The sequence below is a fragment of the Gopherus flavomarginatus genome, chromosome 16, assembly GCF_025201925.1.
Source record: "Gopherus flavomarginatus isolate rGopFla2 chromosome 16, rGopFla2.mat.asm, whole genome shotgun sequence".
Lineage (NCBI taxonomy): Eukaryota > Metazoa > Chordata > Testudines > Testudinidae > Gopherus > Gopherus flavomarginatus.
The window spans coordinates 18,569,364-18,640,284 of NC_066632.1; the positions used below are offsets into that span (position 1 = coordinate 18,569,364).

The 70,921-nt window shown below is 51.9% G+C and overlaps 1 protein-coding gene across 2 annotated transcripts; it reads left to right on the plus strand.

Moving 5' to 3' along the window:
• The first annotated feature begins 2,530 nt into the window (after positions 1-2,530).
• TESPA1 (thymocyte expressed, positive selection associated 1) lies at positions 2,531-32,979 on the plus strand. Of its 2 annotated transcripts, none has more exons than XM_050925837.1 (11): positions 2,531-2,657; positions 17,387-17,593; positions 18,285-18,327; positions 22,066-22,115; positions 22,487-22,540; positions 23,111-23,147; positions 23,579-23,680; positions 24,905-25,113; positions 26,001-27,244; positions 29,442-29,526; positions 31,934-32,979. In XM_050925837.1, the coding sequence occupies exons 1-11, from the start codon at positions 2,534-2,536 to the stop codon at positions 32,089-32,091; spliced, it is 2,313 nt and encodes a 770-aa protein (XP_050781794.1). In that variant the 5' UTR covers positions 2,531-2,533; the 3' UTR covers positions 32,092-32,979. The 2 variants fall into 2 exon arrangements, with proteins under 2 accessions (XP_050781794.1, XP_050781795.1); XM_050925838.1 differs by having other exon boundaries at positions 23,582-23,680.
• Positions 32,980-70,921: the final 37,942 nt, after the last annotated feature.

A 70,921-nucleotide genomic window follows, 5' to 3' on the forward strand; every position in this document is an offset into this window, starting at 1 on the left:
GAGGTCATCTAGTCCAACCCCCTGCTCGAAGCAGGACCAATCTCCAACAATTTTTTTTTTGCCCCACTTCCCTAAATGGCCCCCTCAAGGATTGAGCTCATAATCCTGGGTTTAACAGGCCCATGCTCAAATCCCTCCCCACTCCTGTCCCTTTGCCCCAGCCTTATCCTAGGTCAGGGGTGGGGGGCATTCAACCAGCACTTCTTGCTGACCTTCTTCAGGAGAGGTAAGAGTGTTGATACTGCTGGCAAAGACCCCGCCCTGACACTCCCTCCCCAGGGAGCATCTATTTCTGTGGCAGGGTCTCTCTGGTGCCAGTGTGCTGCTTGCACCAGGATCTTTCCAGGAGAGGTGCCAAGCTGGAAGCACGGTCAGTGCTTGGACTGATGCTTTATGGAAAATCCAGTCTGATTTCTACAGGGGCTTCGAACCAGGGACCAAGTGACTGTGGTGGCTGGATCCCAGCCTGGGCTTTCATGCACACATGTGGTGCGGGAATCTATGCATGCTGCATCAGCACGGTGCCATTGGTGCCACTGGAGCTGGATCCATTGCCACCAGCTCAGGTTCTGCCCCTGTTTCATTTCAGCCTCTCTCAAGGCTGCAGTGATTTATTGCACTCATTCCAAGCACCCAGCACCGCCTACACACCAGGCTGTATCTGCTGGGTGTTTGCACCATCAGTACAAGCACTGGAAATGTTTTCCTCCATCGCACCTGCACATTTATCCATGACCAAGACACATGGGGACAGTGTATTTATGGGCCAATTTCCTCTTACAATTACACAGGTGGACACGGGGGCCTGATCCTCCTTCACACCGTGCAGCCATTTACACTAGTGCAAACTGACTCTGAGACTGAGTCATCCAGAAAACCCAAATTCTGTTCCATGGTCATTTTGAAATCAGGACAAAGAGCCATAAAGTCAGAACTTTTCACAGAACTGAAACCCCACAGTACTGGGAACTCCTGAAAGGTTTCTGCAACAAAATGTGTCCCCCAGTATCCCGGTCAGCTGTGCACTGAAGTTGACATAACTTTTGTCAGTTTCCTTGCTGTGCCCCACTGACTAGCAGCAGTCAAACTGACCCAGGGCTTGTCTAGGTGATGAGTTACTGCAAGGCAAGCCAGGCTGTGAGTCCACAGCGCACCAGCTTGCAGTACCCTAACTGGCAGTGGAAAAAGACCCCAGTTTCAGAACAGCAGTGAAACTGATAAGAATCATGTTAATTTCATTCTGTCCCTGCAAGGTCTTGCAGGGTCCCTTGCTCCATGTCTGCCCTTCCAAGCTGACTGCCTTGGAAGGATTCCTGAGGGATTTCAAGGTCTGTGGTTCAGCTGCTGAGCTGCTCAAGCCCTGCTGTGTGGCCTGCCCCTAAGGTGGGGTTCCCAGGGCTCCCTGAGCTGCCCAGTGCTTGGGGCAGCTAGTTCTTCAGGCTGAGGGAGTCAGACAGCACAGGGAGCCAGCTGGCCCAGAAGTCAAGATGGTTTGGGGTCCCCAGCCCTGGCCAGTCCTCCTGACGGGATGATGAGGTGTTGGCAAGAGACCAGGCAGATTTTGAAAAATTGTGTTCTAAGGAAAGATCTATCTAAATTGACAGGTTTTCATAGGTGCTGGAACTAGGGATGCTGGGGGTGCTGCTGTACACCCTGGCTTGAAGTGGTTTCCAGGATTTGCAGTTTGGATCAATGACTCTCAGCACCCCCACTGTACACATTGTTCCAACACCTCAGCAGGTTTCTGTAAAACACTTTGCTGTCTGTAAACAGGCATGTGCAAGTGTTTCAAATCCCCTTGTGAAACATTGTGACAGGAGTCGAGTGCCAGGCCCAGATCAGCTGGAGGCGCTGTCACTGCCAGCTGGGCTTGTTTGCATTGCTTGACACTAAGTTCCCAGCCCTGCTTGCCCATGTGACTTGCAAGGTCTTTATTCCCACTTCTTCGACTGTTTCCACCACAGACAGCAGAATATTGGGAGAAACTCGTTTCCCCCCACCCCTAACTGGGCAGATCATCTTGAAAACATTGAACTAGGAGTTTGGAGAGCTGGATTTGACTGCCAGCCCTGCCACCAATCTGCTATGTGACTCTCCTGTCTCCATGCCTCAGTTTCCGCCAGTAATAATTGTGCCCCTCCTTTCCAGAGTCAGGGATAAAGAAGCCTTTGGCCAGTGTGTTCAGAGTCACTGAATGGACAGCACCTTTCAGAGCATGAGTAACCAAAGGAGCAATTTTGGTTGAGTCTTATGGCACTAGAGCCCAGAGCCATGACAGTGGGTTCTATCTGCATCTCTGGAACCTCCTTTCCCCTCCCCATGCCTCAATTTCCCCCTCTGGATGGGGTAATGACAAAGGGTTATATCAGGGCTGTGTGCTATTATTAGCCGCCCCCTCCTGCGTTGGCGGATCATTAAGTTTTCCCGTCTAGGCAGCGGATGTGGGTCAACGTTTGAGGTTTCGTTGTTGATTTTTTTTAAATTTCCTCTTCAAAACAGATCAGCTTCCTCCCTCCCTGCTGACGACACATGCATGCGTGGGCCGTTGTGCCTCAGGGCCGTGACGGGATGCCACGACAGATGGCCCCTCTCTGGAGCTAGACGGCGATCCGCTGGTCAGCCAGTGACCAGGATCACGCTGGCGCCCCCCAGCCCCGGTGAGTGACAGACCTTGCTGGGCGGCTGAAACCCCTTACTCTGGGCACCTGTTCTGAGAATGTGCTCAGCAAGGGCTCCGCAGGGCAGGGTTTGCAGGTGGCGCCAGCAAAGAGGGAGAGGTGCCGGGGGGGGGGCATGGCAGGAGAGGAAGAGGGTGGAGGTGGGAGGTGAGAGAGGGACCCAGAGGGATGGTGTTGGAGGGGATGTATGGTGGGCAGGACAGCGTACGTGAAACAACAGGAAATTACCCTCTTGCTGCTTTGTTTTGGAGGGTGAGATGGGGAGTGGAGACAGGTGGGGAAGTAGAAGGTACGGCAGGAGGTGGGGTGCAGAGAGGACAGGAGGAAGAGTTAAGAGTGGGGATGGCAGGGGATGGGGACAGGATGAGCAGGGAAGGGGGCAGGGTGAGGAAGGCAGGGTCAGGGGTGTGAGAGAAGATGGTGGGGGGCAAGGCAGGGGGTGGGGAGGATAGTGGCAGGCTGTAGGGGCCTGGGTGGGGGACAGGGTTGGGAATGGAGAGGGCAGAGGGTGAGGGTGAGGGTCAGGGCAGAGGGTGGGGCAGGCAGTAGGGGCAGGGTGGGGAGGGCAGGGGCAGGCGGCAGGGGCAGGCAGTAGGGGCAGGGTGGGGAGTGGGGAGGGCAGGGGGCAATGCAGGGAGTGGGGGCAGGGGCAGGCAGTAGGGGCAGGGTGGGGGGCAGGTTTGGGAGTGGGGAGGGAAGGGGATGGGGACAGGGTGGGGAGGGCAGGGGCAGGCAGTAGGGGCAGGATGGGGGGGCAGGGTTGGCAGTGGGGAGGGAAGGTGGTGGCGGCAGGGTGAGGAGGGCAGGGGCAGGCAGTAGGGGCAGGGTCGGGGGCAGTGTTGGGGGTGCAGGGTGGGGAGGGCAGGGGAAGTCAGTAGGGGCAGGGTTGGGAGTGGGGAGGGAAGGTGGTGGCCGCAGGGTGGGGAGGGCAGGGGCAGGCAGTAGGGGCAGGATGGAGGGGCAGGGTTGGGAGTGGGGAGGGAAGGTGGTGGCGGCAGGGTGGGGAGGGCAGGGGCAGGCAGTAGGGGCAGGGTTGGGGGCAGTGTTGGGGGTGCAGGGTGGGGAGGGCAGGGTAAGGCAGTAGGGGCAGGGTTGGGAGTGGGAAGGGAAGGTGGTGGCAGCAGGGTGGGGAGGGCAGGGGCAGGCAGTAGGGGCAGGGTCGGGGGCAGTGTTGGGGGTGCAGGGTGGAGAGGGCAGGGGAAGTCAGTAGGGGCAGGGTTGGGAGTGGGGAGGGAAGGTGGTGGCAGCAGAGTGGGGAGGGCAGGGGCAGGCAGTAGGGGCAGGGTCGGGGACAGGGTTGTGGGTGCAGGGTGGGGAGGGCAGGGGCAGGCAGTAGAGGCAGGGTGGGGGGCAGGGAGGCGGGGGAGTCAGTGGTTTCACCCGAGTAGAGCTGGCATATCCATGCTGAAGCATTTGTGGCCCTTTGTTTCTCTATCCGGAGGGTCTGTGGCTGCCATCACCCAGCCTGCTGTGGGGGTCTGGGGGGCAGGTCGGCTCCGGTCTGTTTCATTATGGTGGGGCTGCAGCTGCCATTTTGGTGCTGGGGGTGGGGGGCTGGCTCATGTACTGCGTGTGCCCTTCCCCACAGCACCATGGGCCATCAGACTCGCAGTTCCCAGCATTTCCCTCATTGCTCAGGAGCCAGGGCTGGGGCGGCCTCGTCCCATGGACTCTGCAGCATATGGCAGCATGGAGGCTGGCCCAGCCATGGCAGTGCCTGGGAGGGGGCAGGATACTCCCAATGACCCCTGTGGCCTGGGAGCCTGGCGCTTCTGGAGGTGCCAAGCCCAGCACGCTGCCCAGCTGCAACAGGGCAAAGCTGGCACAAGGGCAGCCTGGCAGGAGCCAGCGTCACTGCAGTGGGCCGTGCAGCCTCGGCCAGTTCTGCTTGCATCTACGTTCGGCCAGTTTGACTCTGTGTCAGGGAGGGGCCAGGCTCTGCTTCGGGTCCTTTTCTTTTCTTTAAGATTTCCATTTTGGAGGGAGGAGGGAGATCAATGACAGGGTTTAAGGGATAGAAGGGCTGTGTTAGTGTTTAGGAGATAGAAGGTGGGGGTCAGTGCCAGGGTCTGAGGAGAGAAGGAGGCTCAGTGCTGGGGTCTAGGGATTGAAGGGGGGTCAGGGTCTGCGGGGAGCAGGCAGGCCAGTGTCTGGGTTTGGGGGATTGAAGGGGGGTCAGGCTGTGGGGGGAGCAGGCGGGCCAGTGCTGGGGTTTGCAGGTAGAAGTGAGGTCAGTGTATGGCTGTCATTCTCATGGTAGAGAGCCTTTCTCAAAGAGGAAGGTCTTGCGATGTTTCCTTGTGCTGGTCAGACACTGGATTCTCCAGATCTCTGGGAGTGCGTCCCACAGCCAGACCCCCTCGGCTGGGAATGGGGGTCCCCAGCTCTCCTGCACTCCCCCTGGATCTGTGATCTGCACCATCCCAGGGGAGCGCAGCTGTTGCGGTGGGTCACAGATGGAAATTTGATCTCTGGTGTCACTGGGGCTCGACCCCTTAGCTGCCTGCTGTGCTGATTTGGACCAAAGCTTTAAACCAGCACAGGGAGCTGACGGAGCCAGTGGAGGGACCTGGGCACAGGCCTGTTATGCTCCCAGGGGCCTGAGCTATGGAAAAGGCGGGTGGCCAAATGCTTAGGGTGGCCATATTTTCCCTAAAGGGAAAACGAGACCCCACATGGGGCCAGCCTGAGCCTTCCCTGCCTCCCGCCCACAGTGGGCTTGTCTGAGGTCCTCTCCCCCCACGCCCTGGGTACAGCCTGAGGCCCCCTCTCTCCCCTGTGTGCGAGGCACCCTGAGCCCCAAGCTGCCTGCCCGTGCAAGGACAGCCCAAGGCCTGTCTCTCTTCTCTCCACATGCAGGGAGGCCTGAGCCCCCCTGCCATCCGAGGGGCCAGCCCAGCTCGAGCTGCTTTCCTGAGGGGGGGCTGGTATTACCACTGGCCCCCCAAGTTCCTCTGCACTCTGCTAGAGGTCGCATGCCCCCTTTGACAAAACTGGGCATTTGTCCTATTTGCTCTTCTCGACGGACGATCACACAAATGCCCAGTTTTGCCAAAGAAGTCGGGACAACCAGGACAGGGCTTAAAAAAGGGACTGTCCTGGCCAAAACGGGACACACGGTCACAGCCGACTTTAGGCCGAGTCCCCTGATTCCCCCGAATCGGGCCCCATGCCTAAGTGGGCCCCGTGCTCCAGGTCTTCAGCAGCACTTCGGCAGCAGGTCCTTCACTCGCTCCGGGTCTTTGGTGGCATTTCAGCGGTGGGCCCCGTCGAAACTATTCAAATTAGGCCCTGCACTTCCTAAAGCTGGCCCTGCCCAGAACCAGAGGAGGGCAGAGTTTCCCAGCAAGCTGGAGGTGAAAGGCAGCATTATACTTAGCAAAGGGTCACACAGCACCCCCAGGCTCTGGGGGCTGGAGCCTTGGATGGAAGGTGGTGAGAGCTTGGCCAGTTATTCAAAGCGTTTCCCCTTCCTGAGTGACACCATTAGGACAGACTCCCAAGGAAAGGGCTGGGGTCTCCCTCTCTTTGTCTCTTCCAATTTGGACTGGAGCCTTTCTCTGGAAGAGGTGTTAAGCAAACCCAAGTTAGTGGGCTCAGCAGCAGAGGGCCTGGGTGACATTCTCTGCCCTGAGCTATCCAGGAGTCAGACTGGAGGGTCTAATGGCCTCTTGTGTGGATCTATGAATAATTTCCCAGTGGCTCCTGCAGAATCTCCATGGCTGCTGCTCTGAGCAGGGGCTGTTTGTGATGTGCTGGCTGAGCTGGGCGACTGGCACCTCCTCAGTCATGTGACAAGGCTTCTCCGCAAGATGGCCACGCAGGCACTTTAGCCCCAGACACTCATGCGGAGATCAATTTGCAGGAGGATTCACAGCACTTCCCCCTGTGGCCAATATTTGCACAGACACAATCCCACTTGCACCAGTGCTCAGAAAACGCAGGCGGGTTTGTGCACCATTCGGGAGTGCACAGGGAGGCTGGGGAAGATGGCAGTGGAAACGGAGAGGGAGTAGGGATAGGGAGAACTCTAGAAGAACTCCTCGTTCAGAGACAGAAGAAATCACACATTTTTGAAGATCTTTCCTGCGGTCACAGGACACAGCCTGTTGCTGCCTGTGGTGACCTCAGTCTCTTCGGCATTACCGCAATCATGGTAATGGAGGGGTCCCCAAACATAGTCACCTTGCTCGTCCCTCAGGCAGGTCCCCCCTCCAGATCTCACTGGGCCAGGAGCTATGAGAGCTAAACCAAATCCCGGCATTGGAAGTGATGGTGCAGGGTATGTTGGGGCCCAAGTGCTGCCCCGAGCGGCACCTTGGCTGTGATTGGGGCATGGCCACACATTCAGTGGGGTGGGACGGGGGCATTGGCCCTGATGGTGCAGTGAACACTGTCTCTCTGACTGACTGGCCCTGGCAATTCTCCCATGTCAGGCATGGATGCATGGGGGGGTTCTGCTTCTAGTTTCTCAGTGAATGTCTCGCTGCGCACCACTTGCTCTGCCGCAGGGCCGAGACCTGTTTGCCCTCAGCAGGGAGATGGTACAGAGAGCTCCCCCTCTGGCTCCTGGCAGGGTGCCTCACACCAGCCTAGCAGAGAAGGCGACTTAGGGAACTGGGCTGAGACCCTCCCAGCTTGTCTTGCATAGGTCCTGAGCCACTCTCAGATGCTCATGACTCCTGGTCTGGGCCAGCACAAGACCCATGGCCATGAGCCCCAGGGCTGTTGCTCATGTGATTTAGCAATGCAGCGTCTATGATATCCGCACGGCTGCAGGGGGTGGGCGGTGGTTTCGGTAGCTGCTGCTGATGCAGGAATCCCTGAGCTATGCTGATGGAGGGTGAGTCGCTTGCCTCCCTCGCCTGGACACCTGGTGCCTGCCTAGCTGTCATGCTGCAGGAATTTCCATCTGCAGGAGGGAGTCGCAATTTTCCACTCTGTGATTGGGTGGGGTTATCACAGGCCACACCCCCACTGCCCTAGAGTATATGTGTGGGGAGGACATGAGTGGACATAAGAACGTAAGAATGGCCATACTGGGTCAGACCAATGGTCCATCTAGCCCGGTATCCTGTCTTCTGAGAGTGGCTCGTGCTAGATGCTTCAGAAGGAATGAACAGAACAGGGCAATTATCTCAGAGGTTTAAGGTTACCCAGAGCATGAGGTTGCATCCATGACCATCTTGGCTAACAGCCATTGATGGACCTATCCTCCATGATAACCTTATCTCTTTCTTTTTTTAACCCAATTATATTGTTGGCCTTCAGAACATCCCCTGGCAATGAGTTCCACAGGTTGACTGTGCTTTGTGTGGAGAAATACTTCCTTATGTTTGTTTTGAATCTGCTGCCTAGTAATTTAATTGCTTTGTGCTGCCAGGTCACGATGCCTGAGAGTTACCCCAGCTATCACTGCACAGCGGAACCTCATGCCAGGGCCCCAATTTCCTAGAATTTCTGATATGTCCAAATCAGGGCTCATGCCGCCCACTCGCTCACAGATGGCATGAGCTGGGGGTGAGGGGGAAGGAGCCCACAGAGCCCATGAAGCAATGAACAAAAGCTTTTAAAAAGATCCCCTGGCAAACGTGCCTCACCTGAGTTAAAGCCAAGTTGCCCTGTGTTCTCTGCTAGGTGTCCTGTGCTGGCTAATTTGAGTTCAGAGCGCACCCCTCTTCCCATATAGGCACACCCTGGAAATCACTCTGGGCGCTGGGAAGGGCAGCAATTCATACAGTCAAAGATTCCAAGGCCAGAAGGTCCCACTGTGATCATCAAGTCTGACCTCCTTTGTCACATAGGCCAGAGACCTGCCCCAAATAGTTCCTGTTTGAAGTAGAGCATAGGATAAATCCAGTCTAAAATTGCTAGTGAGGGAGAATCCACCATGGCCCTTGGTAAACTATTCCCAGTCTGAATTTCTTTAGCTTCAACTTTCAGCACTGGATCACAGTAGAATCATAGAATATTAGGGTTGGAAGGGACCTCAGGAGGCCATCTAGTCCAATCTCCTGCTCAAAGCAGGACCAACCCCAATTCAATCATCCCAGCCAGGGATTTGTCAAGCCAGGCCTTAAAAACTTCTAAGGATAGAGATTCCACCACCTCCCTAGAGAAATAGTGTTTCCTAATATCCACCCTAGACTTCCCTCACTGCAACTTGAGACCATTGCTTCTTGTTCTGTCATCTGCCACCACTGAGAATAGCCGAGCTCCATTCTCTTTGGAACCCCCCTTCAGGTAGTTGAAGGCTGCTGTCATATCCCTCTCACTCTTCTCTTCTGCAGACTAAACAATCCCAGTTCCCTCAGCCTCTTCTCATAAGTCATGTGCTTCAGCCCTCTAATCATTTTTGTTGTCCTCCGCTGGGCTCTCTCCAATTTGTTCACATCCCTTCTGTAGTGGGGGGATCAAAACTGGACGCAGTACTCCAAGTGTGGCCTCACCAGTGTCGAACAGAGGGGAATAATCACTTCCCTCCATCTGCTGGCAATGCTCCTACTTATACAGCCCAATATGCCATTGGCGTTCTTGGCAACAAGGGCCCACTGCTAAGTCATATCCAGCTTCTCATCCACTGTAATCCCCAGGTCCTTTTCTGCAGAACTGCTGCTTAGCCAGTCGGTCCCCAGCCTGTAGCAGTGCATGGGATTCTTCCTTCCTATGTGCAGGACTCTGCACTTGTCCTTGTTGAACCTCATCAGATTTCTTTTGGCCCAATCCTCCAATTTTTCTAGGTCACTCTGGACCCTATCCCTACCTCTCCCCTGAGCTTAGTGTCATCTGAGAGCTTTCTAAGGGTGCAATTCATCCCATCATCCAGATCATTTATAAAGAAGTTGAACAAAACCGGCCCCAGGACCGACCCCTGGGGCACTCTGCTTGATACCGGCTGCCAAATAGACATCGAGCCATTGATCACTACCCATTGAGCCCGACAATGTAGCCAGGTTTCTATCCACCTTATAGACCTTTCCACCTGATAGACTTTTATCCACCTTAAAGGTCTATCCACCTTATAGACTTTTCATTGCTAGAGAGAAGAGTCCATTCGGAAATATTTGTTCCCCATTTAGATACTTACAGACTCTGATCAACTCAATCTTAACTTTCTAAATTCTGGGCACTGGGAACGGGAGCGGTTCCGGGTGCTGGTAACGAGAAAGGTTCTGGGTGTTGGGAACAGGAGAGGTTCCGGATGCTGGCAGTGGGAGTGATTCTGGGTGCTGAGTGTGAAAGATTCTCCCCGGGATGCCACCTGGAACTGAGGTACCACTGAGCATGCCTGACTCATCAGCCTAGGCTTCCTTTATACTGTACTGCTGTGACAAGTCCTCAAGCCCCCTCCAGCACACATACAGGTTGGGACACTCCTAGCTGCAGGTACACACAGATGCTGAGATCAGCTTGGCATGGGAAGGCTCAGCTAAGAAACTGCTCGGTTACTCAAGTGAACACCCTACTTTGAAGAGTAAACTCAAAATTATACCATCTTGCGCTGCACAGGGAACTGTAGTGTAAGCTCATAAAATTCTCCCCCTCCCTCAATGTGGAGAAGAATATACAACAGCTTTCTGCCCCAAGTTATGACTCCCACACACTGGTTTTAGACAAAGCAGAAACAAGTTTATTAACTACAAAAGAGGGATTTTAAGTGATAGCAAACAAATCAAAGCAGATCACCTAGCAAATAAAGCAAAAATGCAATCTAAGCTCAATATACTAAAGAAATTGGATATGAGTAGCAAATTCTCACCCTAATTGTTGGTTTAGGCAGTTTGTAGAAGTTCTTGAGGGAAATCTGCACTTGCTTGCAGCTTAAACCCCCAGGTATTTCTTTCACAGGTTAGAAATCTCTCTAGCCTGGGTTCACTCCTTCTCCCCCAGTTCAGTCCGTGTTTCTCAGGTGTTTCTAAGAGTCTCCTTTGGGAGGGAAGTCAGTGAAGAAACATGATGATGTCACTCCCTTGCCTTAAATAGCTTTTGCATGTGGCAGGAACCCTTTGTCTCCAACTTTAGTTCCCGCGTCTTTCAGTGGAAAAACACTAGTATTCTATGATGGAGCCAGTACCAGGCAACTTGGTCACATGTCTCTGTAGGGCCATAGCAGCAGGGGTTTCCCTACACCTCGCCATATCCCTCTTGAATTTCTCCAACACCCCAACCCCAGTTTTGTGAATTAGTTACATGCAGTGTTGCCAATTTAGTGATTGTTTGGAAATTTTAATTGAAATTGAAACATTAATACATACTTTAAAAGCATATAAAGTGTATGATAAAATATGTGTATCTGAAATAGTATATTAGATTTGAAAAGTATGAACATAGACTAGCTTCCTTATACAGCTTTTGTTTTTATGATGATGTCAGTGCATTGATTTTGGTGACGCTGGCCAAATTACGATCTGTAAGCAAAGTCTAAATGAGCTCTCCCTGACAGCTAGTGATGAGCTGGGGGCTGGGAGGAAAGGCTTCAGGACCAGATTGTATTTACAGTCACACCTAATCTACCTAGGTATCCAGCACACAGAGCTGCATTGCCTAAGTGATAGATTTTGGCTGGGGTTGGGTTACAAATCACTTTAATGTGGTGGAGGGTGATGAAATGTTGTTATTCTTATTGTATGAGTAAAGGGCAGTGGAACTGTACTTAGCCTTGCTGATTGAAGGCATCAAGAGAGAGGGTGGGGATAGGTGTTTTGCTTGATGGTCTGCCTGAGTCACAAGTACTATTTGATCTGCCCCCTCCACGGTTTAAAGACAGTGCTGACTAGGCTCCATAGAGAGTCTTTTGTTTTGTTAAGTGACCTCTAGAGCTGAAATCACTGATAATCAGGTTTAAGTGAAGAGAGGGCCCACTCTGCACTAGCAAAAAGGTTCCCTCACTGAGAGCTCAGCTGAAATCACTGTGAGCTGGGTCAAACCTCAGGAGACATGCGAACAAACATGGCTGTGGCATCCTACTTTCTATTTAAGCAAGAGACACCACACACTACAAACTGGAGGCCAATGTTAAGTGTATTGTCACTTGTTCATCCTGCAGTTGAACACTGGTTCCAATAGTGAGCAAATGCTCACTATCTTTCTGCAAGAAACTCAACTGACTGGCTGGAAGCATATGGTGCAACACTGAAAGACTCAACAGCTGAAAAAGTGAAGTCTCTCACCACATTCAAAAAATTTGCATACGTGGCTGATGAATGCACCAATGCAAATGGACAAGTATTAAGTCATTGTGTACGTTATCTTGATGTCAGTGGTAGGGCAGTAGATGCGTTTCTAGATGTTCCAGTTATAGAAGACACATTGGCTGCATCTGTGAAAACCCACATCTTAGAAGAGTTAAATGCTTGTCAATTGGACCCCAAACAGATGGCTGCTTGTGCATTTGATGGAGCTGCAAAGTTCTCTGGAAGACATGGTGGAGTACAAACTTTGCTCAGAGAAAAGTGTAACCCTAATCCCTCGTATACATATTGCCGAGGCCATCTACTCCAACTAGCACTAATATGAGCTGCAGACTCTTCAAAAGACATTTAAAAAGCTATAAATGTAATGTCTTCATTATATTCTTTTTTCAGCAAGACTGAAATATCTTGGAAAAAAGACTGACTATCTTGGAAAATAGAGAAAATACATACACTGGGACTGAAGTTCAAATTAGTCCAACCTGGGAAAACCCTCTGGCTTTCTCATGAACGATCCTTGGCTGTTGTCTTAATATTACTCCAGCTGTTGTTACTGACTTTGGAAAGTATCTACCAAGATGGGATGGATCTAAGTAATGAGGCTGGTGAATTACTTTTGCTCCTACATTCAGAGAAGACTATTCCCATCCTCTCTCTTGTAAGTCTACTGTTGAAACCACTTGGGTCATTAAACAATGCCATCCAGGCATCGCTACAACAGTAGTAGAACTTTGTCCAGCAATAGAAGCTACATTTGGATCAATCAGAGATCTATCCATTGAAAAAGTACTGGAAGAAGCAAAGACTTCAGTCCAGAAGTTGACTAATGAAGGCATTTATATTAAATCCTTAAGTGAAGAGGACAAAAAGTGGTTAAGACAACTGAAAAAGTGCACAGACTTTATTCTTAAAAATCTACAACAGTGACATCTAGATTCTGCTCAACCTCTACGTAGCTTTTACAGATCCCAGTCCTATAAAACACCAACAGTTGAGTGGAATGAGGCACTACCAGCAATGGGGCTGCCATGTGCTCAGGACAGAAGAGAGAATTTGAACACAGAGTGGAATATCATACGAAGAATGAATGAAGATTTGACTTCAACTTCTTTTTTATTGTCACTAGTGTCTCGACCCAATCTCTGTGTTATGTTTCCTGGGATGAGAGACGTAGGAATTCATCTCTTGCTGCTCCCAGTCACAACAGCTACAGCTGGGTGTTCTTTTTCATCACTGAATAGAATTTTGTGTTCTGAAAGAAGTCGTCTTCTGCCTGATCATGTGAATGAACTAATGAGCATATCAATTGAAGGAATGGAAGTACTGGACACATGAGAAGCCACCAAAGGTGAATGCGTTGCATTCGAGAAGTTCATTAACAGAGTTGTGCAAAATTATAACAAGAAACCAAGAAGGATGTAGATGTCGTGCTTCATAGAAGGCTTGAGTAGCCAACTTTAATTTGTGTGAGGATTTCAAAACATGAGTTAAATCTAATAAAATGGTCACGAAACAGTTTTCAGTTTTTACTATGGTGCCATACAGCCCACCTTCACGGTCTCACCACTCATCAGCCCTGACCCCCTTCCCCTGTAAATTTGAACCCCCAGACCCCCAATTTCAATTCCTGGGGAAAACACTGCATAGCAGCCATGTATCGGAGGCTGTTTGTAGCATCCTCAGGAAGGCTCCCCGGTGGGACATTAGCATCTTCTAAGACCTATTGTTCTTCCTAATGGCCTTTCCCAGCCAGCCATCTAGACTGATTGCATTCTGCTTAGTAGGCATTCCCCAGGTGTACACACATTTGTAATAGATACATAGACAGTATTCCTAACTTCAGATAGCAAAATGATACATGCATACAAAAAGTGTAATAAAATTCAGTAAATCCTAACCTTTCCAGTGATCTCTTACATAATCGATAATGCATAAAATACATCATACTTATGCCATAATCATATCATCATAATATTACTATGAAGAATATGGGGCATAATGTCACTCTGGGAAGGGAGCTGGGACTGGGAGCGGTTGTGGGTGCTGGGAATGGGTTAAGGTCCGGGTGCTGGGGAGTGAGAGAGGTTCCGGGAACTGGGACTGGGAGAGGTTCCGGGTGCTGGGAATGGGAGCAGTTCTGGGTGCTGGGAATGAGAGACAGTGGTTTCCCCAGGAACTGAAATTAGAGGGGATGTTCGAATTTACAGTGGGAGTGTCAGGACCAATGAGATATATAAAAGAGATATAAATAAAGTAAATGTTTTGTTAGGATGATGCAAATTTAACATAAGAATAATGCAAGTTACACCAAAACGCATAACAGGTCTAGATTTCTAAAAAAATATATAAATAAAAAAAATTAATTTAATTTGACTTTTGAAAAGTAAGCCATCATGGGATAAGAGGGCAGTCTTCTCATGGATCAGTAACTGGTTAAAAGATCGGAAACAAAGGGTAGGAATAAATTATCAGTTTTCAGAATGGAGAGATATAAATAGTGGTATCCTTGAGGGGTCAGTACTGGGACCAGTACTGTTCAACATATTCATCTGGAAAATGGGTAAACCATGAGGTGGGAAAATTTGCAGATGATACAAAACTATTCAAGATAGTTAAGTCCCAGGCAGACTGTGAAGAGTTACAAAGGGATCTCACAAAACTGGGTGACTGGGCAACAAAATGGCAAATGAAATTCAATGTTGATAAATGCAAAGTAATGCACATTGGAAAACAATCTCGACTACATACAAAATGATGGCATCTGAATTAGCTGTCACCACTCAAGAAAGAGATCTTGGAGTCATTGTGGATAGTTCTCTGAAAACATCCACTCAATGTGCAGCAGCAGTCACAAAAGCAAACAGAATGTTGGGAATCATTAAGAAAAGGATAAATAATAAGACAGAAAATATCATATTGCTTCTATATAAATCCATGGTATGTGTACCCCTTGAATAGTGTGTGCAGATCTGGTCACCCCATCCCAAAAGAGAGATATTGGAATTGGAAAAGGTTCAGAGATGGGCAACTAAAATGATCAGGGGTATGAAACAGGAGGAGAGATTAAAATGACTGGGAATTTTCATCTTAGAGAAGAGATGACTAATGGGGATATGATAGAGGTCTCTCAAATCTTGACTGGGGCGAAGAAAGTGAATAAGGAAATGTTATTTAATCCTTCACATAACACAAGAACTAGCAGTCACCCAATTAAATTAATAGGCAGCAGGTTTTAGAAAAACAAAAGGAAGTACTTCTTCACACAATACAAAGTCAACCCAGGGAACTCTTTGCCAGGGGATGGTGTGAAGACCAAAAGTATAACAGGATTAAAAAAAGAGCTAGATAAATTCCTGGAGAATAGGTCCATCAGTGGCTATTAGCCAGGATGGGAGGGATGCAATACCATGGTCTGAGTGTCCCTAGCCTGTTTGCCAGAAGCTGGGAATGGGCAACAGGGGATGGTCACTTGATGATTACCTGTTCTGTTCATTCCCTCTGAAGCACCTGGCCTTGACCACTATCAGAAGATAGGATGCTGGGCTATATGGGCCATTTGTCTGACCCAGTATGACCATTCTTATGTAAAAATTAATTATAATAATAAAAATGTTTAGTACAGAAACTCCCCAGCATAATGACCTCTCAAGATAGCAACAATGTGAGATAACAACCTTGGCAAACAATGCATTTTAAAAATCTTAGCCTACTAGGAAACATATTTATATAAGTTTCCATTCCCAGTCACAAATCTAGCATTCTGAAGCAAAGTGACTAAAATATAGTCCAACAAACAAATGTTTATTTAACGTGCCCCTCACTTTTCCCTCCACCGCACTCCACTCACCAGTGTTGTCCTTGGTCAGTGGAGACTGAGAGTTCAGAGGTGCTTTCACGTGAGTACACCTTCCAGGTGGGGGACGAGAAGGCACCTTGCTTGTTGCTCCAGCTGCTCACTGTTTGCTCTGGCCATGGCTGTTCGTTGTGTCACTGTTCACTCCACCGCTCTGTTGCCAATGACCCTGCGCAGTCACCTTCTGCTGCCACCTGCCACTGTGACCTCTGCGAGTTGGTCTCTTGAGGTTCCACCAGCTCTCAGTGATTTCAGCTGAGCTCTCAGTGGAGGAACCTCGCTCACTGCTCGTGCAGTCTGGGCCGTCTCTTACACAAAAACATTGTACCCACAGGAACGCTGTCCCCACAACAGGACTAAGCACTTAGACCTGATTGTCAGTGATTTCAGCTGCAGTGGTCACTTAACAGAACAAAAGACTCTCTATGGAGCCTAATCAGCTCTGTCTTTAAACAGTGGAGGGGGACAGGTCCCCACCCTCTCTCTTGATGCCTTCAAATCATCACAGACTAAGTACAGTTCTACTGCCCTTTACTCATACAATAAGAACAACAGTTCATCCCCCATTTCCCCCACATTCAAGTGATTTGTAACCCAACCCCAGCCAAAATCTATCACTTGGACAGCACAACTCTGTTTGCTGGATACCTAGGTAGATTAGGTGTGAATGTAAAGATAATCTGGCCCTGAAGCCTTTCCCTGCAGCCCCAGCTCATCACTAGCTGTCAGGGAGAGCTCATTTAAGACTTTGCTTACAAATCATCATTTGAAATTATTAGGTTGGTCAACATCACCGAAATGAATGCACTGACATCATAAAAAACAACAGCTGTATAAGGAAACAAGGAAGCTAGTCTATGTTCATACTTTTCAAATCTATTATACTTTTTCAGATACACATATTTTATCATACACTGTATAAGCTTTTAAAGAGTGTATTAATGTTTCAGTTTAAATTGAGATTTTTAAACAGTCACTAAATTGGTATGTAACTAGCTCACAAAACTGGGGGGGGGTGTTGGGGAAATTCGGGGGGGGGGAGTTGGGGAAATCACTGATGAGTGAGATTCCGGGAACTGGGACTGGGAGCAGTTGTGGGTGCTGGGAATGGGAGAGGTTCTGGGAGCTGGAACTGGGGGCATTTGCGGGTACTGGGAATGGGAGAGGTTCTGAGTGCTGGGGAATGAGAGAGGTTCCAGGAACTGGGACTGGGAGCAGTTGTGGGTGCTGGGAATGGGAGAGGTTCTGGGTGCTGGGAATGGGAGAGGTTCTGGGTGCTGCGAATGGGAGCAGTTCTCAGTGCTGGGATGGGAGAGGTTCCGGGAACTGGGAATGGGAGAGGTTTCAGGTGCTGCGAATGGGAGCAGTTCTCAGTGCTGGGAATGGGAGAGGTTCCGGGAGCTGGAACTGGGAGCAGTTGCGGGTACCGGGAATGGGAGAGGTTCCAGGCACTGGGAATGGGAGAGGTTTCAGGTGCTGGGAATGGGAGCAGTTCTGGGCGCTGGGGAACAGGAGAGGTTCCGGGTGCTGGGAGCCCATGGCAGGCATGGCTCTCCTGGCAGGCTGCAGAAGGCGATCCCCAGCTGTGCCCTATCAGCAGGGACCACAGGAGGTGTAGCTCAGCTCAGACGTGGATGCACTGACTGACTGTTGGTTTCTCTCAGGGTCTTGGCTTTGCCCAGAAGGTCCTGTGGCCCTGCGAGCCATGGAGGCTGCATCAGTGCTGAGCCCCTCATCCTGGGAGAAGCGCAGAGCGTGGGTCCGGCAGAGCCGCTGCTGGCGTACCACTGTGCTGGAGGAGGAGGCAGCTGTGGCCGTGCAGGATGTGTCTGGGCTGCAGCCACCACATCTAGACGATGTCTTCCTCGAAGGTGGGAGAGCAGCTGGGGCAGGGGTAGGATGTGTGTTTGGGGGGACCGGGTTCTTCCTTTAGCTTCTGTGCTGTACTTCCCAAGAGGTAAGTGCATGGTGGGACTTGGACAGAGTCCGCTCTCGTTCACCCTGAGCACTCAGCAGAACAACACTTGCCCTGCCACCTTTTCAGATCTGCAAAAACATCTCTGAAAAAGTTCAAGTAACTGGAAAAAATTTTCATCAAATGACCCTGGCTTCTGACACCAATGACTCCATTCCAGATCTTGTGCCCAGCCCTGTAGCTGCTTCCCTGACCCTAACAGCTCATTCCTGAGGCCATAGTCCCCAATCCCAACCCCTGCCCCAGTTCCTGGGGCTGAGACCTCTCCCTGTAGAGTGGCCAGGGCCGGGACTGGACCTTTCCCCTTGGCCTGGCACCTTCTGTCTACAGGAGGAAGATGCTAAGTGTCAGCCCGAGAGGTGAAGGTCCCAGCCAGTGCAGAACCCACTTCCCAGGGAAATCCACTGAGATCCCCAGGCTGGTGCACCCACCCTGTTCATCCCAACGAGCACGCTGTTCTGGGATTGGCCTTGGGGAAGTCATGGGGCTGTTGGCACAGAGAGATGCAGGGTGGGAGTGCGGGGCTGGGAAGGGGGCGGGGAAGGTATCTCCCTGGTTTATCTGATGGACTTTTGTATTTCCAACAGGAAGCTCCTCCAGCAAGATTGAGACTTGGCTGCAGGACTGTGGGTGAGTCCAACTGCCCTCTGTGTGTAAGCGTGTGTGTGTGACTGCTGCCACCTATTTTCTGTGTGTGTGTATGTGATAGAATCATAGAATCTTAGGGTTAGACGGGACCGCAAGGGTCATCTAATCTAACCCCCTACCAAGAGGCAGGATTTGTTGTGTCTAAACCATCCCAGACACATGGGTGTCCAGCCTTCTTTTGAAAACCTTTGGTGAAGAAACCTCCACAACCTCGCAGGGCGTCTGTTCCATGGTCCTACTGTTCTTACAGTTAGGAAGTTTTTCATGAGATTAAATCTATATCTGCTGTGCTGTAGTTTAAACCCATCGCCTCTTGTCCTGCTCTCTGTGGCAAGAGAGAAGAATTTTCTTCATCTTTTTTACGGCAGCCTTTCAAGTATCTGAAGATTGCTATCACTCCCTGAAGGGGTTTCCAAAGAGGATGGAGCTCAGCTGTTCTCAGTGGTGGCAGATGACAGAACAAGAAGCAATGGTCTCAAGTTGCAGTGGGGGAGGTTTAAGTTGGAGATTAGGAAACACTATTTCACTAGGAGGATGTTGAAGCACTGGAATGGGTTACCTAGGGAGGTGGTGGAATCTCCATCCTTAGAGGTTTTTAAGGTCAGGCTTGACAGATCCCTGGCTGGGATGATTTAATTGGGGTTGGTCCTGCTTTGAGCAGGGGTTTGGACTAGATGACCTCCTGAGGTCCCTTCCAACCCTAAACTTCCATCCCAGCCCTCCCCTCACACCTATTCCCACCCCATACCACCCTCTTAATCTCCTCTTTTCAAATTAAACATATCCAGTAGCTTCAGCCTTTGCTTATGTGGCTGGCATTCCAACCCTTTGATCATCTTCGTTGCTCCCCTCTGGATCTTTTTCAGTTTCTCTCCATCCTTTTTATACAATGGTGACCAAAATTGGACATGATACGCCACGAGTCCTAGCCAATGCCTAGTAAAATAGTACTATCACCTCCCATGACTTGCATGCTATGTCTCTGTTAATGCACCTAAAATTGCATTTGCTTTTTTGGCAACAGCTGCGTGTTGCTGACTCATGTTGTGGCTGTGATCTACCCAGGACTGGCGCTAGAGTTTTTCGCGCCCTAGGTGCACTGCCATCTCGCCACCCCTCATGCCGCTCCCGCGGCTCCAGCTGCCGCAGCCATTTCTGTGGAGGATCCGTGGCTCCAGTGGAGCTGCTGCAGTCATGCCTGCGGGAGGTCCACCGGAGTCGCACGGGACCAGCGGACCGTCTGCAGGCATGACTGCGGCAGGTCCACCGGAGCCACCTGCCGCCCCCCCCACCCGGCAAAATGCCACCCCCCGAAAATCCTGGCACCCTAGGCGATTGCCTAGTTCGCCTCAATGGAAGCGCCGGCCCTGGACCTACCACAACTCCCTAATCCTTCTCAGCAGTGCTGCTGCCAAGCCAGTTATCCCCCATTCTGTATTTGTGCATTTGGTTTTCCTTCCGTAAATGTAGCACCTTACATCTGTCTTTGTTGAATTTCATTTTGTTGTCTATAACCTAGTTCTGCAATTTATCAAGATCCCTTTGAATTTTAGCTCTATCCTCCGAAGTGTTGGTACACACACACACCGTCCCCTGCAGCTTTGTGTCATCTTCAAATTGGATCAGTATGCTCTCTATACCAACACCCAGGCAGGGCCACCCAGAGGATTCACGGGTCCTGGGGTCTTCGGCGGCAGGGGGCCCGCGCCACTGAATTGCCGCGGAAGACCTTGCACTTCGGCGGCTGGTCCTGAGGCGGAAGGAGCCCCCGCCACCAAATTGTCACCAACGACCAGGAGCAAGTGAAGGACCCCGCTCCAGGGGCCCCAAAAAACTCTCATGGGGGCCCCTGCAGGGCCCGGGGCCTGGGGCAAATTGCCCCACTTGCCCCCCCCCCCCGGGTGGCCCTGCACTCAGGTCATGGGCAGCGCATAGCATAGGCTGAGGAAGGCTGTGCCTCCCAAAACAGCCCCATGTGATTCCGCCCATGTTCCATCCCAAGGCCCCCTCCTGCTTGCCGCTAGTTGTCTGAGCCCAGGCAGGCTGCCTCCTCTTCTGGGAAGCCTGCTGGGTGGGGTTTGGGATGGCTGGGGCCACGCTACCTGGTGCTTCAGGGTTTGGGGGGGGGTGCCCACCCACCCGGCACTCGGGCAGCCCAGGGCTGGTGTAGGGGGGTGGCTGGCGGTTGCAGAGGAGAGGGTCTCTGCACTTCAGCAGGGGAAGGGGGTTGGGAGGGGCAGGACGGGATGGGGGCTAGCCTCACCACACTTGTAGTTTACCCACCACCCATAATCCAGGCCATTAATAAAGATTTTAAATAACACCAGATCCAGAACAGATCCCTGTGTAACCCCACTCAGGACCTCCTTCCAATCTCATAGCATTTCATTAATAGCTACTCTTTGTTTGCGGTTGTTTAATCAATAATGTATCCACCTAATGGTAGTTCCACCGAGCCCGCATTTCTCCAGCTTACTTATCAGAATGTCATGTGGGACTGTGTCAAAAGCCTTGCTAAAGTCCAGGTATATTATGTTCACTGCATTCCCTCTATCCACCAAATCAGTTACCCTGGCAAAGAAGGAAATCAGCTGGTTTGGCTTGATTTGTTCTTGGTAAATCCATGCTGGCTGTTAGTGATCGCCTCTTCATCCCTGCCCCCCATCCCCACCCCCATCCAGCCCTCCCCTCGCACCCATCCCCACCCCATACCATCACCCCTACCCCATCCCAGGCCTTCCCTCACACCAGTCCCCACCCCATACCACCATCCCAGCCCCATCCCAGCCCACCCCTCACACCAGTCCCCACCCCATACCATCATCCCTGTCCCATCCCGGCCTTCCCCTCACACTCATCCCCACCCCATATCACCATCCCATGAGTTAGTTGGCGTTGGTGCTGCTTTGAGCAGGGGATTGGACTAGATGACCTCCTGAGGTCTCTTCCAACCCTCATATTCTTTGATTCTATGATCCCTACCCCCATCTCAGTCCTCCCCTCACCGTCTTCCCAACCACACTCACCCCATTATTATCCTCAACCTTGCCCCTTCCCACCCATCCCACCCCATCCTAGTCTGCCCCTAACACTCATCCCCAAACCCTCACACCTGTCCCCACTCCCTCACATTCATTACCAACCCCATGCCAGCTCACCCCCTACACACATCCCAGCTCTCCCTTCACACCAACCCCAGCACTCCTCTCATCCCCATCCCTGCCTCCAACCCAGTCCTCCCTCACCCCATCCCCATCCCCTTCACACTCATCCCCACCCCATCCCAGTCCTCCCCACACCCCATCCCCACATCCAACCCCATCCCAGCTCTCCCCTTACACCTTTCCCCATCTCCTCACACCCATCCCCTTCCAGCCCCTTCTCTCAAACCCATCCTGCCCCTTCCCCACACCCATCCCAGCCCTCCCCTTGCATGCTTCCCTACCTTCATCCTTGCTTCCATCACACCCTTCCCCACCCCATCCTGTCCCTCCCCTCACACCCATTTCACAACACTTCCTTTTTCCTTGGGGCTGGACGCCTTGTACTCTCTCTGGGGGCAGAGGGGCTCAGCGAAGTTATAGGAGTAAGAAGTTGCATTGTGAGTAGTAGGGAGAGACCCCCTCAGTCTGCAAGGGGCTCGGGGGTGCTGGGGAGACTGTGACACTTGAAATAACAATGACATTGATAGCTGCTAATGGGCTCTTCTCTCTGACTCAGGGCGTCCATGGAGGTCCTGCCTGAGGAGCCTGGCCTGCCTGCCCCCTATGGTAAGTTGCTTTCCCCTGTGCTCGGCCCCTTCCTGGTGTCAGGAGCAGGCACTCGGAGCTGGTTTGAGCTGTGGAGCTGAGAGGGAATGGTCCTGCGGGAGGGAACCGCAGGCCCAGCCCGGGAGGGGAGCAGAGCCCCTGTGCAGGTCACTGCATGTCACCAATCACGACCTTGTGCAGGGGCCAGCCTATGGTCGGTGAGCCCCACTCATCAGGGGGCAGGGGAAAGTCCATGGACCAAGCTACTCAGCCCTGGGTGCCCTGAGCGCTCCCAGAACCAGGACCCCCTTTGCTCCCAGTGAGCGCCCTGCCCAGCCCAGGGCTTGCTGGCCCAGCCCCCAGGGATCTGCTCAGCCATTGCCCTCTTGCAGGATGCAGCAGTACCGGGACCAGCTTTGAGGACGACTTGACACTGGGAGCGGAAGGTACCAGCCTTGAGGGATGCCAGCCCAGACAGTTCCCCCGACAGCAGGGAGTGGGGCCAAAGTCACCCCTGGTGTGGGGCAGTTCACATCTGCTCTCACCAGTGTCAGCCACCAAGGGGCAGCACAGACCTGCACCCAGCAGGAGTGTGATTTCCCTGCCACCTCCACGGGGAGGAGACGAGGCACTTGGGTTGAGCCGAGCCCGAATCCCCTGGCTTGTGTGGGGGAGGGGGCTTGTGGGATGGAGGAGGCTGGATGTGCTCAAATCCCTTTTCCCTCCCTCAGCAGTTTGATCCCCCATTGCCCCCAGTCCAGCACGTCAGACCCAGCCACCCTGTACAGCATCTCGTGAACACCCTGACCAGCCTGGGCCCCAGGAACCTTGGCAAGGGCAGCTGGTTCTGGGCCAAAGACACTGCATTGACTCACTCTCCACAGTGCCCCGCGTGAGGCCTGTCTCTGGGTGCCCAAGGCAAGGGGAGCCCCAGGGGATGGGGGTGCTTCGGGTGCCAAGCTGGGATTCGGAGACACCCTGCGTTACTCACCCATTGCTTCTCCTCGCTCTTCCAGCTCTGTTGTTACCTAGGAGTGACAAAGCCATGGGCAGGTGAGAGTCCAGAACCCCCCCCCATACTCCCCCAGGGGACTCAGAGCTCAGGCTCCCCCCACCCCAGACACCCCTGAGCACAGGCTCTTGTGCACTCTCAGGCCCCTACAGGTCCTGCACCAAGGCTGCCCACCCCATCACGTCCCCTCACACCTCGTCTCCACCTTCCAGCCCATACCTGGGCAGGAGCACGCCCTGCGTAGCCCACCCCGCACCTGCAGGCCTCGCTCCCAGCAGCCCCCTTGAAACCCTCCCCCATATCAGACCATGAACCATATCTGTGGGGCTCGTACCCAGTCGCAGGGCCTGAGCCCTGGAGTGATGTAGGGCAGGATCTGGTGCACAGGTGTTACTGTCCAGGGGATGGTGACCCTGGCCAGGCCACGCTACCCCTAACTGTTTGTGACCCTCTCCTGCCTTCTCTCCCACAGCAGGACCCTGCTGGAGAAGCCCTGGCCAGGCCGGTACCCCCACCTTGGGCATAGCATGGCATCCAGTGCCATCTCCGGTGGCACCAACAAGACCGCCTCCAGGTAGGACCCCGAGGACCTCAGGACAGGACCCCAGGCATTGGTTGGTACTTCCCAGGAGCAGTGAGTCCATCTGGCCTTCAGCTCTGTTGAGGCAGCTACAGCCAGTCCTGGCCCCTCTGGAGCGGGGGGCGGGGGGCTCAGCTGCAGCCAAGCCAGATCTCTTGGGGGTCCTTCAGCCACAGCCAAGCATTCCCCTTTGGTGTCTGTAGAGCAGCAACAAATTCCTTGGAATAGCCCCCACCCCAACCCAACAGCCTCCAACCTGAGACCCACTGGCCTCAGCCAGGGCACTTGGAGAGGAAGACCCGGGGCAGACAGGTAACGGGGGTATGGGGCATGGGGATGAGGCATGGCAGTGGGGACAGTGTGTGGAGATGAGGTGTGGCAGTGAGGATGGTGTTTGGGGATGGTGTGTGGTAGGGGATGGTGCATGGGATGGGGTATGGAGTGGAGCAGTGTGGAAGGTGTTTGGGGATGGTTCATATTCACGGGGAGTGTGTGGGAATGGGATATAGTGGGGGGTGGGGGTGGTATGTGTGGAAGAGGTGTGGGGATGGTGTGTGTGGATGGGGCGTGTTGGTGGGGATGGGTTATGCTGGTGGGGACGGTGTGTGCGGATGGGGTGTGGGGATGGGGCATGTCGCTGTGGATGGGTTATGTTGGTGGGGACGGTATGTGTGTGGGGGGTGTGGGGATGGGTTATGCTGGTGGAGACAGTGTGTGCGGATGGGATGTGGGGATGGGTTATGCTGATGTAGACAATGTGTGCGGATGGGGTGTGGGGATGGGGTATGTTGGTGTGGATGTGTTATGGTGGTGAGGACGATGTGTGTGGATGGGACATGGGGATGGGGTATGCTGCTGGGGATGGTGTGTGTGGATGGGACATTGTGCGGGGGATAGGTTATGCTGGTGGGGACGATGTATGTGGATGGGGTGTGGGGATGGGTGATGCTGGTGGGGATGGTGTGTGCGGATGGGGTGTGTCGGTAGGGATGGGATATGCTAATGAGGACAGTGTGTGTCGATGGTCGTGGTGCTGGGGATCTGGTGGCTGGGACCTGGTGGTGAGGATGGGCATGGCAGTAGGGATGTGCCATAGGGATCGGTTATTCCAGTGGGGATGGTGTGTCGGGTTTCCCCCTGCTCTGACCGCTGCCCCAGCAGGAGGGGTGATCCAGCCCCATCACCCCATCTCAGTGCACCGTGTTGCTCTCTCTGCAGTGTCTCTGAGATCCTGGAGCGGTGCCAGGAGGACGCTGAGGAGATTCTCTACAACTTGGGCTTCGTGCAGGACGAGCCTCAGGCCACAGCCCGGATCCCGGCCCGGTTCTTCTCAGCTCCTTCCCAAGCCAAAGGCATAGATTTCCAGCTCTTCCTGAAGGCCCAGGTGCAGCGCCTGGAGATGGAGGATCCCTGCCTGACCCTGGCCAGTAGGTGTTGCTGGGGTTACCTCTCCCACGGGGATGCCTGGGCACTCCAGAGGAGCCTGGATAGTTGGGGGTTAAAGCAGCCTGGCCAATAAACCTGCAGTCGGGGGTAAGAAGCCATTAGCTGTGCCCAAGGCTGGGACAGTCTCTGAGCCCTGCCACCCTGCCTAGCCAAGCCCAGGTTACTGGCCAGTCACTGCACTCAAGGGATTCATACTTGTGGTGCCAGAGGCAGGTTCCCATCTCAGTCGCTTCTCCGTCTCAGAGACCGGTGCAGAGGCATGAGATGGTCTGCTTTGGGGCTCTGCCCGGGGAGCAGAGCTGGGCTGGGGTGGGGATAGGATGTGCCAGTGGGGAAATGAGGTGTTGGGATGGATTGTGGCAGTGGAAGATGGTGTGGGGGACCTAGTGGTAAGAGCAGGTCATTAGAAGTCAGGACTCTTGGGTTCTATTCCCACCTCATCCCACTCTGAGCAGCCTTGGGCAAGTTGCTTCCCCTCTAGTGCCTCAGTTTCCCCACTTGTGTGTTGGGCAGAACAGGATCCACTGTAGTAAAGCACATGGAGACCCTCTGATCCTTGGGGAGTTGTGTTTCTGCCCCCCCCCCCGGGAACCCCCTTCAACCAATAGTGAACGGGCCATCAGAAGAGCCTGGCTACTACAGTCGGGTTCCACTCACCAGCTTCCCACAGCAACCCTGCTAATAGATACACAGGCACCCAGGCCAGCAGGGACTGTTTCAAGCACCTAGTCTGGCCTTGGGTGTGGCCCAGGTGAGAGAATGCCCCTAGGGACTCCTGCCTCTGGTTCTGTATCTTCTGCTTGGCCCTGAGCGTCCCCAATCTCTGCCTAGTATCTGACCTTCCTCTCTCTCCTTCCCATGCTGCCAGGTCGGTTCCAGCAAGTGGAGGCACTGGCTGCGACGGCGGATGCCTTCTTCTGCCTCTATTCCTATGTCTCCAAGACCCCCCTGCGGAAGATTTCGCCGGCCCAGGTTTTCTGGGCCTGCCCAGAAATTCCCAATTTCTGGGTTGTGCCTGCGAAGGCTGAGGCTACGTCTCCCATGGACCGTCTGAAGAAAGCCATCTCCAGGATGTGCCTGTACACCTCACCCAGAGCCAGGTCCTCGCGGAGAGCTAGCAGGGCACCCAGCTGCCGGAGGAGCAGCCTGGGCAGTGTGGTACAGGAGGTGCTGGAGAGGGCGAGGGAGGAGCGGTTCCGATTTGACCAAACAGATATAGAGGATGTGGAAGGGGCAGCCTGTGAGATGCCCACAGGGACATTCCAGTGCCAGCATAGAGTGGAGAGCTCCGTCCAAGAGCCACCGTCACCAGAGCTGGCAGATCATGTTTTGGAGCATCTCTGCCACGGAGGTGAGGCAACTGCCATTTCTCCAGGAGGGAAAGCAGAGCTCCACGCAGTGCCAACCCCACCAAGGCTGCAATGGGCCCCACAGGGGCTACCTGCTGGCACAGTTGGGGCATGTGCAGAGGGGACAGGTAGTCCAGGCTACCAGGAGAAGAAAGGCCCTGGAGAAGCCCCTATGGAGATGGTTCCTTCCAAATGGGAGGTCTCCATGGACACGTCCTGCCCCTCAGGGGGAGCAGGGTCTGATGAGAAGGGTTCCTATTCTGGAGGCATGGCTGCACCGCGGGCTTGTCTCAGTCCCTCTCCTGGGACACACTACACGGCCACCAAAGCCATGGGCACTGTCGGGACAACGTGGTTCCATCTGGAGCCCAGAGAGGGGCTCAGAAGTGAGGTCAGGTTTGCCTTAGACTTTTCCAGGGCCCTGAGCAGTGATAATGCAGGCTCCTGCATAGCCCGGCTGCCCCACCCAGGGGGGCCCCCAGGGAAGGATGGGCTGGAGGCCTACGGAGGAGCTCTCATGTGCCCAGAGGAGCTGAGGGCTGAAGGCAAAGGACACTCACCACACAGAGGGAGCTCCCACATGTGTGGCTCCCAGGACGTGGCACATCCCCAGGGGCAGGACACCGAAATCCCAGGGCCAGCGTTGCTCTCCCTGGAGGAGGTTCCTGCTTCGTGGGTAGCAGGCGGGGGCTCCATGCTCCATGGGCCCTGCTGGGCACCAACGCTGCCCCTTCAGGAGGATGATTCTTTTGAACTGGAAGAGGTGGGTATAGACATGGGGATGCCCTGAGCCTAATCACTGAGCCCCTCGGGCGGGGAAAGTTCTGCCCTCCGCCTGCAGGAAGTGCCCTGTAGATAGCCGTGGTCACTGCATGCACACCTCAATGGCCCTGCCCCTGGCCGCGTGCGCCTGTACCTCCCCACCTCCTCCAGCTCCCAGCACTCAATTCCCACAGCAGGGAGTCTGACTAGGCCAGCGCAACACAGGGACAGCTGGCCATGCCCTCGCCTGGTCACAGACTATGGGATGCACCAGCTTCCTGGGACAGATCCACTGCAGGGCAGCTGTGGGCCACGTGCAGGGAGCTGCCTGGGTGCGGCTCGGGGGCATGATTTGACCCTTTCTAGTGACTGGGCACAGTGAGAGTTCAAAGAGCTGGAATGACAGGATGGCGGGAGTGAGAGCTGGCTAGAAAGAGTAGGACGGCCTGACACAGTCAAGGATGAATGGCCAGCAGAGGGCAGCTGGGCTCTGGTGCAGCAAATGTCCCTGACACGCTAACAATGACCCAGGCTGTTTGGGTATGAAAGATCAAAAGCTTTAAATGAAGCTGGTCCCAGGAGGGGAGGGAGCCGAGGATGATGGGGTCAGCCTCCTATATCAGCTGGGGAGGAAGATGCAGGTGGAACAGAGGCAGTGACACACACTTGTGTCTCTTTGAAGCACTAGCAAGTGCAATGAGTCCATGTCATAACATTTTTTCCCAGATCTGGACCTTAGCGTCCAAAATATGGGTGTTATCATGAAAATCTCCAAGCTTAGTTACCAGCTTGGACCTGGTAATTGCTGCCACCAGCCAGGAATTATACAGTGCCTAGCTCACTGTGGTCTCCCCAAAACCTTCCCTGAGGGACCCCAAGACTCAGATTCCTTGAGTCTCACAACAAAGGGGAATAAACTATTTCCCTTCCCCCTCCTCCCCTCCAGGTGTTCCCTCCCTGGGTTCCTGGAGAGAGATACAGAAGCAAGCTCCGTGAATCTAAACAAAGGGATTCTACCCTCCCTGTTTCCAGTCCTGGAAACACAAGTACCGAGAGCTAATCTCTCTTCCTCCTCCCCCAGAGGGTATGCAAAGTCAGGTTAATAAATCTAACACAAAGAGATTTTCCCCCTGACTTCTTCCTCCCACCAATTCCCTGGTGAGCTGCAGACTCAATTCCCTGGAGTCCTCACTAAAGAAAACTCCAACAGGTCTTAAAAAGAAAGCTTTATATAAAAAGAATGAAAAAAAGGACATAAAAGGATCTCTGTAATAAGGTGACAATATACAGGTCAATTGCTTAAAGAAAATGAATAAACCGCCTTTTCCAAAAAGAATACACTCCAGCAACTACACACATGTAAATACAAAAAAAAAATATAAACCTGTTGTCTTACTATCCTTGTACTTACAACTTGGAAACAGAAGATTAGAAAGCCTGGAGATAGAAAAATCACTCTCAGAGCCGAGAGGGTCAGACCCAAGAACAAAGGACAAAGAACTCACACCCAAAACTTCCCTCCACCCAGATTTGAAAAAGTCTTGTTTCCTGATTGGTCCTCTGGTCAGGTGTTTCAGGTTACTGGTGTTACCCCTTTACAGGTAAAAGAACATTAACCCTTAGCTATCTGTTTATGACAGTCCGTCCAACAGGATTCTGACAGAGCCCTGTCGCGGCAGGGCAGCTGCTGCCCATCCCCTGCCCCTTCAGTGAGTACCCAGGGTATTGCATCCTTAGCATCCTCCACCTGGCATGCACCTGCGCGCGCGCACACACACACGCGCGCTGGCATAGGTGCTGCTCTGTGGGTGCTCCAGGGCGCAAGCACCTATTGAAAAAATAGGGGGTGCTCAGCACTCAGAGGGCTGGATTAATGTTTTGTGGGTTCTGTCTCCCGGACTGTGACCCCGCACCCCCTCCTCCTGCGCTCCGCTCTGAGCCACTTTTCCCTCTCGGCCTCTACTCCCTAGCCCCTGTCCCCACTTGGCCTCTTCTCCTGGAGGCCATGCCTGCCGCTCGCACAGACGGCAGGGGAGGTCGGAGGGGAGTCAGCGCCTGTGCATTTGGGGCTCATTCTCTCCAGCAGGGGCACTAGTCTCTCTGTCACACACACACAGAGCTGCTGCTGGCCCGAGTGTCCCCCTCCCCCGTAGTGCCATGCCTGCACTTTCACCCACTATGCGATTTCTTGCTTTCAGGTGCAAAGCACCAGTGAGGATGAGGGTGGCACCCCTGAGGCAGCAGCCTGGCTGCCCGCACCCGCCTTGACGAGACATCGGAGGCGTAAGTAGGCTCCTTGGCTCTGGCTTGAGCCATGCACAGGGAATGGCCTTGCTCTGGCTGCCAGCCAGTCTCTGCAGGGGGATGGTTTGGGGCACTGGGGCCTGAGGGGAGGGGCAGCGGCGATGTCTCGGGGGCAGGGAGCCTCTGCGGAGCTGCCTGCCCATGGGATGGGCCAGGCCTGGCTCTGGGCAAAGCCCAGCCCTTCCAGCCCCATTTTGAGCCGGTGGGCTCTGTACCCTATGGCCTGGAATCCTGCACCCCAATACACACCCCTTGTGCCCTACAGAGCCAGGCAGTCTGGGAGCCAGGAGGGCAAGCGCAGGGGTGTCAGAGCCACATGAGATAGGGGAAGCTGAGAATGGTCGAACGTGATCCAGCAGCTGGAAGTTGAAGCCAGACAAATTCAGACTGGGAGTAAGGTGCTGTACATTTTTAACAGCAAGAGGAAGAACTTCCCAAGGGTACTGGTGGGGTCTCCATCACTGGCAATTTTTAAATCCAGCTTGGAGGTTTTTCTCAAAGCTCTGCCCTAGGGATTGTTTTGGGGGCAGGTCTCTGGCCTATGTGACACAGGAGGTCAGGAGACATGATGACAATGGGCCCTTCTGGCCTTGGAATCAGTGAATCTATAAGAGCCCAGCTGACCCCGGAGAGCGTGTCTTGGCCAGCTGGGTGCCTGACGGGGAGCGCCCTGGGCAGCAGAGTGGGCCCAGCCTATGGGAGAGCAGTCAGCCCCTCCACACGCGGCCCCACACCCAGCCCCTTGCACATGACCTTCAGCCCTGCACGTGGCCCCCAGCCTCCAGCCCTGCACACAGGCCTGCATGTGGCCCCGACGAGCCCCAGCCCCCACACAGCACCCTGCACACAGCCCTGAGTCCTGCATACAGCTATCAGCCCTGCACATGGCCCCTAGCCCCTCACACAGTCCGGCCTCCAGCCTCCAGCCCTGCACATAGGCCTGCACGTGGCCCCCAACCCCTCATGCAGCCCTGCCACCAGCCAGCACCCTGCACACGGGCCTGAGCCCTGCACATGTCCCCCAGCCCTGCACATGTCCCCCAGCCCCGCACGCAGCCCCCTGCCCCTCAGCAAGGGCTGGCAACTTTCTAATGGCACAAAACTGAACACCCCTACCCAGGCCCTGCCCCGGCTCCACCTCTTCTCTGACGCCGCGCCCCTCTCGCTCCATCCCCCTGCCCTCTGTCGCTCACTCTCCACTACTCTCAATGGGGCAGGGGATTTGGGTTCCGGGAGCTGTGGGCTGGGGGTCTGGGCTCCAGATGGGGCCAGAAATGAAGCGTTCGGGTTGCAGAAGAGGGCTCCAGGATGGGGCAGGAGATTGGGATATGTGGGGGGTTGAGGACTCTGGATGGGGGTGCAGGTTCTGGGGTGGAGCCAGTGAAGAGTGGTTTGGGGTACAAGAAGGGGCTCTGGGATGGGGCCGAGGCGTTCAGAGTGCTGGAGGGGGTGGGGGCTCCAACTGGGGGTGTGGGGTCTGGGGTGGGGCCGGGATGAGAGGTTTGGGATGGAGGAAGGGGCTCAGGGTTGTGGCATGGGATTGGGGTGTGGGGTCCAGGAGGGAGTTTGGGTGCAGGAGGGGACTCCGGGCTTAAGGGGAGGGTTTGGGGTGGGAGAGGGTCTGGGGTGCGGGGTCTTGGCAGCAGTTACCGTAGCTCCCAGGGAAGCAGCCGCCAGGTCCCTGCAGCCCCTCAGAGTTGCGGAGCTGCCACTCAGGGCGGGGGCAGCGTGTGGAGCCTCCATGGCCACCAATGTGCCTAAGAGCTGCTGGGACCTGGCAGCTGCTTCTGGGAGCCACACGGAGCTAGGGCAGGCTGGGACCCTGCCTTAGCCCCGGGCCCTCGCTGCGCTGCCGACCAGACTTTTAATGGCTGCCAACCGGAGCCACCAGGGTCCCTTTTGCGACTTGGCGTTCCAGTCGAAAACCGGACACCTGGTAACCCTACCCCTCACCAAGCCCCTGACCCATCCCCGCACCCATCCCCACACCCAGTCCTGCACCCAGCCTTGCACACGGCTCCCAGACTGCACATGACTCCCTCCTAACCCTGCGCACAGCCCTGCATACAGCCCCCAGCCCTGCATGTGGCCCGCAGCCCTCTACGCAGTACTGCACGCAGCTCCCAGCCCCTCACACAGCCCCCAGTCCTGCATACAGCCACGCACCCAGCCCCACACACAACTCCCAGCCCCTCACACAGCCCCCAGTTCTGCATACAGCCACGCACACAGCCCCCAACCTCCCCACACAACTCCCAGCCCCTCGCACAGCCGTGCACACATCCCCCAGCCCCGCTGGTGTGGAGTGCGCAGAGCGCTGTGGTTTTCACGCTGATGCCCTGAAAAAGAGGTGCCCAGTCTCAGTCTTTGTTTCCATTGGCTTTAGGTTTCATGCTCCATGCCCACAGTGCGCATTCTGACAGCAGCGGTTTTGTGGAGGAGCCGGCGCCCAACTCAACGCCCACCACCCAGCTTCCTGACACAGCCTGCTCCAAGCTCGGCAGGCCATTGGGGGGCCCATGTGGCACAGGGCAGGCTGTGTAGGTCAGGACTCCCTGGCTGAGGGACCTCATCTGAGCAGGAGGAAGATATTTGCTGTGTCCAGGCCACACACTTCTTCCAGCCTATCCCAAGCCCCTTCATGAGCCATGACAGGGTCCGGGCATTATCCCTGGGGCAGCAGGATCACAGATTCCTGGGCCTGGGAACAGCAGAATTGTGCCTCAAATCCAGACAGCACCAGGCAGCCAGGGAAACCCATGACCGTGGGCATGGAGCAGGAGGCACCCACCAGGGATCCAGGGTGACCCAGAGCATGGAGCAGGAGCACCCACCAGGCAGCCAGGCCAACCCATGTCATGGAGCAGGGGGCACCCACCAGGAATCTAGGATGACCAAGGGGTGCAGAGTGGACGGGGCATCTACTCCCCAGAGTGAGCCTGGGGGCAGGTGGACAGCCACCTGCCAGGCAGCCATGGTGACCCAAGGGTGCAGAGGGTGGTGGCAGGGGTACCCACCCACCAGGCAGCCAGGGTGACCCTGGGGTGAGGGGGAGGCGCAGCTCTCTGGTGTTTAAAAAAGAAAATTTGTTTCAGAACTTTTGACAAAAACTGCAGAAAATCATCGTCCTTCCCCCAGCCCCTAGTTCGCCAGCGAGATCAGTAACCCTTGGGGCACAGCGATGGCCTTGCCAGGGTGATGATGGGGTGGAGTTAGGGGGGATTTCTCTGCTTTGTTGAGTTCCCCCTGCTGGCACAAATGGGGAATTGCTCGGCTCCACAGGCTCCATGTGACCTGCGGCTCATCACTCACAACCTCACTAGCACTTTGGAACTGGTTCTTGTTACACATGCTGTAGCGCTTGCAACACTAGGACATCTGGGATCCTGCCTGGGAACAGCCCATGCACATTGTAAATAAACACAAGGAGAGAGGACGTCTGTGCACCTTTATGCAGCTGTATGAATGGACACAAGTGAGAGTTACTTTCCTCCAGCTTTGGGCATCCCACACATTTGGGCTCAGTGTGGAGGCTGGGTGTGGGGGGACAGAATTGATCTCCTAGGTTAATTTGCCAATCCCAGCAACATCAGTCCGCCTTACTCCCCCAGAACCAAGGAGATGTGGTGTTCTGTAGTGGTTAGAGCAGGGATTGGAAGCCAGCCTGCCTACATTCTACTCCTGGCTCTCAGGGTCGAGGACTCCTGGGTTCCATTCCTAACCCTGCCACTCACTGTAGTGAGTCATTTCCCTTCTTTGTGCCTCAGTTTTCCCATCTGTAGCATGGCACTAGGTCTGTCGGGAGCCAAGAGCGGGCCATGGAACCAAAGAGCTGCACCTGTAGGTAGCTTTGCAATGTCAAAACCAGCTGCTTCCAGCAACTTTCTTCCCAGGATTGTTACTTTACTTCCTGCCGTGGGGTCTCAACTGTGCTGCCCTCGGCATGGACAGCACCCCCCAGGGGTATGGCTCCATGCTGCTCCAGCATGGCACTAGAACATCTGGGGTGTGGGGCAAGTGTGTGACTGTTCAGTTCAGTTCTGATCCTTTTGCGCTCAGGCTATCCCTGCCCCACCTACAGTGGCTGAGCCCCCCCCAAGATACTAGCTATAGCTCTGCAAGACGGGGAGGCATTGTCCCCACTTACTGATGGGGAAACAGGCCCTGAGACACTAAGGGCCAGATCTGCAGAAGAAATCAGCACCCAGCAGCTCCCATTCTTCTCCACAGGGGTGGGGTGGTGGGCATTCTCCACTGTCTCAACAGGGGACGGAGGTTCTCTATTGTTCTACTGGGGGATTATCCCATTCCCACTCCACTCCTTCCCCCAAGTCTCCACTCTGCCCTGCCTCTTTCTGCCCCCTCCCCTGAGTGCACCCTGCCGTTGCTCTGACCCCTCCCCCCCAGTGCCTCCTGCATGCTGCTGAACAGCTGATCGCGGCAGGCAGGAGGTGCTGGCAGGGAGTGGGAGGAACTGATTGGTGGGACCATTGGTGGGTGCTGAGCCCTCACTATTTTTTTTCCATGGGTGCTCCAGCCTCAGCACCCACAGAGTTGATGCCTATGCCTTTGAGGGCTATGAGTCTCTGCCTGGACCAGAGCACATTTGTGAACAGCTTCTCATGCCTTTTCCCACCCATAAGGACTGGCCTCCCCAGGGTAAACATCCTTGCCCAGCGCTGGGAGCAGATTCTGTCAGGAGTGGAGTGAAGATTCCAGTCCAACAGGGAGTTGATCCCAACAGGTTTGACCGTCTCTGCGCTGGCAGGAGGGGACGTGGCACTTAGTTCACTGTCCCTAGCAGCACTAATCACCCAAGCCTGCTGTGTGTGTGTGTGTGTGTGTGTGTGTGTGTGTGATGTAAGAGGAGAAGAACCTACTGCTCCCATCAGCTAGTGGGGATGCTCTTTTAGATCTAGCTGTTGTAGAGGATTATGCTTTTAGCACTGATGACCCGTGGTTCAGTCTCCACTGAAGACCTGGGCAGAGGGTTCATTAGAGCTACATGAGAGCGTAGGACAGGAAAAGATGAGTAAGTCAAGCCATGCAGTTCATTACCATCACCACACCACACCACACCTCCACTCAGAGCGGGTTTGCTCAGCGCAGGGTTAGACAGAAGGATTAGAGCAGGTTTAGCCATACACCACCCCATGGTTACCCGCAGCAGCCCCAGAAAGGGGGGTGTACCCAGGGTTGGAGGGGCTCAGAGACGGCTCTAAGCGCCACTACAAACAGCTCATGCCAATCCCAGCTCCTGTTTCGTTCTTCAGCTTCTGAGTCAGCAAATAAGTGTTTACAGGAAATCCACCAGCCAAGCAGCGATTTGCAGGCAGAGCTGAGCACAGTGTGAAGCATGACATGGTTTTGTTGCTCCCGGATTCCGTGGGTGTAAATGGGGTTTCCAGCCAGTGAAAGTTCATCTATGGAACTGTCTCTGAAAGGGAGGAGATGCCTTACCTGCACTACAGTCTGTCCCAGCCCCCGATTGGGGCTCCCAGAGCCTGACCTGGGGCCTGCATCCATTGGGGATCCCACAGCCCGACCCAGGGCCTAGCACCCATGGGGGCTCCCACAGCCCGACCCGTGGCCTAGCACCCATCGGGAGTCCCACAGCCTGACTCGGGGCCCTACACCCATCGAGGCTCCCACAGTCTGACCCAGGGCCTGTATCCATCGGGGCTCCCACAGCCCAACCCGGGGCCTGCACCCATCGGGGGTCCCATATCTCCTGGGCAGAGGCGAATTAAGATTTATTGGTGCCCTGGGCACAAAGAACATTTAGACCCCCACACCACCATGGGGCCCTGCCCCCTGCTCCTCCACTTCCCCCAGGCCCCATCCTCTGACCTGGCCAGAAGCCAGGCTGTGGTAAGAGTTGCACAGGGAACCTGGGCTACTGTGGGGAGCCCCGGACCTCAGTCTGCCCTGGGCAGTGCACCCAGGGGGGCAGGGACCAGGACCGAAGGCTGCTCTCAGGCACCCTGGCACCCCATCCAGGGCAGGTGGAGGGTCCAGGGCTCCACACCACTTCCTGGGCTCCCTGGGTAGGTCTTACCACAGCCTAGGGTCACTATGTCCCATTTTTGCTGGGACAGTCTCCGTTTTAAGCCCTGCCCCTGAGATACCAAATTTTTTGGCAAAAGAGGGCACATATCTCATTTGCTCTTGCAAACTTGGCTCCTCTGCTTTGAGGCTGTGACAGTCCCAGTGTCCCAGGAACCGCAAACCAGGCCCCACTTTAAGATCTTGCCAGCAAGTTAAAGAAGTATGGATTGGATGAATGGACTATAAGGTGGATAGAAAGCTGGCTAGATTGTCAGGTTCAATGGGTGGTGATCAACAGCTCTATGTCTAGCTGGCAGCTGGTATCAAGCGGAGTGCCCCAAGGGTCAGTACAGCCTGGGGCTGGTTTTGTTCAACATCTTTATTAATGATCTGAATGATGAGATTAATTGCACCCTCAGCAAGTTCACAGATGACACTAAGCTGGGGGGAGAGGTAGATGCACTGGAGGGTAGGGATAGGGATAGGGATATGAGTCAGCAGCGTGCCCTTGTTGCCAAGAAGGCCAATGGCATATTGGGCTGCATTAGTGGCATTGCCAGCAGATCGAGGGAAGTGATTATTCCCCTCTATTCAGCACTGGTGAGGCCACACCTAGAGTGTTGTGTCCCATTTTGGTCCCCCCACTACAGAAGGGATGTGGACAAATTGGAGAGAGTCCAGTGGAGGGCAACGAAAATTATTAGGGGACTGGGGCACATGGCTTACAAGGAGAGGCTGAGGGAACTGGGGTATTTAGTCTGCAGAACAGAAGAATGAGGGGGGATTTGATAGTAGCCTTCAACGACCTGAAGGCTGTTCTCAGTGGTGGCAGATGATAGAACAAGAAGTAATGGTCTCAAGTTGCAGTGGGGGAGGTCTAGGTTGGATATTAGGAAACACTATTTCACTAGGAGGGTGGTGAAGCACTGGAATGGGTTACCTAGGTAGGTGGTGGAATCTCCATCCTTAGAGGTTTTTAAGGCCCAGCTTGACAAAGCCCTGGCTGGAATGTTGGACTAGATGATCTCCTGAGGTCCCTTCCAACCCTGATATTCTGCGATTCTATAATCTTGGCTCTAACTAATTTTCACTTTATTGGGCGATTTTGCACACACTTACACTGTAATCCGGCTAGCATCAGAGCAGACTGAGTTCCAAGTACAGCAGTGGTCACCAACGACAGCCTCTGACAGTCAGTCGTGATCTCCAGCCACTAAAACTCCATAAGAGCATAAGAACGGCCATACTGGGTCAGACCAAAGGCCTATCCAGCCCAGTATCCTGTCTACCGACAGTGATCAGTGCCAGGTGTTCCAGAGGGAGTGAACCTAGCAGGTAATGATCAAGTGATCTCTCTCCTGCCATCCATTCCCACCCTGACAAACAGAGGCTAGGGACACCATTCCTTACTCATCCAGGGTAATGGCCACGAATGGACTTAACTGCCATGAATTTATCTACTTCTCTTTTAAACCCTGTTATAGTTCAAGCCTTCACAACCTCCTCAGGCAAGGAGTTCCACAGGTTGAATGTGCACTGTGTGAAGAAGAACTTCCTTTTATTTGTTTTAAACCTGCTGTCCATTAATTTCATTCAGTGACATCTAGTTCTTATATTATGGAAACAAGTAAATAACTTTTCCTCATTCACTTTCTTCACACCACTCATGATTTTATATACCTCTATCATTTCCCCCCTTAGTCTCCTCTTTTCCAAGCTGAAAAGTCCTAGCCTCTTTAATTTCTCCTCATATGGGACCTGATCCAACCCCCTAATCATTTTAGTTGCCCTTCTCTGAACCTTTTCCAATGCCAGTATATCTTTTTTGAGATGAGACATCTTTACGCAGTATTCACGATGTGGGCGTACCATGGATTTATATAAGTGCAATAAGATATTCTCCATCTTATTCTCTATCCCTTTTTTAATGATTCCTAACATCCTGTTTGCTTTTTTGACTGCCACTGCGCACTGCATGGACGTCTTCAGAGAAGTATCCATGATGACTCCAAGATCTCTTTCCTGATCCCTTGTAGCTAAATTAGCCCCCATCACATTGTATGTATAGTTGGGGTTATTTTTTCCAATATGCATTACTTTACATTTATCCACATTAAATTTCATTTGCCATTTTGTTGCCCAATCACTTAGTTTTGTGAGATCTTTTTGAAGTTCTTTACAGTCTGCTTTGGACTTAACTATCTTGAGCAGTTTAGTATGATCTGCAAACTTTGCCACCTCACTGTTTACCCCTTTCTCCAGACCATTTATGAATAAGTTGAATAGGATTGGTCCTAGGACTGACCCTTGGGGAACACCACTAGTTACACCTCTCCATTCTGAAAATGTATCATTTATTCCTACCCTTTGTTCCCTGTCTTTTAACCAGTTCTCAGTTAGTGAAGGGATCTTCCCTCTTATCCCATGACAACTTAATTTATGTAAGAGCCTTTGGTGAAAGACCTTGTCAAAGGCTTTATGGAAATCTAAGCACACTATCAGAGGGGTAGCCATGTTAGTCTGGCATGCATCTGATGAAATGGGTATTCACCCACGAAACCTTATGTGCCAATACTTCTGTTAGTCTATAACAGGGGCAGGCAACCTATGGCATGCGTGCAGAAGGCGGCACACGAGTTGATTTTTAGTGGCACTCACACTGCCCGGGTCCTGGCTACCAGTCAGGGGATGGGGGTGGGAGGCTCTGCATTTTAATTTAATTTGACATGAAGCTTCTTAAACAATTAAAAAACCTTATTTAGTTTATGTACAACAATATTTTAGTTATATATTATAGACTTATAGAAAGAGACCTTCTAAAAACATTAAAATGTATGACTGGAGCGCGAAACCTTAAATTAGAGTGAATAAATGAAGACTCGGCACACCACTTCTGAAAGATTGCCGAGTCCTGGTCTATAAGGTGCCACAGGACTCTTTGTCGCTAAGTACACTATGTCCACAGGATCCCCCTTGTCCACATGTGTGTTGACACCTTCAAAGAACTAGATTATTAAGACATGATTTCCCTTTACAGTAGGGGTCGGCAACCTTTCAGAAGTACTGTGCCGAGTCTTCATATATTCACTCTAATTTAAGGTTTCACATCCCAGGGATACATTTTAACGTTTTTAGAAGGTCTCTTTCTATAAGTCTATAATATATAACTAAACTGTTGTTGTATGTAAAGTAAATAAGGTTTTTAAAATATGTAAGAAGCTTCATTTAAAATTAAATTAAAATGCAGAGCCTCCCAGACCAGTGGTCAGGACCTGGGCAGGGTGAGTGCCACTGACAATCAGCTCGTGTACCGCCTTTGGCATGCGTGCCATAGGTTGCCTACCTCTGCTTTACAGAAACCATATTGACTTTTGCCCAACAATTTATGTTCTTCTACGTGTCTGACAATTTTATTCTTTACTATTGTTTCAACTAATTTGCCCGGTACCGACGTTAGACTTACTGGTCTGTAATTGCTGGGATCACTACTAAAGCCCCTTTTAAATATTGGCATTACATTAGCTATCTTCCAGTCAGTGGCTATAGAAGCTGATTTAAAGGACAGGTTACAAGCCGCAGTTAAAAGTTCTGCAATTTCACATTTGAGTTCTTTCAGAACATTTGGGTGAATGCCATCTGGTCCCGGTGACTTGTTAATGTTGAGTTTATCAATTAATTCCAAAACCTTCTCTAGTGACACTTCAATCTGTGACAATTCCTCAGATTTGTCACCTACAAAGAACGGCTCGTGTTTGGGAATCTCCCTAACATCCTCAGCTGTGAAGACTGAAGCAAAGAATTCGTTTAGTTTCTCCGCAATGACTTTATCATCTTTAAGCGCTCCTTTTGTATCTTGTTTGTCCAGGGTCCCCACTGGTTGTTTAGCAGGCTTCCTGCTTCTGATGTACTTAAAAAACATTTTGTTATTACCTTTTGAGTTTTTGGCTAGCTGTTCTTCAAACTCCTTTCTGGTTTTTCTTATTACATTTTTACACTTAATTTGGCAGTGTTTATGCTCCTTTCTATTTACCTCACTAGGATTTGACTTCCTCTTTTTTAAAAGATGCTTTTTTATCTCTCACTGCTTCTTTTACATGGTTGTTAAGCCATGGTGGCTCTTTTTTAATTCTTTTACTGTGTTTTTTAAGTTGGAGTATACATTTAAGTTGGGCATCTATTATGGTGTCTTTGAAAAGTGTCCATGCAGCTTGCAGGGATTTCACTCTAGTTACTGTACCTTTTAATTTCTGTTTAACTAATCTCCTCATTTTTGCAAAGTTCCCCTTTCTGAAATTAAATGCCATAGTGTTGGGCTGTTGAGGTTTTCTTCCCACCACAGGAATGTTATTATATTATGATCACTATTTCCAAGCGGTTCTATTATAGTTACCTCTTGGACCAGATCCTGCGCTCCACTCAGGACAAATCCAGAATTGCCTCTCCACTTCTGGGTTCCTGTACCAGCTGCTCCAAGAAACAGTCATTTAAAGTATCATGAAATTTTGTCTTTGCATTTTGTCCTGAGGTGACGTACCCAGTCAATATGGGTATAATTGAAATCCCCCGCTATTATTGAGTTCTTTATTTTGATAGTCTCTTTAATCTCCCTTAGCATTTCATCATCACTATCACTGTCCTGATCAGGCGGTCAATAATAGATCCCTACTGTTATATTCTTATTAGAGCATGGAATTACTATCCATAGATTCTATGGAACATGTGGATTCATATGAGATTTTTACTTCATTTGATTCTACATTTTCTTTCACATATAGTGCTGCTGTCCGTCCCCCGAACAGCCTGTTCTGTCATTCCAATATATTCTGTACCCCGGAATGTTTATGTCCCATTGATTGTCCCCACTTCACCAGGTTTCTGTGATGCCTATTATATCAATATCCTCCCCGCCTGCCCTGGCCCCGTGTTGCTCCTGGAAGCAGCCAGCATGCCCCTGAGGCCCCTGGTGGAGGCAGGGCTCTCCACACAGCGCTACCTCTGCAGCTCCCATTGGCCAGGAATGGGGAATTGTGGCCAATGGGAGCTGCAGGAATGGTGCATGCAGAGAGGGCCAGGGCATGGAGCCACGTGCCCTCCCCCCCTAGGGGCTGCAGCACACAGGCATGGTGGCCACGTCTGAGAGTGGCATGGAGCCAGGGCAGGCAGCGAGCCTGCCTTAGCCCCACCGTGCCAACCACCAGGAGCCGCCCGAGGTAAGTGCCTCCTGCACCCCAAAACCCTACTCCATCCCTGAACCCCCGCCCAGAACCAGCACCCCATAGTCCCACCTGCACCCTGAACCCCCTCCTGTATCCCAAACCCCTGCCTCAGCCCTGAGGCCCCTCCCAGAGCCAGCATCCTGTACCCCTCCAGCACTCCAACACTCTTCCCCAGCCCAGAGTCCCCTTCTGTACCCAAACTCCCTCCCAGAGCTTGTACCCCTCACCCCTTATTGCATCCCAACTCCCTATCCGAAGCTCAGCCCAGAGCCCCTCTCACAGTCCAAACCCCTCGGCCCAAGTCCAGACCTCACCCCCCACACATACACCAACCCTCTGCCCTAGCCCAGTGAAAATGAGTGAGGGTCAGGGACAGCGAGTGTCAGAGGGAGGAGGGATGGAGTGAGCAGAGCAGGGCCTCAGGAAAGGGGTTGGATAGATCCTGGGCTGCACGTAAATTCAACAAGTGATCTCATGCATTAAAAGGTTGGAGACCACTGAAGTACAGCAATTGCTGATTTACCCCGTATTATACAAAGTATTGCCCCCAATATCCCATAGTTGGCATAATTTCCCTCCCCTCTCTCCACAAGTAGGACAGTATTTCTTGTTCTCTGCTCTGGGTTGTGGATTCATTTGCTCCTGATGCGCTCGGCTTGGGGTCCTGATGGGGAGCTCACCTGGCATGGGGCTTGCAGGCTCACAAGCTCGCCATTGCCCTCAGGTTAGCCACACAAGGTAAGTCTGCATTGCAGCTAGAGCTGTAATGCCCAGCTCAGGCAGATGTACATGCGCTAGCTTTGCTCGAGAAATAGCAGCGTGGCCGCGGAGGCTTAGGCAAGCCACCTAAGTGCAATCCTACCTGACACTCTGGATATGTCATTGGGTGGTTAGTCCCGCCCAGGCAACCACACAGCTACTTTTAGAGTGTAACTTGATCAAAACTAGCATATATATGTCACCCCAAGCCAGGAACTAAACCTTGTGGCTGCAGTGTAGATGTGCTCGTCTCCTTAGGCCCAGGGGTGGCTCTAAACATTTTGCTGCCCCAAGCATGGTGTCATGCCGTGGGGGATGTTCTGCCGCTCGCCGGTCCCGTGGCTCCGATGGACTTCCCGCAGGCGTGCCTGTGGAGGATCCGCTTGTCCCGCGGACAAGCGAACCCTCCACAGGCACGCCTGCGGGAGATCCACCGGAGCCATGGGACCAGCGGACCCTCCGCAGGCATGCTGCCGAAGGCACCCTGCCTGCCGCCCTCTGGGTGACCGGCAGAGCGCCCGCCACAGCATGCCGCCCCAAGCATGTGCTTGGCATGCTGGGAACTGGAGCCGCCCCTGCTTAGGCCTCAGCTCCCTTTCTTTCCAATGGCTAATGATCATTCCTGTCTCCCACCCTGTGTCTGCCTCTGGGGGAGGGACTGTCTCTCGCTCTGGGGCCGTGCAGCACCCAGCATAATGAGGCTTTGCTCTCGGACGGGGCTTCCAAGTGCTGCTGCAATACAAACATTTAATAGTAACTGGCTGAAAGGTATAGACACTTATTGGGTTCCTCAGTGGTCTTGGAGTCAGGAGAACCCGAACGCTAGGTGTGAACGAGGAAGAGCTAGTGACTGGGAATGGTCCCCTGGCCCAGGCTGGCCTTCAGGGGGAGAAGAGTGCTGTAACGGGGTCAACACCCACCTCTCATGAGCGCCCCCTTCTGGTTGGGTGTGTCTTCACCCTTTCGGTGGTTCTCAGGTGGTTTTTTTCAGTGACTTAGCCCTCTGACCGAGTCACACACACTGTCTGCATGTGAATCAGAATAGACCCCTTCCCGGCTATCCGTTCACCAGGGCCAATCTCAGTACCCCTCTGGTGGTGTCTCTCTAGCCCTCTCTGGGCTGAGTCTTTATGTAGTCCTGGCCCTGGTATGGGGCCATATCCCCAGGGCTTGAGACACTATCTTCCTGCAGCCCTACTCAGTCCCAGCAGCCAGCTGGGAGCTCCTTCCTTGCTCCCCTGGTCACTGCCAGCAGACTGTCTTTGGTTCCTAGCCGTCCTAGCAACCAGCCAGGAGCCTCTCTCTCTGCTGGTCGCTGCCAGCAGACTGTCTGTGGTCCTGCTACTCTTCCAGCCACCCAGACAACGCTGGGACATTTGGGTCAGCACTGATGGAAAGGGAGAGCCCCCCTACTGAATCCGCAGTGACACTTTGAGTTCAACCCAGACCAGTAAGGGGTTGTGTCATTATCTGCCCTGCAGCTCTGGGCCTGGACTCCAGCTGCCAGCAGACAAGCATGCAGGTCACATCCCTGCTTTCACCGCTCAATGAATGTTTGCAGAGTGAGCTCAGCACCCTTCCCCATCCTGAATTTCCCCAAAGCTGTGTCTCTGCAGTGTCCAGCCCTCTCCTGGAACACACACAGAAGTTATGATGTTCATTGCTTTTTTAAGGAGATGGAAACAACAGCTTGTTATCTTGACTGGGGTGAACAATCACTGCAGTGCAATCAAAGCACTGGGTTGGTTTAGCTAAAAAGTAAAAAGTTATTGAATTAAAAAGAGAGAGGGTTCAGGTGAATTCAGGTACAAGAGATAAAGACAGAAAGGGATACAAACAAAAATACACACTTTCTAATGGCTAAAACCTAACCTACACTCTTCATTCAAGATAAAAGCAGCAAAGAGTCCTGTGGCACCTTATAGACTAACAGACGTTTTGGAGCATGAGCTTTCGTGGGTGACCACTACATGCATCCGACGAAGTGGGTATTCACCCACGAAAGCTCATGCTTCAAAATGTCTATTAGTCTATAAGGTGCTGCAGGACTCTTTGCTGCTTTTACAGATCCAGACTAACACGGCTACCCCTCTGATACTTTATTCAAGGTAGTTTTCTCACCTCTCTTCCTTTTCCAGCAACAGTTAGCTAGCTTTTAGTCAGGAGTCCCACAGAGCCTAAGGTGCTGGTTTTCCTTGTCTCCTCAGGTGAAGGATAACTTAGGGGTTCATCCCCTCTCTTTATAGTCCAGTGATCCTTTGAAATGTATTCTTCTGAAAGCTCTTCCTGGATCAAGTTCCTCTTCCCTGCTTGGTATGGACGCCAGGCTGGCTTCTCCCCTGCTGGGGATTTTGACAAGGAGAGTGATCTCTTGCTTCAACTTCTAATACAAATGAATAGCCCATTGAATTTGGCCACACCTGGTCTGGGCTGTTGGCCTCTTTCCTGTGCCCAGAGGAAATCTGTTTATCCACTTCCCTTACATATCTCACATATTTCCAGCAGAAGTTCCTTCTGGGTTGACACAAGGATATTATTGAACAGTGAGCTATTAGCTTCCCAAAGACATATTACATGACACCTCTTAGATACAGATTATAACAGCAGTGAATTGGGGTACACTCAGCTGATCAGGCCAACTGAAGTTCACTGCTAGATACCAGGTGTCACGGAGTGTGGGGGAGTCCGGCCCTGCACCCCTCTTCCTGGGACCCACAGTGACTCTCAGCCAGCCAGTAAAACAGAAGGTTTATTGGACAACAGGAACACAGGTTACAGCAGAGCTTGCAGGCACAGTCAGGACCCCTCCACCGAGTCCTTCTGGGCTTTCAGGGTGCTTGGATCCTAGCTAGGATACCCTGAATTCCGCCCACACAGCCCCAAGCCCAAACTCAAACTGCTTCCCTCCTGCCACTCCCTTCCTTTGTCCCCTTCCTGGGCAAAGGTGTTGACCTTTCCCCTCCCTTACCTAGCTCAGGTTACAGGCTCTGGCATCGTCCATCTCCTAAAGTCCTCCCCTGCTCTCCCACTCCCCACACAGACAGTCCCTACTGCATCACATCTCTCCCCCCTTCGAGACTGAACTGAGCGGGGTCACTCTGCCCAGTGACCTGGGGAAGTTCAGGGTCCCCTCTCCGGGACAACGCATCCGCTGTCAGGTTGGCACTTCCCTTCACATGGACCACGTCCATGTCATAGTCCTGCAGGAGCAGGCTCCACCTCAGGAGCTTGGCGTTGGCTCCTTTCATCTGGTGCAGCCAGGTCAGGGGAGAGTGGTCGGTGTACACGGTGAAGTGTCGCCCAAAGAGATATGGCTCCAGTTTCTTAAGGGCCCACACCATGGCCAGGCATTCCTTCTCGATGGCCGCGTAGCTTTGTTCCCGGGGTAGCAGCTTCTTACTCAGGTACACGATGGGGTGTCTCTCCCCCTTTTCATCCTCCTGCATTAACACCGCCCCCAGTCCCGTGTCTGAGGCATCGGTGAACACCATAAAGGGTTTGTCAAAATCTGGGTTTGCCAGAACTGGGTCGCTAACCAGAGCCTCCTTCAGCGCCCGGAAAGCCTCCTGGCACTGCTCAGTCCAGATCACCTTGTCTGGCTTCCCCTTTTTGCACAGTTCAGTGATGGGGCCGGCTATGGCACTGAAGTGGGGCACGAACCTTCGATAGTACCCCGCCATCCCAATAAAGGCCTGGACCTGCTTTTTGGTTTGGGGAGCAGGCCAGTCTCTGATCACCTCCACCTTGGCTGGTTCCGGCTTCAGGCAGCCGCTCCCCACCCGATGGCCCAGGTAAGATACTTCAGCCATCCCCACCTTGCACTTCTCAGCCTTTACTGTTAACCCAGCCTTTCGGAGTCGGTCTAGGACTTGTTTAACCTGGGACACGTGGTCCTCCCAGGTCTGGCTGAAGACGCAGATGTCGTCAATATACGCCACGGCAAAACTCTCCATCCCCCTCAGTAGCTGATCCACCAGGCGCTGGAAGGTGGCCGGCGCTCCCTTGAGGCCGAAGGGCAGGGTCAAAAACTCATAGAGCCCCAGAGGGGTGATAAAGGCCGATTTCAGCCTGGCATCTGCGTCCAGCGGCACTTGCCAGTAGCCTTTGGTAAGATCCATAGTGGTGAGGTACCGTGCACCTCCCAGCTTGTCTAGGAGCTCGTCAGGCCTGGGCATAGGGTAGGCATCAGATACGGTGATGGCATTGAGCTTTCGATAGTCCACACAGAACCGGATTGACCCATCCTTCTTGGGAACCAGCACTACTGGCGAGGCCCAAGGGCTGGAAGACGGCTGGATCACCCCCAAAGCCAGCATGTCCCTGACCTCTCTTTCAAGATCCTGGGCAGTTTTACCAGTGACCCGAAAAGGGGAGCATCTTATAGGGGGGTGTGACCCCGTCTCCACCCGGCGGACAGTCAAATTAGTGCGTCCAGGCTGGTTGGAAAACAGCTGTCGGTACAGATGCAGCACCCCTCTGATCTCAGCGTGCTGGCCCGGGGTCAGTTGCTCAGAGAGGGGAATCGCCTCCAGGGGGGAACCAGCTTTTGTCCCAGGGAATAGATCCACTAAGGGGTCATCTCCCTGCCCCTCCCAATGTCCACACACGGCCAACACCACATTCCCCCTGTCATAGTATGGTTTCATCATGTTCACATGGTACACCCGACGGTGATGTGCCCGGTTTGACAGCTCCACCACATAGTTTACCTCATTCAGTTGCTTGATAACCTTGAAGGGCCCTTCCCAGGCGGCCTGGAGTTTGTTTCTCCTCACGGGGATAAGAACCATCACCTGATCCCCGGTGGCGAAGGCACGGGCTCGTGCTGTGCGGTCATACCAGACCTTCTGCCTCCTCTGGGCTCGGGCCAGATTCTCCCTGGCCAGGCCCATGAGCTCGGCCAGTCTTTCCTGGAAGGTCAGGACATACTCCACCACTGACTCTCCCTCGGGAGCGGCCTTCCCCTCCCATTCGTCCCTCATCAGGTCTAGGGGCCCCCTCACCCGCCTTCCATACAACAGTTCGAAAGGTGAAAAACCGGTAGATTCCTGGGGTACCTCCCTGTACGCAAACAGCAGGTGAGGTAAGTACTTGTCCCAATCTTGCGGATGCTGGTTCATAAATGTTTTTAGCATCATCTTCAGCGTCCCGTTGAACCTTTCTACCAGCCCGTTGGACTGCGGGTGATACGCTGAGGCCCAGTTGTGCTGGACCCCACATTTCTGCCATAAGGACCGGAGCAGGGCCGACATGAAGTTGGACCCCTGGTCCGTTAAGACCTCCTTGGGGAACCCCACCTGGCTGAAAATTGTCAGCAGCGCATCTGCCACTGTGTCTGCTTCGATAGAGGACAAGGCCACCGCCTCGGGGTAGCGAGTGGCAAAATCCACCACCACCAGGATGTATTTCTTCCCTGACCGGGTCATCTTCCTGAGAGGTCCCACTATGTCCATGGCCACCTTCTGGAAAGGTTCTTCTATGATGGGTAAAGGCCTCAAAGCCGCTTTCCCCTTGTCCCGGGCCTTCCCCACCCTCTGGCAGGGGTCACAGGATTGGCAGTACTGTCGGACATGGGTAAAGACCCCAGGCCAGTAAAAGTTCTGTAGCAGCCTCTGCCTGGTGCGCCGGATTCCCTGGTGCCCTGCGAGAGGGATGTCATGGGCCAGGTACAACAGCTTGTGACGGAACTTCTGGGGAACCACCAGCTGCCTCCTGATCCCCCATGACTCTACTTCCCCTGGGGGAGCCCATTCTCGGTACAGGAACCCCTTCTCCCACAGGAACCTCTCCTTGCAACCTCTCCTCATGGTCTGTACCGCACTAAGGTCAGCCTGGTCCCTGTGCTTCCGCAAGGAGGGATCTTTCTGCAACTCGGCCTGGAACTCAGCAGCTGGGACAGGAATGGGGACCGGCTCTCTCTTGCTGGCTGGGACTGAGGCCGCAGCCTCTCTGCACCATGCCCCTGGGCGTTCCCCGCTCCCTGAGTTAGGGTCCTGCACCTCAGGTCGAGTACCTTCCCCGTTTTCGGGGTGCAGTGCCATTTGCCGACTCTGACTACGAGTCACGACCAGGGCACTCTGGGTGTTACTAGGCCAGTCCTCAAGGTCCCCTCCCATTAACACGTCAGTGGGCAAATATTGGTGTACCCCCACATCTTTGGGGCCCTCCTTGGCCCCCCATTTCAGGTGTACCCTTGCCACGGGTACCTTGAATGGGGTCCCGCCCACGCCCATCAGGGTCAGGTAGGTGTCGGGCACCATCCGATCTGAGGCCACCACCTCGGGCCGGGCCAGCGTCACCTCTGCGCCCGTGTCCCAGTACCCAGTGACCTTCCTCCCATCCACTTCCAGGGAAACAATGCACTCTTTCCGGAGGGGCAGCCCCGCGCCCACCCGGTAAACCAAAAACCCGGAACCGGGAGCATCCATAGGTGGTATGTTGCCAACCCCCCTTTCCTGGGAATGTAGCCCCTCCTCCGATTGGGTTTTTACCCAGTCCACCCTCTGCGGGTTGGGTCTGCTTGGTCTGTCCCTGAGCTTGGGGCACTGGGCCCGTATGTGACCTCGTTGGCCACAGCGATAGCAGCCCATATCTCGTGGGTCCCCTTGAGTGGGTCGGAGGGACCTGCCGCTGGATGTTCCCCTTTTGGGGGGGTTCTCCATAGGCCCCCTTTGGGAGGTCCCATGTTGACTCTCTCTCTGCGTTGAGGCAGGCCTGCTCCTTCGAGACTCCTCCCTGCCATCCCCTGCCCGACTGTCCACAAATTGGTCGGCCAGCTGGCCTGCATGCTGCGGGTTCTCCGGCTTCTGGTCCATCAACCACAGCCTCAGGTCGGACGGGCACTGCTCGTACAGGTGCTCCAGTATGAATAGGTCAAGCAGGTCCTCTTTAGTTTGGGCCCCAGCTGTCCACTTGCGGGCATACCCCTGCGCCCGGTTGACCAGTTGTAGGTATGTGACCTCACGGGTTTTACGCTGGCTCCGGAACTTTTTCCGGTACATCTCAGGAGTCAGCCCAAACTCGCGGAGCAGGGCCTGTTTGAACAGTTCGTAGTCCCCTGCCTCCGCCCCTTTCAGTCGGCTGTACACCTCCACGGCTGTGGAGTCCAGTAAGGGGGTGAGAACTGCGATCCTGTCTGCAGGGCCAACCCTGTGCAGCTCGCAGGCATTCTCAAAGGCTGTCAGGAAGGTATCTATGTCCTCCCCCTCCTTCCGCCGGGGCAGCAAGTGCTTATCAAAGCTCTTTGTAGGCTTGGGTCCCCCCTCACTCACCGCAGCCGGAGCCTCACTGCTCCTCAGCCGGGCCAGGTCCAGCTCATGTTTACGCTGTTTCTCCTTCTCCTCCCACTCACGCTGGCGCTGGTTCTCCTCATGTTTACGCTGGTTCTCCTCATGTTCACGCTGTTTCGCCTTCTCCAGCTCTCGCCTCTTTAACTCGAGCTCCTCCCGTCTCAGCTCCCTTTCATATTCCAGCCGCATCCGCTCCACGGATGCCGAGCGTCGCCGTGAGGATCCCCTGCCGGCCGGGGGTGTCACGGTGCCCTCGGTATACACTGGGCTCCTCCCCGCCCTTCCTCTACGCCTAGGAAGGGGGGCTCTCGGGAAGCCCTCATCCGCCGGCTGACCACTCCCAGCGGGGACAGACACTGGTGCCTGCGCTGCATCTGCTCGGCTGCTTCCCTCAGAGACAGGGCTCCGTTCATTCATGCGGTCTCCCTCTTCCAGCTGGGCAATCAGCTGGTCCTTGGTGCGTCTCCCTGGGTGCAGCCCCCTCTGCTTGCACAGCTCTAGCAGGTCACACTTGCGCCGCTTGGCATACATCTTCCTGCTGGCCACTCACAGGCCGGGGTGCTCGCCGCTCCCCACGGTTTCCAGGGGGACCCCTAGTGCACCAGCCCTTCTTGAGGTCACCACCTCTCTGCCAGGGTCGAGCTGCAGACTCCTCCGCCCCTGGGACCGCTCGCTGCAATCCCCCGGGGGACCCTGTTACTGCAAAGTCCTTCTCACTGGGCACACACTCCCAGGGGTTAACCACCCCTTCGTTTTACTGCTCCCCAGTCACTTACTGCAGGAAGCGCCGTCCACAGGGTGCAGTATCTCCCGCCGCTGCCACCAGTTGTCACGGAGTGTGGGGGAGTCCGGCCCTGCACCCCTCTTCCTGGGACCCACAGTGACTCTCAGCCAGCCAGTAAAACAGAAGGTTTATTGGACAACAGGAACACAGGTTACAGCAGAGCTTGCAGGCACAGTCAGGACCCCTCCACCGAGTCCTTCTGGGCTTTCAGGGTGCTTGGATCCTAGCTAGGATACCCTGAATTCCGCCCACACAGCCCCAAGCCCAAACTCAAACTGCTTCCCTCCTGCCACTCCCTTCCTTTGTCCCCTTCCCGGGCAAAGGTGTTGACCTTTCCCCTCCCTTACCTAGCTCAGGTTACAGGCTCTGGCATCGTCCATCTCCTAAAGTTCTCCCCTGCTCTCCCACTCCCCACACAGACAGTCCCTACTGCATCACACCAGGGAGCCCCAGGCCTTCTGGCATAGGGATGCTCTTATGGTCATCCCCCTCATCCCTCTCCCTACAATGCAGGGGTGTAGCCATGGGTGGGCCTGAATGGGTCACAGCCCTCCCATCCTCCTGCCCCTCAGCAAGCCTCCTGCCCCCACATTCTCCTTCCCCTCAACCTCTTTCCTGCCCCCACATCTTCCTGCCCCCCTCATCTTATCCCTGCCCCCATATCCCCCTGCCCCTCAGCAACCATCCTGCCCCCCACATCCCATTGCTCCCCAGCAGCTAAAATGCAAATGTGCCAGAAGGAGTCCCCCTGTTCTGCCATGATCTCTGCCCAACTGTCTTCTATAGAATAGCTCCTCTCAGGCAGCATTATCTTTCCTTCTAATACAAATAATACATCTACAAAAATGACTCCTCAGTGAGCCAGGAAATTTGATGTGTGCCAAGTGAGCAAACTGCAGCACGAAATGAGTGCCGTGTGGGAAATGGAAATCCGTTCCCACAAAAAAAAATTCTGGTTTTCTAAATATTTTTCATCCTGGATCAGGACGAAAAGTCAAAAATCATTACATTTCTCATGGGATCTCCAGCCAATTCTGTCCGTGAAAACCAAACTGGAATTTTTTCCCAGTTGCCTCAGGTGGAAGGCTCTTGTCAATTTAACTTTTGCCTGGCTGGTGGAGAGGCAGAAAGGTGGGGTGCCCAGCTGTCTTTCCCTGCCCCCTCCCCAACCCCCATTTACCACAAAGATCTCTTGGCATCTCTCATTGCTGCTGTAACACAAATAGTAGACTAGCTTTGAGGCTCAGTAATTTACTAAGGAACAAAGCAAATGTCCAAGATTTCTTATTGCATTTGCTTAAGACCATCAATCACCAATTCTTTAGTATTTCTAATACATTTATCCAAGAGCCAGAACTTCTCCAAGGAGTAAGGATGCACTTATCTTAAAGGATCTCCTAAGACTGTGGGCCTTGTGATTGGGATGGTTTGCTCAGAAAGGGACAAGTTTAGAATATCAAAAGCAATTGCTTAAAGCTAGGGTTTAGCTCTCTCCTAGGCCAGTTTGATTGGCCATATAACGGCGGGCATGCATATAGCGCGAGCTAGTTATGGTACAAAGCATGGCTAGAAAGTGTAGCCTCAACAAGATAACCTGGAGTTATTTATATTAAAGAACAGAGGGGAATGACAAGCTTTGACATGAAATCTCATCACTCCTGCTTGTCCTGTCACCCCGAAGCAGGGGAGGGCTGTTTAGAAGGCTGGTGTGGGTGTTGCTTGCACGTCTGGATTCTACAGCCTCTTTATGGATTCAGTCAAATCTTCTTAGGACTGTGACCCTCAATGAGCCTCAAATCTTTCCCAGATGAGGGTTCAGCAAAGCTCTGGAGTCCCACATGGTGACCTCAGTTTTATGTACCCAACTTTCAGGCCTCCTTGGAGTGGGCTGTGCTCTGGTTGCTATTGGCCATTTGCTGAATTGCGCTCAGCTTTCTGTTCTCTCTTTTTCTGCTGCTTCCAGCAGTAGCCAATAGATGGCCCCAGTGTATAACACAGTTCTTCAATGGGCCTTTTCGTCAGACCATAATATTGTTTTTACTGTTGTTATTTTAAGAACTAATTCATTTAATAGAATCATAGAATCATAGAATATCAGGGTTGGAAGGGACCTCAGGAGGTATCTAGTCCAACCCCCTGCTCAAAGTAGGACCAATTCCCAACTAAATCGTCCCAGCCAGGGCTTTGTCAAGCCTGACCTTAAAAACCTCTAAGGAAGGAGATTCCACCACCTCCCTAGGTAACCCATTCCAGTGCTTCACCACCCTCCTAGTGAAAAAGTTTTTCCTAATATCCAACCTAAACCTCCCCCACTGTAACTTGAGACTATTACTCCTTGTTCTGTCATCAGGTACCACTGAGAACAGTCTAGATCCATCCTCTTTGGAACCCCCTTTCAGGTAGTTGAAAGCAGCTATCAAATCCCCCCTCATTCTTCTTTTCTGCAGACTAAACAATCCCAGTTCCCTCAGCCTCTCATCGTAAGTCATGTGCTCCAGTTCCCTAATCATTTTTGAAGAAAACATAAAATTAATGCTGGTAAAGTGAAGTGGTAAATAACCAATAGGACACAGCAATTCTCTGAGCAATCTGGATCATTTGGTATGCTGGACTAATTTGAAGAACATGCATTATAATACAGCCAAACATAAGGTCACACACCTAGAAACAAAGAATGTCAGTCTCAGTTACAAGATGGGGATTGTAGCCTGTAAACCAGGAACTCAGAAAAAGAATCATGATGGAAAATAACTGATCTTGAGTTTACAGTGTGATGCTGTGGCTCTGAGTGCTGTGACACAGTGACTCCTTGGCAAGGGCTCCACTGTTCTTTGCAAACAACTCTTGTCTCAGCCCTGGCAAACTCACTACACCAAACACATGTCTTGCAGGGTAGTTATCCAGAAGGTGTAACATGTCAGGTATCTAATGAAAGCTCCTCACTTTTCAAGACTCATAACCATTGCGAAGTGTACATACGGGCAATAGTTACAGAATAATGTAACTATGTTGAAAGTATGCTTTATGATTTTGGAGTAAAAGTTTGTCACCATCTACATCCGCATGACAAGCTTTTACCCCAAAATCACCATTACATCAAGTCCCACATGAGCCACTCCATTATCTTGCCCAGGACTGATGTCAAACTGACAGGCCTATAATTATCGGAGTCATCCTGTTTATCTTTTTTAAAATACTGACACAAGATTAGCTTTCTTCTAGTCTTCTGGAAGTGCTACAGTGTTCCAAGACTTATTGAAAATCAACATTAACCGTCCAATGAGCTCCTTGGCCAGTTCTTTTAAAACTGTTGGATGCAAGTTATCTGGATCTGCTGATTTAAAAATAGCTGGCTTTTGTAGCTGCTATTTAACATCCTCCTGAGATACTAGTAGAATGCAGTGTGTTATCATATGATATAGCCATATCATCTATTTTTCCCAAATACAGATCAGAAATATTTTTTGAATGCTTCTGCATTATTATTTATAATTTTACCAATGCCATCTATTAATGGACCAATACCATTCCCAGGATTATTTTTGTTCTTAATATACTTAAAAAACTTTTCTTATTGTCCTTATCTCTGCTGGCCATAGATTTCTCCTTGTGTCCCTTATCAATTTTCTACAATTGCTGGCTTCTGATTTATATTAATTAGTATAATTTTTCCTTTCTTCCATTTGTTATATATATTTATATAGATAGCTTCACTTCCCCTCTAATACCTGCTCTTGTGCATTAGCTGGTAGGACATTGATCCGTAAGCAATCAAGATCATTTTCTTCCGAGATATCAGTGATTTGGGAACACGTAATTCAATTTTTCACATTGAGTGTCATTCTCCCACTTCCCTTATGCTCACTTGATCCTTCCTAAATAGATCATAGCCATTGATTGTAATATTCTAGTCATGGGGATCATCCGACCAGGTTTCAGTAATACCAACTACATCAAGTTTATGCTTACAAATGAGCAATTCCAATACTTCTTGTTTGTTACCCACAGGGCTGGCTCAGGCTTTATTGCCCCAGCTCAAGCGGCAAAGGAAAAAAAAAAAGCTGCGATCAGTGGCACTTTGGTGGCAGCTCAACCACGCTGCTTCATTCCTCGGTGGCAATTCAGCAGCGGGTCCTTCGCTCCGAGAAGGTCTGAGGTACCTGCCGCCAAATTGCCGCTGAAGACCGGATGTGCTGCCACTTCCCATTGGCCACCCCAAGCACCTGCTTCGTTCACTGGCCTGCCCTGGTTACTCAGGCTCCTAGCACTGGTGTATATGGAATTCAGGAATTTCTTCTCTTCATGTCCTTTGGTTCCTTGACTAATTTGTTCTTAACATCTCAATTTTGTGCTGAGTATGAATCTCTTCCGTCTTTTAACACTCCCCTTTTCTTATTAGTTTAATGCCTTCCTGACTATCCTAGCCAGCCTATTCCTGAGAATATTGGTCCTCCTTCAGTGGAGATGTACGCGGTGATCACAGTGGGGAAGTTGGCAACTCCAACCTGCTACCGGTTGGTCGTGAATCAGTTTGGAGTTGGGAAGTTGACCGTTGGAGTTGCGTTAATGCAAGTGTGTAGGGCCATTAATCACATCCTGCTATGAAGGACCATGACTCTTGGCAACGTGCGTGAAATAGTGGATGGCTTTGCAGAAACGTGTTTCCCTAACTGCAGAGGGGCGATAGATGGCATACGTATTCCAATTTTGGCACTGGACTACCTTGAGATGGAGTACATCAATAGGAAGAGGTAGTTCTCCATGGTGTTGCAGGCATTTGTGGATCACCGCAGGTGTTTCACTGACATCAATGCGGGGTGGTCTAGAAAGGTGCATGACGCACGTGTCTTTAGGAACACCAATCTGTACAGAAAACTACATATGGGGACTTTCTTTCCAGACCAGAAGATTACAGTGAGGGATGTTGAAATGCTCACAGGAAGATCCGGCATACTCCTGAATGCCATGGCTCATGAAGCCTTACACAGGAAACTTGCATAGCAGTAAGGAGCAATTCAACAATTGGTTTAGTACGTGCAGGATGACCATGGCGTTTGGCGGATTAAAGGCGTGCTGGCGATGCCATTATGGCAGGTTAGACCTCAACAAGGATAATATTACCATGGTCATAGACGTGTGTTTTACATTGCACAATATTTGTGAAGGTAAGGGTGAAAAGTTTGCTTAGGGGTGGACTGCTAAGGGAAACTGCCTGGTCACTGATTTTGAGCAGCCAGATACCGAGGCTATTAAAGGGGTACAACAGGGGACAATTCGAATCAGAAAGCCTTTGAGGCAACATTTAAAGAAATCAAGTTTTACTAGGGAGCACTTGTCATTTTTGTGGCTTAGGATTCCATTTAAGCAAATGCGCTTAAACTGCTTGTGTATGTGCTGCTGCCTCCTGCTATCACAACAAATAAAGATTACTTATCATTCTAAAACTTTGCTTTTATTGCACAGAAAACACCACCACCACCACATCCACCCACACAAATGCTTGGTGGGAGAGAAGGCACCAGGGGAGGGCTGACTTTCAGAGCTGTGGGTAGGTCCAGCTATCATTTGAAAATGTGTCTATGGGGATGTTGTGAACGGGAAAGCGAGACGTCCCAGAGAGTGGAAAAGAATACGCAGGTAGAGTTTGGGGAGGGCATAGCAAAGAGTTCTGAATGTGCTGAAGGGGAAGGCAGGCATGCATCTGCTCAGTCTGAAGCGTTATGAGGGACTTCAGAATCTCACTTTGCTTCCCCATAGCTTTAATAATCCTCTAAGCAGCATCCTTAATGAAGGCCTAATTTTCTTTTCTCTCCTGCTTTTCAATTTCCCTCCACGTCATGCATTCCCTCTTTTCTGTATCCGAGTATTGCAGCAGCTTCTGGAACATGTCCTTGCTTCATCTCAGGTGCTTTCTTATCTGGCAGAGATGCTCTGTCAGTATGTAGGGGGTGCCTCTGAAGGCCACATCTGCAGAAGCACAAGGAACAATACACAGAAGCATGATTGTTAAGTACACACAAAGCATTGATAAAGTATAGTCAACTACACCTCTAATAACACACCAATCGCTTTCTCACTGCCCCTTGACATGCACAGGTCAGCAACCACCGTAAGCATGATGAGTTTACCTCAGGGCGAGGGGCATTGTACATGAGGAGAAGAGCAATATGAAAGGGTCATGGTGTAGTGAACTAGGGACAATATTTTAAATTTTCCCACCCTTTTCCATAGGCAGGGGTCATTGTAGCAGATATATCACTCCTGTAAGCAAGGAAGTAAGGGTTCGTTTAATGGCTTCCAACCCACTCCCTATGCTGCTCGCCTGTGCACTGCTTTGGTCCCTGTGCAAGTGATTGTGGAATGGCATGGGAAAGTTTCTTTCAAAGGGGGAAGGAACAAAGCATCTCTGCCAAGAAATTTTCAGCAGAGTATTGCTGCGTACCTGCATGACAGTTTCCTAGAGCGCTCTCTGGAGGATTCCTGTGAAATCTCAGTGTGCATCAACACCCTGTTGAATGCACTGCTTAGCTGCACTGGGAAATGTCCAATACACAGGAACACAGCCAGTCTTGCACATTTCTATGCCCTCAACCCACCTCCTCGCTTCACAAAGCAAAACCACTTACCAGAGGTCTCCTCTCCTGATTCTTGCTCACTGGAGTGTGACTACCAAGACTGGCTAGACACCTATGGAGTGGAGAATGGTTCCTGACTGGACGCACCACCAGTGACCTCGCTGTGGGCTCCACATTGTTGTCTAATTCCTCCTCTTCATCAATGACTTTGTCCTCTGGGTTAGGTCCACTTTCCACTGGCTCCAGCCCCAATGAAGTATCTACGGGGCTCTTGGTGGTGGAGGTGGGGTCACCACCAAGGATACCATCCAACTCCTTATAGAAATGGCAGGTCTTTGGCGTAGCACCGAAGGGACAGTTTGCCTCCCTTGACTTCTGGTTTGCCTGCCTCAGCTCCTTTATCGAAATTCCTATGGCTGGAGCACAGCTGGGACTGCACAGCCTCCTTTTTCCAAATACTGAGGAGATCCAGCAGCTCCAGTGGTCCAAGTGGAGAGTATCTGCTGTGTGGAGCTGCCGTGGTCAGCTGGAAAAATGCAATGTGAGCTCTCCACCCTGGGCAATCAGGAAGTGGAATTTCAAAACTTCCCGGGTCTTGACAGGGGGAGGGGCAGATGGTTGTTCGCCTGGCTGAAAAGCAACAAAGTTGGAACTGCTGACCAGATCGGTCAGGATAGGCATTGTGGGACACCTTCTGGAGGCCAATTAAAGCAATGAAGTCAAGCACAGCACTTTGTTGACAAACTTTTGTGCAAAAAGCCCTATGTCTCTCATCAAAGTGGTTTTATTTTGTCACCAAAACTGAAGAGTTTTGTCACCAAAAGTGGCATTGCAGTGTGTATACCTCCACTGTTTTGACACCAAAAGCTTTTGTCGACAAAACTATGTAGTGTAGACAAAGCCTTAGAGTGATGTTGTATATATTGGCTCTGGGAAGGTAGCACAGACTCCTATTGTCTGCCTGTCCCTTGTTCTTTCAATTCTTCTGAGTATTGAACCCCTAGCAAGGATCGTTTTCCTTTCTTGGATGGTTGGAGATATCTTTATGGGCAAACTTGATTTTTTTATGTTGTTAGTTAAGTTTTAATACATTAATGAACACAATTCAACAATTCAATTCAAGTGGAGACACTAAATAAGTGTTTGTTCAAGGATAAACATTTGTTCCTAGTCATTAACCATGACTAGCTACAGCTTTGTGTCCTGCCACACTAGAATTTACAGTGAGGTCAGTTCACATGTGTTCATTAACATGACTCATGATTCATGTACAGAAACACCCTTAGAGACAGATTTTCAGATGTGCCCAGTTCCTGGCAGCCTACCTGTGACACTTATGGACAGATCTGCAAATGAGTTGAGCCCCTGAGCTTGTTTGAACACCTGATCCCTAATTTTGATATCTAAGAGAACAGCAATACTAGGAAAAAAGTGGGGTTTAGAACTACAGATTAGCTATTACTGTGGAGAAGACACTAGGTGACTGGGCAACAAAATGGCAGATGAAATTCAATGTTGATGAAGGCAAAGTAATTCTTATTGGAAAACATAATCCCAACTGTACATAGAAAATGACGGGGTCTAAATTAGCTGTTACCACTCAAGGAAGAGATCTTGGAGTCATTGTGGATCGTTCTCTGAAAACATCTGCCCAGTGTGCAGTGGCAGTGTAGCTTGGAGGCTTGGTCTCCCTCAGAGATTGACAGGGAGGGACCACAACACCCCCCTGTCCCCCGGTGTGCAGAACCAGGAAAGCCACACCCACCCATCTGGAAGCTGAGAGGTGGGACATGAAGCAGAAGTACAAAAGGCGGGCCCTGCAGCTCAGTTGTGCTGGAGCCACCCGCTGCTGGAATCTGCAGAGGAAACCTGCCATGCTGAGGAGTGGGAAGATCTTCCTGGGCTGCCAGCTGACCAAGACACCGAGGAACTGCCTGAGGACTGGCCAGAGCTCCCCAAGGAGGCAGAGGACTCTTAAATTACAGAGTTACCAAACCCTGGAGAGGTAAGAAGTAGCCATGGGGAACTAGATGACTATTGGCTTGATCCTAAGGTCAGCGTGTTGCAGGCAGATCCCCGCAGTGGTCCGGCACTGTTAAGGTCCTGGGCTCGGATGCAGTGGGCCCATGTCCCTCTACCTCCTGCCATCCCACCCCTTGGGTGGCACCTCCTCACCTCGCCCAAGAGACCTGTGTTTGTCTGTCATCCTTCCTGAGACATGGCAGCAGGCAATAGACTGCTTTGGTGCTCACCCCTGCCTGGTGTCCTAGACTACTGACTGCTCTGCCCTGACTGCAGGCCAGAGCCTTCTAGCTATTTGCTGCCCCACCCTGATCGAAGGCCTGGCGCATATAGGCAGCTTAACTGCTCTGCCTGGCCTGAAGGCCTGAATACTAGCAGCAGTTAATTCCCCCTTTTGAGATCACCTTTACAGGTGTATGACAGTGAGGAGGCGTGGCCACACAGCCCTACAGGCAGTCATAGGACCATAAGGGGCTGTAAGGGTCACCTAGTTTAACCTCCTGCCAAGATGCAGGATTTGTTGGGTCTATCCAAGGTAGATGACTGCCCAGTCTCCTTTTGAAAGCCTCCAGTGAAGAAGCTTCCACAACCTCCCGAGGTATCTGTTCCACTGGGCTACTGTTCTCACAGTTAGAAAGTTTTTCCTGAGATTTAATTTAAATCTGCTATACTGTAGTTTGAGCCTATTGCCTCCTTTTCTGCCCTTTGTGGCAAGAGAGAACAACTTTTCTCCATCTTTTTTATGGCAGCCTTTCAAGTATCATGTCCCCCCTAATGTCCTTTTTCTCAAACTAAACATACCCAGTTCCTTCAGCCTTTGCTCATATGGCTGGCAGTCCATCCCTTTGGTCATCTCTGTCACTCACCTCTGGATCCTTTCATATTTCTCCATATCTTTACTATACATTGGTGACCAAAATTGGACACAGTACTCCGGATGAGGCCTAACTAACGCCAAATAGAGTGGTACTCTCACTTCTTTTGACTTGCATGCTATGCCTCTGTTAATGCAAACTAAAATTGCATTTGCCTTTTTTGCAATAGCATCACATTCCTGACTCACGTTGAGGTTGTGATCCACCACAACTCCCAGATCCTTTTCATCAGTGCTGCTGCCAATCCAGTTATCTCACAATCTGTATTTGTGCATTTGTTTTTTCTTCCCTAAGTGTAGCATCTAACATTTCTCTTTGTTGATTTTCATTTTGTTGTCACTTTATCATCCAAAGTGTTGGCAAGCCCCTTAGCTTTGTGTCACCTGCACATTTGATCAGTATGCTCTCTATTCTTACACCCAGGCCATTAATAAAGATATTAAACAACACTGGACCCAGAACAAATCCCTGTGGAGCCCCATTTGAGACCTCCCTCCAAACTGACTTCATTCCACTAATAGTTATTTTTTGTTTGTGGTTGTTTAAACACAAAAAGCTAGTCAAAGTAAAAAAAGCTAACAGAATACACTTCTACCCCAATATAACGACACCTGATATAACATGAATTTGGATACAACGCAGTAAAGCAGTGCTCCGGGGGTTGGGGCTGTGCACTCCGGTGGATCAAATTAAGTTCGATATAACGCGGTTTCACCTATAACACGGTAAGATTTTTTGGCTCCCGAGGACAGCGTTATATCAAGGTAGAGGTGTATTAGGATGCATTACAAAGAGATAGATAATAAGACATTAGCTATCATAAAGCCAGTAGGTAAATCCATGGTGTGCTCACATCTTGAATACTGCATGCAGTTCTGGTCACCCCACCACAAAAAAGATACATTAGAAATGGAAAAAGTACAGAGAAGGGCAACAAAAAATATTAAAGGGGGTATGGAACAGCTTCCGTATGAAAGAGTGAAATGACTGGGCCTGGTTAGCCTGAAAAAAGAGATGATTGAGTGTGTCTGTTGTGGGGATATGACTAAGGTCTATAAAATCATGACTGGTGTGGAGAAAGTAATTAAGGAAGTGTTATTTACCCCTTCTCATAACATAAGAAACAGGGGTCACCCAATGAAATTATTAGACAGCAGGTTTAAAACAAACAAAAGGAAATACTTCTTCACACAACATACAAACCTATGAAACTTATTGCCAGGGGATGTTGTGAAGCCCAAAGGTATAAGTGGGTTCAAAAAAGAATGAGATGAGTTCCTGGAGGATAGTTCAATGGCTACTAGTTCAAGATGGTCAGGGATGCAACCGCATGCTCTGAGTGTTCCTAAGCCCCTGAGTACCAGAAGCTAGGAGTGGATGACAGAGGATGGATCACTTGAAAATTTCCCTGTTCTGTTCATTCCCTCTGGTATTGACCTTGTTGGAAGACAGGATACCGGGCTAGATGGACCATTGGTCTGATCCAGTATGGCCATTTTTATGTTCTTATGTAGTGTTCACACATATTCGCAGGTTGAGGTGAGCACTGGGGGTTGGGGGGAGTCGGGACAGCTTGAGTGTGGAGGGGAATCTAAAGTACATCCCAATTTTCCTAGTGAAGACAAGGCCTGAACGGAAGCTGCTGAAACCTTTCGAAAATCTGGCCCTGATTATGGGTGCCGAACCCCTGTGGAAATTCTGGCTTTAACAGGAGAAGCTTGTCCTGTGCAGAGCTGGGCTGCCAGCCTCTGCAGTGAAGAGCTCCCTTTGGGAAATGAAATCAGTTATTCCTGACAGCTCCTCTTAGTGTAATTGTTCCCTGAGGCTGGTTGTGGTATTATTAACAATGGATTTACTCAGAACAGAGTGGAGCTTAAATTAGAAACTGACTGGCAGGCCCTCATGCTTTATTGTGTTGGCCAGTGTAATCCTGCTTGAAAGGAGAGCCTGCGTTTGCATTTCACACAAAGGAGAGTATCTGCTAAAGGAACTTCAGTCCTACCACAGGCTTGATAACAGTCCTTAAAAAGAGTGACTTTCAGAAGTGCAGAGGAAAAAGTAGGTGAACTAGAATGCCTAGAAATGGGAGAGGGCAGTTATATAATCAGCAGTACTGAAACATGGTGGACTGGGTAGAAATCAGTGGGATACTGTAATAGCTGGCTGTGAACGATGCAGGAAGCACAGATTGGGTGTAAGAGGTGGGGGAACAACACTATATCAAAACAATTCAGGAAAAACTAAAACAAACATTTGGAATGGAGTGGCCCACACCACTGAACCCATATGGCTCCAAATTCCAAGCTACGAGAATAGAAATATACTAGCAAGAAAAGGAGACACGGTGCCCATTGTTACTGCATTGCCAGCCCCACTCCACCATCATGGATCAAGCCTCCCACATAATGAGATTGATGTAATCAGGGCCGACGAGGTGTGGGGAAGTTGGTACAAATTATTGGGGCCCAGAGGTCTGGAATGGGGTCCGGAGCCTGGCTTCCCCGACTTCATCAGTCCTGTTTAGCCGGTCTGCCATTTCTGGGGCGCCTGAAAAATTTTTTTGCTGGGGCCCGAACCTGCTCTCGGCGGCCCTTGATGTAATAATCATGAAGTGTTTACAAATAATAAATGTTGGGCTCTGTTTATTTGCTTCTGGTTGGGAATCATTAGAGCTCCAATTGTCCAACTTTCCTGCACAACCACATGGGTTAGAAACCTCTTCAAAAGCATGAAAGCTGAGATTGTCTGATAACCACCTGACTCCAGGAGCAGGGCCTTGAGGGAAAACCCAAATATCTCACTACAATTGCAAGAGTTGGTGACACTGTTAAGGGAGATCAAAGATGCAACAAAGTCTTAGGGTATGTCATTCCTTCGAGCTGGGGGTGTGCTTCCCAGCTCAAGAAGACATACCTGGGTTAGCTCTGACAAAGCTAGCATGCTTAGCAGCCACAGCAGGGGCCAGCCACTCCAAGAACGTACCTGTCCAAGACCATAGGTAGGTACTTGGGATGGATAACGCCTCCCACCAGTCACACTTCCACAGATCCCCTCTATTTTTAGCACGCTAGCTTGATCAGAGCTAGTGTGGGTGTGTCTCCTTGAGCTAGAATAACACCCCCAGTTTGAAGTATAGATGTCCCTCAACAAACAGATGTTAATCGGGGATTTCAATTTCCACACACAACTTGCGTGAGTCTCATGAGGGGTCATGATTTAGAGAAACAATTTCTTGACACCTTAAAAGATGGTTTCCCAGAACAGCTGGCTCTAGAGTGCACAAGACCAGAGGCTGCATTCGACTCCATGCAACAGCTGATGCCAGAAGATCTGTAGTTAGGTTGCTAAGTACAAGTGACCACAATGTGGGTAAGTATAAGACCCTTGGGAAAGGTATCAAATACTTGTTTGGAGACACTAGACCATAGCAAAGGGGATTTCAAACACAGGAGAAGTGCATCAGAAAGGCTCTAAAGTCAAAAGTCCGGAAACTGAACTCCAGAGTTTTGGCTGGGATGCTCCTGCAGGGACCAATAACTGCGTCTTGGGGGAACAGAACCCCCTGAGCAAAGAGGGAAGCAGGAGGGCAAGGGGTAGTAAACCAGTCTGGCTAATGGCACATCCAGGGATGATTTGAGCCAAATGGAATCCTTCCAGAAATGAAAATGCTGCCCCACTGAGACCAATACACAGGAGCGAAAACTGCCGCAGGGCTAGGTGCAGAGAATTGGGAAGATGCGAGTGGAATTGGAAGAGCAAAGAGTGCTCAGTATTAAGACCGATCACACTAGTTCTGACCTTTCTGGCCTTTGGCTTCTACCCATACATCTATCTGCTGCAGTGTGACGGCGACAGGACCCCACTGTTACTGCCATTGCTGGGACCCAGTGATCGGACACACAGCATTACATTTCTCAATGGGGCCTTCCAAATTCACTGTAACTTGTAAACCGATCCACAGGGAATTCATTCTGTCCAGAAGGAGAAAGCACTGTCAGCATGGGGGGCGGGGGGGATTCACTGCATTCGCCATACGTAACACAGTGGTTAAATCCATGCTTTAAGCACCACTGGCTCTCCCAAGGTGAGGCTCTTGGATAAGCATCCTGATTTTCAGTGGCTGCAGCCACTCCCTCCTCCTATTGGCTGGGCACCACTAGCTGAGCACTGTCACCTCCTATTGCCTCCAATGGGAGCTGCATCTGAAATCCAGTAGCTTATTGAAGCCCCACTGGAGCATTTGGGCCCCCATTTTGCTCTGGTGCTTCTAAGCTGGCAGCACACTCTCCTGAAATAAAATCGAACAACAAAACCCTACTGGGAGGGCTGTGACATATTCATGCCTGGCTGGTGTCTTAGCCCACGCCAGCTGAGTCAGGTGCCCCTGCAGCTTCCCTTTGTCTGGAGCTGTGGACAATCTCAGGAGAGCAATGCACCTCGTTCACACATGTACAATGTTGAACCCAAAGCCTATGAATGCCTGAGCAGCTCCAGAGCGGCAGGGGAGCTGGGCAGGGTTCCAGCAGCAAGCTGCCAACAAGTGAGCCTGCACCCCTCTGCACTGTGAGCCCCCAGGCCGGGCAATAGAAATAGCCCCCAATGTCATTGCAGCCATGCTGCAAACCCATGGGAGATGCCCAGGCAGCTACTTGAGGAGTCTGTCAAGCTGCCAGACACCACTGCTGCCAGCAAAACTATGCCCAGAGCTTGACATCTGGGTCCCGCAGACGCCGTCCAGAGAGTGGTGCTAGTGCAGCCTGCCAAGGCGCACGGCTGCCCTTCCCCTCTGCTCCCATCACCCCTCCGCTCCTCAAGGCAGCCTGAAAACCCTGCTGCTGGGGCTCCTATAATGTAGGGGTATGAGGCCCAGTCCAGCACACAGAGAGCACTGAGCAGTCGCTGAGTCACAAACTAGTCAGGGATAAAAGGCTGCAGAGCCCATCCAGTCCTGCCAGCCTTCTTCATTGCAGGTAGGAAATGTATGTCTGCCATCTAGTGGCTGTGCTGGGGGTCTAGAAGACGGAGTTCCACAGAGGATATGGAGACGCAGGGCTGAATTCTTCATACACTTTACACCCTGGCAACATGAAGGGCCCTGAGTTTACACCTGGAGAGAACACACCCATTCTCCTCCCTTCCAGAGATGTGCCGGAGGTGCAAAGCTGGACCCAGCATCTGATCTAGACCAGAATTTCCTCCAAGTATGGAGGAGCTTGGGACTAAGATTCTAGTTTAGCCACACACACACACACCAGCCCCCGCTAATTACAGGGTCCTCTCACTTACCAAGCACTGACTTTCCTCTTCTCACAACATGTTTTTCCATGTTGGCTCCTCTGTTGAACTTGCTGCCTCCATTGTGTTTAATTCTTCCAGCCCTTGTCTCTCCTGATCCTCAGCCCAAGGTAGGCATTGCCTGGGGCTCACAGATAACTTGATACCTGCTCCAGTTGACACTCACTCAAACTTCCTGGGCTATCTAGACCCCACTCTTCCTATTGCTTCCTCACTTGCCCTTCTTTGGACTGTGAAGCCCAGGTACTGAGGGTCTGTGCTAAGCACAGTCATGCACTACCGCAGAAACATCCCCCTGCGCCTGAGATACACCCCTTCTCCTGGGGGTGCAAAGCGGGAGAGAGGGGAGGGACTGGGGAGTTTATAAAAGCACTTTCTCTTAACAAAGAAGCACAGCAAACAAAGTGACCTTGTCAGCTGTATTCACTAGGAATAGTTAGAACTTTGTTCCTGAGAGAGATGCAGAAGATGGTGCTAGCTCAGAGCTGTGCTGGCAAAATGTTTGCTGAACACTCCAGCAGGTCTGGTTCTGCCCTGCAGGGTGCACTTCATTATCCACTGTCCAGGAGTGTGCACCTAAGCTGCCTTCAGTCCCTGCCATGCAGACCCAATCCTAGGCTGTTTTGCGGCAGGTGAGGGTCTGGCAGCATCACAGTCATAGGATTCCCAGGGCCTGCTGGCTCTAGCTGGGCTGGCCATACCCTGGCACTCGAGCTGCCTCAGCCACAGGGCACAGGAAAGCTCAGGAGCTGGGAACCTCTGCCCTCAACCTGAAATGGGCACAGCGCAGAGCTTTGGCTGCTTCCACCCATGAACCATTCATTCTCACATGTCTGGGGCAGACAACGCAGGGGGCTCTGGCCTTAGGCAGCCACCTGAAAGCCGCTGCCCGGCAGAGCTGGTAAACTAGCAAAGGGGCACAGAAACCCTTGGGGGCCTCACTCAGAGTTACACTGGGACACTTTACTCCACTCTGGCAGCATACAAAGGCAGAAACAGCTCCCTGAGAATCCTCCTAGCCTGTGCCGGGTGGTGTAGCGCTGGTGTGAGGGCTTGGCACCAGCCCTGCTCCCCATGGGCTTGGGTCAGAGAGCAGATCGGGGGCAGGTCTGCAGTGGATTGCATGATTGCTATTCACTGTCTTCCAGAGCCCTTGGGAGATGTGGAGTGCACAGCAAACAGTAGAGCAGTCCTGAGGCAGCTCTAACTTACACCAGGCGCTGGGCTGGGACTTGCATAGCCCAAGAGTATGGGGAGCAAACGTGACCTGACAGCACTTCAGCCTACCCCCTCCATCCTCACCTAAAGCATGGGACCATAGAAACTGAGAAGGTGTTTAGGGATAGCGCAGGGCTGGATCCTGGGCTGCCTGACAAAGGTGGAGCCTTGATCTGGTTTCCATCACTCTCCATTAGGCTGTTGCATTTTGAAGGCATCTGTTGGGAATGTGACAAATAACTTTTATTAATATTGAGACAGGACACACACTCATCATACCTAGGTCCCAAAGCACTTTGCAAAGGTAGCTCTCTGACATTAGCCCTGTTGTAGAGCTGGGAAAACTGAGGCACAGAAGGACGTCAGGACTTGCTCAAGGCCACAGAGACAGCCAGCAGTTGAGCCCCAGGCTCCCAACTCCCAGGTCTATAGTGTGCTTTCTGGAGCACACTGCGCCCCTGGATGCATCACCGTGAAATACATTCTAGCAAGACCTTTAGCTGGGCAATGCCCTGCAGATATAAACTGTTCTCCCTTGCTAAATACCAAGATTTATGCTGCTCACAGTATGAGAAGCTGGCTCTTAGAGCAATAGATAGAGAAAAACTTCCAAAGCTGAGCAATAAAAATTGTCAAGCCTTCTCGCCAGCAGATGTCAGCCCCCGCCAGAGATAGAGCCTCTTCCTGCAGCCCAGAGGTCAAATGGAAGGAACACAATGGGAGCAGACAAAAGCTCTTTCTCTAAAGCAGAGGCCATCTGGAGAGCTGGGTTACTGACCAAGTTGTGCTAAACTGCTGTCAAGTCTCCCCAGCACCGCCGGGGCTGCTTAGGGCAAGTGAACATCTCTCCTAGGAAATCAAAGACACAAAGGGCCTGATTCTGCTCTTCTTTACACTGGAGTGAATCTGAAGTCACTCCCTGGAACTCAATGGATTTACACGGATGAAAGTGAGAGCAGGATCGGGCCCAAAGAATATCAGAGCTTCCAGGGAATGCAAAGAACTGTTCCCCTTTGAGGACTGCAGGTGTTCCCACAAACAGGCACAGAAATGCCATCAAGTTGAGTGGAGGGCATTTCACTTGGCCAATTATTTATTTAAACCCCAGTAGCACACACAGGCCCAACAGAAATCGAGGCCCTATTATGCCAGGTGCTGCACATGCACATAGTAAGAGACAGGTCCTGCCCCCCAAAGTTTACACTCTAAATACTTAAAGAGTAAGCATGCTTTGAAAAGTCAGTAGACAGGAGATTTGAACTCATCATCATCTTGCTGTAAGCACATGTAACTGTGTTCTGGCTGCAGGGAGAGGCATAGCACATATGTCTCTCACTCTCTGGACTTTCCAGAACAGAGTCAATGATAGCACGGGGTTTCTCCAGCTGATTGTTTATGTCATCAACTAAATACGCTGGTTCATCTTGGCCCATTTCTCTGCATGTATTTTTAAGAATCTAAGAAAAGGGCTATAACCAAATGCTGGGTATGTGTGTGATGAATAATGCAGAGATCAGTGGATGCTGAGCTCAGAACAGAACCCAATTCTTGCAAAGAGTCCGAATAAATGCAAGAGTTCATTCCAAAGGTGCTTCTTTTGTTACTCTCCTTCTCCTTTCTGTGTCAACCCCCCCACAAACAATTCCAGTTCTGGTCACAGGTAGACTCTAGGCTTGGCTTTGTGCCATTTACATGCCATTTGGTTTTAAATCCCTTTTCACTGAAGTTGATGCTGCAGCCTTAACCTGAAGAGCAGCCCTGTGTGTTGAGTAAGGGCTCAGATCAGCCCAGCAGAGCAGTCCTTGCTGTTTATCCTGAAGGACACCTGGGTCTGGGGCGCTCCCACAAAACAGGGAGCAGATCTTATAGGAGCTTCTCTCTTCTTTGCATTACTAGACAAGTGCCAGTGTTATTCTGGGCAATGCAACCTTCCAGCCCTGTCCTAGATGGTCTCTTGGCCAGTGGGAGTGTGTGACTAGCTGCACCCTGCAGTGTCCTGCATGGTAGACAAAGAGATGGGAGGTAAACCAGATTCTTTATTGAGGCTGCTTGACACAGACAGACCCTGTGGTTCTCCAGCTCCCAGAGCGACTGACATGGGCTGCATTGTGCAACCACACAGGAGGATCAAGTCCTGGCCCAGACTGAGCAATTGTGAATGGCACTGCTGACTATGGAGCATACTCTCAGTGTAGAGCTACCGAGAATTCCCAAGCACACCACCCAGTTTCTCTCAGGTTCTGCCTAGACAACCGGGCTCCTTTCTCAGCTGGGACAAATGAGGGACCTACATCAAGAGCCAAGCCCAGGGTGCTACCATGTCAGAGCCCAGTGGCTGCCGCATACACAGCCAGCTCCGCCCTGGCATGACTGGATATGGTCAGCAAGGCTGAAGCAGCAGCAAATCTCCAGCCCATTATTATTATGAGTGTGTGTGTGGGGGGGGGAGGTCTCATTCTACTTTGTGGACGGCCCCCTTGAGCCACTGGGAATCACTGCCTGTGAGCGGACATTGTCTGAGCCAGAGCTGTTGATGGCTCTATAACACTTAAAGCAAATTATGTTAACTTTTCAAAGCTCATTGAGATGCAAAGTAGGCTGTTGGGACACAGGTCACCAGGGACGCGCCAACTGTTCGCCCTGCACACTGGACGGCACCTTGGACTCCACAGCGGCAGTTTGGGAAAGCTGACAGTTACCGGCGTCAGCTGTTTAGCATGTTCCCATCTTTGGGTGCAGACTGGGGCTGTTGCAGTCCAGATTCCCCCGCTTTTCCCCCACCCCGACATACTGGGTGTGTCTATGCTCTGGGAGCCAGCAGGGACGGAGGCTACGCTCCAATACCAGACACATGCGAGCAGATTGTGACAGTCTGACACTGACCAGGCAATTTTAGGGGTCCAATTTCTGCTGATGGTTATTGAAATCCCAGCTTATCGGGGGTCAAGCTGCTGCTGACTGGCCTGTCGGTGGGGTGTGGGGGATACTGGGGTCCATCTAGGAAAGTCCAGCATTTACCCTGGAAAGTCATCCCCATTGCCAGTAAAAACCCTACATCCCCCATCCGGGGCTCTCCCTGGTCACTGCTCCTGCTCACACTCAGTTCGGCCTTTGGGAAGTCTCCTGCCTTCAGGTTCATGTACCAGGGGTGTCAGAACCCGGGAAGGGAGGTAGTGGGGGGTAGGACCCTCACAATGGAAACATTTGTGGAACTGATCTTTATTCCCATCCCTGCACCTCATTCTGCTGCACATTCTGGGAGCCAGTGTTCCCTGTAAAATGTGCACATGTGCGAGGTGTGGAGGAGAGAGCCAGAGGGACTGGCGCAGCCAACGTGGTGCCCAGGATCAGGCCAGGTAGCAGCTAGGAACGAGGGTGATCAGGCTGGGGCTTGGAGCAGCTATCCTAGCAGCTGGCAAGAGAGATGCAAACTGCATGACCCCCAATCCCAGTCTGGAGCCAGCTGCCCCCCAGCTGAGTCTTAGTAGCTCCCCTCGCTCCCTATGCAGAGCACCCCCTGTGTTGCCCTGTTTCCCCTCCAATCCCTCCATCCACGCAATTCAAATAGAGTTTCCACCATTGTTGTCATCTACACTAAGTATTCTTGCCAGCTCCCAAAATATTCTTGCCAGCAAGTTAAAGTATGGGCTGGATGAATGGACTGTAAGGTGGATAGAAAGCTGGCTAGATCATCGGGCTCAACGGGTAGTGATCAATGGCTCCATGTCTAGTTGGCAGCTGGTATCAAGTGGAGTGCCCCAACAGTTGGTCCTGGAGCTGGTTTTGTTCAATATCTTCTTTAATGATCTGGAGGATGGTGTGGATTGCACCTTCAGCAAGCTTGCAGATGACACTAAACTGGTAGATATACTGGAGGGTAGGGATAGGATACAGAGAGACCTAGACAAATTAGAGGATTGGGCCAAAAAAAATCTGATGAGGTTCAACAAAGACAAGTGCAGAGTCCTGCACTTAGGACGGAAGAATCCCATGCACTGCTACAGACTAGGGACTGAATGGCTAGGCAGCAGTTCTGCAGAAAAGGACCTAGGGGTTACAGTGAACCAGAAGCTGGATATGAGTCAACAGTGTGCCCTTGTTGCCAAGAAGGCTAATGGCATTTTGGGCTGTATAAGTAGATTGAAGGATATGATAATTCCCCTCTATTCTTCATTGGAGAGGCCTCATCTGGAGTACTGTGTCCAGTTTTAGGCCACACACTACAAGAAGGATGTGGAAAAATTGGAAAGAGTCCAGCGGAGGGCAACAAAAATGATTAGGGGGCTGGAGCACAGGACCTATGAGGAGAGGCTGAGGGAACTGAGATTGTTTAGTCTGCAGAAGAGAAGAATGAGGGGGGATTTGATAGCTGCTTTCAACTACCTGAAAGGGGGTTCCAAAAAGGATGGATCTAGACTGTTCTCAGTGGTAGCAGATGACAGAACAAGGAGTAATGGTCTCAAGTTGCGTTGGGGAGGTTTAGGTTGGATATTAGGAAAAACTTATTTTACTAGGAGGGTGATGAAGTACTGGAATGGGTTACATAGGAAAGTGGTGGAATCTCCTTCCTTAGAGGTTTTTAATGTCAGGCTTGACAAAGCCCTGGCTGGGAGGATTTAGTTGGGAATTGATCCTGCTTTGAGCAGGGGGTTGGACTAGATGACTTCCTGAGGTCCCTTCCAACCCTGATTCGAAGAGACATGGGGTGTCTTCACAACACTGCAGTGCCCTAGGGTAGACAGGGCAAGCAGCAGTTTCACCTCAATGCAGCTGGTTCAGATGGTGCCTCAGCTCCCCAGGAGGTTTCCAGGAGTGAGAGCTGCACCTGGTCCCAGGGAAGCCCAAGACCCAGGCTGGCCATGAAGTGCAGGGAGACACCGGCGGGTGCTGATGTCCTGCCTGATTCACTGCGTTGTTTGTGGGCTATGGAAATCTCTGAAAGGAGTCTAATCCCCTCCATCTCCCCACCACACACATCATGGGGCTCCCCTAGGACCCTGCCAGCACCATGTCATTGTTGTTTTCAGGCAGGCCTGTAAGCCCCTGCAGTGCAGTGAATGAGGAAGGGTGGGCCCAGGTTTCCACCCAGCTCAGTGGGGCCTGAGGCAAGTGGGTGCAGTTCTGGGATCCCAGCTGTGGCAAGCAGCTGGGACATTTCCCTGCAAAGAGCAAACAAGAGGCAGAGAAATAAACCCTGCTGCCATGAGAACGCCAAAGAGAGAGAGAGAGAGATCCATTCGTACTGCAGAGTTCTCAGCTGTGGCCCTGCTGCTGGTCTGGGGGGTCTGTGTGG

Bases quoted from the DNA above. Each gene is read 5' to 3' on its own strand.
- TESPA1 (XM_050925837.1), top strand. From the start codon at position 2,534: ATGCGTGGGCCGTTGTGCCTCAGGGCCGTGACGGGATGCCACGACAGA. The intron at 2,658-17,386 runs GTGAGTGACAGA...GGTTTCTCTCAG, and splicing joins GCTGGCGCCCCCCAGCCCCG to GGTCTTGGCTTTGCCCAGAA. The intron at 23,681-24,904 runs GTAGGACCCCGA...CTCTCTCTGCAG, and splicing joins ACCAACAAGACCGCCTCCAG to TGTCTCTGAGATCCTGGAGC.